This window comes from Salvia miltiorrhiza, chromosome 3 (assembly GCF_028751815.1).
Source record: "Salvia miltiorrhiza cultivar Shanhuang (shh) chromosome 3, IMPLAD_Smil_shh, whole genome shotgun sequence".
NCBI lineage: Eukaryota > Viridiplantae > Streptophyta > Magnoliopsida > Lamiales > Lamiaceae > Salvia > Salvia miltiorrhiza.
The window spans coordinates 40,066,621-40,135,321 of NC_080389.1; the positions used below are offsets into that span (position 1 = coordinate 40,066,621).

The following is a 68,701-nucleotide window of genomic DNA, read 5'->3' on the forward strand; positions in this document are numbered from 1 at the left end:
TAATTATAATTTGTGAAGTATTAGAATAAAAATAGGTGTTTAAAATAAAAAAAGATAATACTAATGAATGTTAAACGTGAGCGGTGCTCACATAAAGAACTCATATAAGCTATAAAGAACTCATATATATATATATATATATATATATATATATATATATATATATATATATATATACCCCCATATATAGGGGAAGACTAAAATAAAAATGCTTCTTAAAATATAAATTAGAAACCATTTTCAGCCCTTAGATCATCAAGATCTACGGTTGATTCATCACCTTGTTGGATAAATTCATGGTCCTGAGTTCGAATCCCAAAGGTAGCAAAAAATTATTTTTCGCAATTCATGCCTTTATACAGTTTATTCATGCGTGTTATACATAAAATTCATGCATTTTTGCTGGTTCGTAATTCTTAAAATAAGGGTGGTTTATTGAATAACCGCCCCCTATATATATATATATATATATATAAGGTGTGCTAGAGAGAACTACATTATTTGTGAGAACCATCAAATCTAATGCATTCACTGTAAAAATTAATGCATTCGCTATTAAAATTAATGCACTCAAAAAAATAAAAAAATTGCTCCCTTCAGGATTCGAACACAGGATCTGCATTCATCTAACAAGATGATGCATCCACCGTAGATCTTGATGATCGAATGATTGAAAATGGTTCCCCATTCTTCTTTTATTTAGTGGTTCTTTTTTGAACTTCTCCCTATATAAATAAGATTTTAGTAAATAAAATCGAAAGTGTGTTGCGGTGAATTGGTTATACGCTTCCTTCTCTTATCCTTAAATATGTGGGTGGGTTCGAAACCCATTAGAAGTACTTTTAAGTTGTTTTCGTTTTTTTTTTTTTTTTTGTCTAGGTTTTGCTGTTTTGTTTTTTAAAATTTTTCCTTTTTGTTTTTTTTTCTTTTCTGTTTTCATTTTTTGTTGTTTCTTTTTCATTTTTTTTCTATTTCATTTTTTTTTCTATTCTCTTTTTTTTACAATAATTATTTTATTTTATTTATTTCAAAATAATTATTATTATGATAAAAAATAACTATCAATATGAAAAAATGTAGTAATATTTTTTATAGATTACCTTTCATTATATTAATAGTTAAATTTTTTATAATAATAATTACTTTAGTAAAAGATTTTCTTTATTTTCTTTTATTTTTTCGTTAATTTTTTTATTTTCACATTTTTTATATTTTTTTCTTTTTTTTCCAATTATTTCATCTTTTCTAAAAATATTACCTTTATTCATATCAATTGTTATTTTTTTCTTACGACAATAATTATTTGACCAAATAACTAAAATTACAAGTTTTCATGAGTAAACATAACAATTATCGTGAAAAAAATACTAATAATTTTGAAATATTACATTTCTTCATATGAATAATTAATTTTTATTAAGTCAATAATTATTCTTTTTCTATTTTTTTCATTTTTAAAAAATATTACCTTTATTCATGTCAATGATTATTTTTTCTTACGACTATAATTACTTGACCAAATCATTAAAATTACAAGTTTTCGTGACTAAAAATAACAATTTTCGTGAAAAAAGAAATAATTTTGAAATATTACATTTCTTCATGTGAATAATTACTTATTATTAAGACAATAATTACTTTTAGTAAGCATAAACATATACATTTGTTAGCACAAATTTATACACTTAAGTTAATATAAGTATTTACCTTTATTCAATATAAAGTATTATATTTTCTAAACCCTAAACCCTGAAACCTAAACCCTAAACTCTGAACACTAAACCCTAAAGTTTGAAACGTAATATGAATATTTACTTTTAATAAGTACTATAAGATATGCATTTGTTTGCACAAATGTATACTTATGTTAATATAATTAGTATTTAACTTCATTCGATATAAAGTATTATACATATCAATAATTACTTTTTCTTACTATGATAATTATTTGCTCAAATAACTAAAAGTACAAATTCTCATGAATAAAAGTAATAATTATCGTGAACAAATGTAATAATTTAGAAACATTACATTTCACTGTAAAAATAATTACTTTTGAGTACGACAATGATTACTTGACCAAATAGTTAATGTTGGGTCCCGGAGGGTCACTGAATTGGTGTATTGGAGGGGGGGGGGGGGATATACCGGTAGGCTATTTTTTGAAAAAATTTATATGACTGAAGAAGTATCAACTGATACTGAAATGTTTAGACTGAAGGACAACAGTCTAAGATAGTTTCAGTTAAAATGGGGGTGTAGACTGATACTGAAATGACTTCAATATTTTGATTTCAGTTAGGCACAAAGCTTTAATTGATAATCCACGAAAGGCTTCAGTCTAGTATTTTTGAAATCAGATAAGTGTTATGAATTTTATTGACTATCCAAGGATTTGTCAGTTAGACTAGTAACACCAGCAACGGAAAATAAACTTAAGAAAAAGCCTTTGTGATAAGCACTTTGTCAGATTTTAGGTTTCTCTTTTTAGTTTATCAATTTTAGTGAGATAAAGAGTTTGTGCACAAGTAAGAAAGGTAAATACTGAAAGCGATAAACAACACGAGATTTTTACGTGGTTCGGAACAAGTTCCTATGCCCACGGTCAGTTGATCACACTGACAATCACTCCGGGCTTATGCTTACGGGTGCAAACCTTCAACTGAAACAAGGTTTCACTGCCAATACTCTGGATTGGACTTCTCGTCTCCTTCTGAGCTCGCAGTTGCAAAGACTACACTTGTCTTGCTTGCAGGGGCTAAGAACTCTTGAGTTCAGACCACTCTCTCTCTCTCTCTCTCTCTCAAACTCTTTTTTCGCTCGATTGAAAAGTGTTCTAAATACCAACAAGATTACAGAGAACAAGCTCTCTGTAATCAAAGACTTAGGCTAGGGATTTTACAAGTGATTTGCCTAAGGGTGTAAGAGAATTTGGGTAATCAGTAAACTGATTTGGACTTCGAATATTCTCTTCTTCGATTCAAACTTTGGATAGCAGTGAAATAGGCTGAGTTGCAATTTTGGCAGAGGTTCAGCTTCAGTGTTTGAATCGGTGAAGATTGAAGATGATCCTCGAGCTCTATTTATATGCAAAGTCTTGAATAGATCTGTTGGCAAGATGGTCTTCAGGAATTCAGCCGTTGTGAGATAGATTTGAATTTTGGCCGAGGCTTCAATCTTCGAGGTTCCTGATTTGGTGAGGAATGGCGTCTCTAGGCATAGGAGCATGATGCTTTAAAAAAAATCATTGGAAAAGAAAATTATATAAGTAACTTCCTAATATGCACATATTTATTATTTGACGATACATTAATTTTAGAGTTAACCAAAAAACTAAATAGAGATATATTCGTAAATGATATAAAAATGCATTACCTTTTATGAAAATCGACCTATACTTTGGGACATTGGAAAATCGTAAATGAATAACTACTTTGATTTCATATCATATTGATATTATGAGTTATTTTGTTTAAACAATTATAATTAGATTATTTGGATGTTTTTGCCCACTTTATATTATTATTATATAGATATATATTAGATTAATTTAATGAACATTCACCGACTATAATATCTTATCTTCGACATGATATATATATATATATATATATATATATACATACACATTAATTGCATGGAATAAATCATTTATCTAACATAATTTATTATTAATTGTATTAAATCATCTTAAGTTATTACATGTCACTATAGAAGTTATAACATTCAATTTAACTATTAAAATTAATTTGTAGTACGTCATGAGTTATGTCATTGTAACATTCATTATTAATTGTTGATTCCAAAAAATCAATATATAAGTATGATATGTCATTTATACGTATCATTAATTATTAATTACTTTTTTTTTTTGAGGAAGTATCATTACTAATTACGAAAATATGTAGTTGTTATTATATACTATTATATAGATATTGGAGTACATATGCCCTTCTCTCCCTTCGTCCCTGTATATATATAGATTATTCGTTCTATCTGAACATCGCTAATTATGGCTTCATATAATTGGGACAACGATGTTATTATTTGAGGATTATTGGTTGTTTATTACTTCAAATTATTCACGTACTAATAAAAGATCCTTGATTGTTGTGTACACATGGGTAACGTATTAATTAGATACAATAGACCTAATTAGTATAGTTTGTGAGAAGACATAGGATTCTTCAAACTTGTCTTTCAACAAAGTGTGGATACCTTTTGGCTTCTGGTATGGATATTGAAAAGATTAAAGAACATCCAAAAAATTACAAGAACAACAAGGATAAGTATAACGTAGTAAATCAACATGTATAGTAGCCGGGCCCATCTGCTCCTATCCTCTGCAAAAGTCGATCTCTTCATTTTTATTCACTTTGCATGCAATTTCTCCAAATAATGGAAAATATGTTTTATAAACAAAGATTAGTTGGACAATTCTTTAATTGGTCCCGTGGGTGTATAAATTAATTAATACTATACTCAGTGCTTGTTGGAAAATATTAATTATTCTCAAATGGAATTTTAGGAATATAGTACATCATGTACATAATTGATAGGGTTATCGTGTTTAGATGAACTTTTGGAATAAGCAATTTCTCCAAGAGTCCGTTTCTTTACGGCGAATGGGTTAATTATCGAATAAATCATCGCTTTTTTTAATTTTGACTCATTTTGCAATTTAGGTAACCACCTTTACAACATATTAATAATCAGTTTGTAGCACTTTCAGTAGCCCGAATTTTTCATATCAGGGACAGTTTTCACTGAAGAAATTGGTATCGAAATTGCTACGGATCAAAAGGTGGAAATTACTATTGCAATATTTTCAAAATAGTGTACAAAAGGATTAATCATGTTACATGTCCCTAACTTTCAGTGTTTTTCTGGAAAAAAAAAACATATTTTCATTTTCTATTTAAAAATCCATAATTTTTTAGCGTTTTTCAAAAAATATTCTCAACTTTTATTATCTATTCAAGACCCATAACTTTTAACGTTTTTAAAGCAATGCTCTGTTATACAAAATTCGGAGACGGCATGATGAGTCATTTTGCCAGATTCTTAGGTGAAACAAAGCTGTGAAATTTTCACTCAATTTTCTATTGGGTGAAGTGAAAATTTTCACTCAAGAATTCAACGAGGTGATCATTGCTCCGTTGTCAAATTTTATATAATAGGATATATATTTTTAAAAAATGCAAAAAAAATTGGAGTTTTGAATAGAAATTGAAAATTGGAGATATTTTTTAAAACACACTGAAAATTAAGGATATTTGAATAAAAAGTTATTTAAAGATATTTTTTGAAAAAACTCTAAAAATTAAAGACACAAAACATGATTACCCCTGATCAAAATTGAGTATAAATTAACAACACCATAGTGAATACCGGATGTAGCCTTTTTTGGGTTACGTCTTGTTTGGTTTGTTTTCTATTTCTCCTTGTTATTTCTGTGGGGCGCTGTCACTTTTGGGCAACGTCTTGTTTGTGATACTGATTGATAATTTATCTATAAGTTGGAGGTCTGCCTAATTAATCCCTCACCCTTGTGGGTGTTGTATTTATTTATTTTTTATGAAAAAATGGCATTTTACAAAATGCCTCAAGGAAATATTTATATGCATTTTTTATTATTATTTAAAGAAATCCCATGCATATATGTCTAATCCAGTAACTCTACGTGAGTCCCAATTACACACTATCTCTAAATATATTTTGAAACCAATCCTGACTTCCTCTAATTAAAATTATTATTACTCCATGGAGCAAACTATGACATAAAATATTAGTTGATAGGGAACTATATATTATACTTCCTATATTCACAAAACATCTTCTTAAAAAAATAGATATGAGTTTTAACAAACGCAAGTTGTGTATTTGATGAATGAAGAATAAATTTAAAAAATGATATATAGTAACTGTTAATAGAGTTATTTATAATATAATGGTGGATCCATAAATGATAATGTGTATAAATATGTGGGAATTGTGTATGTAATAGTTAGTTTCCAAAAACACGAAAATAAATTATGAAGATACTTTGTGGACGCACGAAAATAAAATATAAGAACATGTTTCGTGGACGGAGGGAGTAAAATATATGAACATTACAAAAAAAATACTTTATTAATGGCGGATTTGGATGATGAGAGTAAATTCGCCGACAAACTTACAGGCTTAAAGATGAGAAATAAAATATATTTTGATTTTTTTTTTCTTGTTGTTGACCTGGACCCATCGTAAATAATAAATATAATAAAAAAATTGTCGTTAATTCATAATTAAAATAAAAATTCATAATTTAAATAAAATATATTTTTTCCCCACTCGTAAATTCGTCGGGAAAGTTTGTTTTTTTCTTAAGTTTTTAATTCCCGTTAGGAACCCGTCGGGATCAGTCATTAAAACTCGATAAATTGCATCTCCAACTTCCCAAACAATTAGATCACGCTAAAACACCCAAACTTTAAACCTACTGAACTTTGCGGCCGCAATTGACTACATCGAGACATCTATCGCCGACGTCGTCCCCACCGTGCCCCCAGCCTTGACAGAAGTTCCCAACCCTTGCCACTGCCGCCCGCAGCCACCGTGGGTATAGCGATTATCTTCCCAAATCCGTGTGCTGCCCTGCCGCACGCTTGTTGCACCGCCGCGTGCCACCAATTCCCTTGCCCGCCTCCCGCCGCCGTCGTTCGTCTCCGGTCATTTTTTATTATTATTTTTATTTAAAAATTGTTAGTATTGCAATTCTTATTTTAATTTTGTTTGTGTTGTCGTCAACCATTAGTCCCACCGGGTCCGCCCTGTGTTGTCGTCACTACTGCCATCGGCGCCAACCTTTTGCCGCCACACTTACTGAATTTTGCTACGATTCTCGTGGCACATTCAAGCTACAATTTAACGATGATAATAGGCCTTTAAGAATTCGTTGCTAATATTAACGACAACATTTACCTTCGTCGTTAATAAGATTTGTCATGATTAGTTTAACAATGCCTTTTTTCTGTCGTGAGTCTGTTGTTAAAAATTTTAATGATGATTTTTTATGTTTTAACATTGTTAATACCATTTTTTTGGGGTAATTGCTTGTAAATCCATAACGTTTATACGGAATTGATTTTTGCTCATATTTTAAAAAATCTGCCTCTAAATACATAACCTTTCATTTTTGTCTCGTTTTTGTCCGATGATCGATCTTTTCTTACGCGGGCGCCGAAAATGACACCTAGGCATATTATTGACATGTGAAAAAAAAATTCACATCATCATCTTCCTCAATCTCCCCCACTCCCAAACCCTAATCTCCCCTCACCCCACCCGCCGTCGCCGGCCGCCCCCCTCCCCCTCCCCCTTCATCTGCTCCGCTGTCAGCCACCGCTTGTCCCACATGCTACAAGTCACCGCCTTTCGCTTCTCCACCTCCTTCCCCAACACAACCCTCACCAATCCCTTCAGACCCTCTTCCCGCAGATGTGGCCCATAGATCTCCACCGCCTTCCTCTTCAGATCCACGTAGCGAGCAGCCCGCCAATCTCGTAATCGATCTGCAGATTCTCCAGATCTATTTTTATGCCGACACCGACAAAGGTGACGTCCCCGAACTGGCACGAATTCGAGAGGAAACTTGCGAGGGATGCGAGGATCCTGTCGGAGTGGATGATTTGGTAGATGAGGCAACAGTTGCCGATGCAGAGCTGCAGCGTCGCGACGGAGTTGTACTATTAAGAGCTGAAGCTGGGGCGCCACTCCACGTCGAGGCCGACGATGAGGACTCGGCGAGGCTGGATGCCGTTGATCCAGTCGGTGACGACGGCGGCATTGGTGGTGACGGTGGTGTGGATGTCCTCCACGAAGAACTGGACGTTGTAGGCCTGATGTGAGTATGCACATATTTTGTTCTCCGTGATGGAGGGGGGGGTGCCGAGGTGGAGGGGGGCGGCGGGCGCCGTCGCCGGCGACAGAGTGGCGACGGCGGGTGGGGGAAGGAGAGATTAGGGTTTGGGAGTGGGGGAGATTGGGGAAGATGATGATGTGGGTTTTTTTTGTTTTTTGTTTTTCGTTTTTTTTGTTTTTATTTTTTTTCACATGTCAATAATATGCCTAGGTGTCAATTTCCGACTGCCATCACATCAATTCCGGCTGCCACCGTGTCATTTTCGGCGCTGGCGTAAGAAAAAACCGATCACCAGACAAAAATAAAAGGTTATGTATTTAGAGACAGATTTTTTAAAATAGGAGCAAAAATTAATTCAATGTAAACATTATGAATTTACAGACAATTACCCCTACTTCTTCTTTTTTATAGTGGAAAAATACACAAGAAGAGATCATTCATCCCATGTCAAAAAGTGTACCCCATCCCTTAATTTACTTTCTCCATGTATGTTAAAGAACAATTTCTTGCAAATATATAAGATTGTAACAAAGTTTTTTTAACTTAATTTCGCAATCTCTCTTTCCAATATATATGTGACAGTGTGAGTTAGAGTCTATATATAGGTGCATGTATTATGAGAAAATAATTAGTGATAGTGAGGCAGGTGGGGTAGCTAGGGAAAATTAAAAACCTGAAAAATGAATAGGGGAATCAGATTCCTGGCGGGGACGCATGTTATATGATTGAGGAGAGAATGGGGCAACGTGATGACAATGACCTACTTGGAATCTCAACCCTTGCACTTTACTCTACATATATATATGTATATATAATCCCATTTTTATCTTCTATTTATTTCTTATTTCTTCACTACAAACTATATATATGAGAGGTATAATATCTGTGTGTGTATATATATAGGTATGAGTTTAATTAAGTAGTACCGTTTTAATTCTAGGAACTGGAATTAAAATCGTTGTTAATTTGCATAAGATTCTCTATTCTATTTATCGATGGATCGTTGCTTGTTTACTAATTACGTTTTGAGGTGGTCTACGGTGCAACCGGTTGCACCGTGCAATTGGGTTGCCCGCGGCCCTAACTCGAAATCCGCACTTTGACTCGAAACCCGCACCCTTTTCGCACCGTGTAAATGATACTATTCGATTATACAAATGATACTGTGTATAATTGACACTAGTTAGAAATATAAATGACACTTCCTATAATTGACACTATAAGATTATAATTTACAATGCTATAGTGTCAATTATACGCAGCGTCATTTGTATGACTGAGTAGTGTCAATTATATGCAGTGTCATTTAATAGATAAATAGTGTCATTTACACAGTGTGAAAAAAGGTGCGGGGTTTCGGGTCAGGATTGCGAACAATCCAATTGCACAGTGCAACCGATTGCACCCAAATTTTTGTGTTATGTTTTAGCTTTTGTTCATTTTTCAGTTGTTTCGGTTTTTTGTGTTTTAGTTGCTATGATTGATTGTAGGGGCTATACTTAATTATATTTTAGCTTTTATTTTATAAATTTTTATTTAATAAGCGATGATTATTTCAATTCGTATAATTATGATTTATTTGTTTTTCAAAAAATATTCTTAGTTATAAATTCTATAATTATAATTAAAATAATGAATTTGATAATAGTAGAGATGTGGCTGCGACATACAAATGTTAATTTGGACCCAGTTTTTTACCGGGTTAATTAGCCTAATCCATGTGGCGTCCAATCATTTGTGTACGCATCAACGCACAATTACGAATATACTTTTTATGTATAGTCAATTTGCAATAATCGAAAAAGTTTGTGTTGTTCTGTGTAATTAATCAACCCAAAATAAAAGCTATATGTGGTCCATATCGAGATATTTATATTGCATATAACAGCAATTGGGGGAGACACATACATCGTCTACTCACTTCTTACCAAATCAAATGTCATATTCATATATGATCTATAGTGCTACAGAAAATAAAATTGGAATGAGTTAGATATACAGAATAGAAATCCATGTTTCTTTAAAAACTACTGTTGCAATAAAAGTTCGGACGTTTGTGTGTACGTGTGACATTCGGAGCAGAAGTAAGGAGTGATCGTCGGTGCACAAAGCATGGACAAAGAGCAGCTCCGATAAGTGATTTGAAACGAAGGGATACATGAACGAATCGAAACACAATAGAAATAGAGGGATTTCGAGAATATGTAGGTATCAGACTGTATATTCGAGAAGAGCTTAAAATGATTTGATTGTTGATATTCATACTAACAAGATGCATTTAATTGCTTTTATGGTGACCAATTTGAAAAAAAACTTCAAAATTAAACGTTCTCGGCTTGGAACATTAGAGAGGATGGGTGACCCGCTCAAAAATTTCTTAAAGAGCGTACGAGTGAAGACAAAACACGTTAGAAAAAACTCGTGTTAGTTCGTGGAGACAGCTGTCAAATCTGGAACCGAACTATTTCAGTATAATCAATATCCCACCGAAACCAATATATATACCCAAAAGAGGAGCCTTTTAATTGGCAGTGGAAAAAAAGACATTGTAATTTCAATGCTCTTCACTCGACTACTTAAAGTACCAAGGTCTCTCCTCATGATCAAGAATATAGAATATATATATAAAATTATGTACTATTCAAGCTTTAGGTAATATGTAGTATATTAATTAAATCTAGATCATGTATTTTATTAATGTGGCGTACTAAGAATTTGACACGTGGTAGAGACATTTTAAGTCAAAATACATGGAGGGATAAAATAAGAATAGAAATTTCAAATATTAAAAAAAAATAAAAAAAATTGCACCACTCACCACCTTAATTATACATATAATTGAATACAAATATGCATAACGTTACAAACAAAAATATGCATATTGTTTTCACATGGATAATTCTTAATCTATTATCCGACGGATCGCTTAGTGCTATGCATATTTGTGTTAACTATATTCATATTTATGCGCAACGTTATGCTTATTTGCGTTTATATATATGCATATTTATATTCAATTATATGCATAATTAAGGCGGCGAGCGGTGAGTAACACCTAAAGATACTTGACGGGTCGCCTAATGCAATGCATATTTGTGTTTAATTATATGCATATTTGTATTCAATTACATGCATAATTCAGACGGCCACCAGAGTGGAAAAAAAATAATGTAAAAAAATAATGTTTTTTATTTTTATATCTGAAATTTATAGTCCTATTTTATCCATCCATGTATTTTGATTTGGAAGACCTTTGTCGTTCTTAGTGCGCCATGTATACACAATGTATGGTTCAAATTCGGTACTACATAGTACCTAAGGATTGCTGATTCATCTTACCGAAAAATGTGTTAAACATCTTCCTCACCGATCGATCATATTTAATACCCCATTCGTCCCAGAAAAATATGAATAGTTTTCATTTTTCGTCCGTCCCATAAAAATATGCATAGTCTATTTATGGTACGTTCTCTTTGGTTGTAAAATTATCATGGAAAATGAGAGATAACCAAAATTTCACCCTTTAAATCCTTCCTTTCTTTTTCCTCATTTCCTACTTGATCCTTACTTATTCCTCATTTGTAATGAAAATGAGAAATGAGTAAGGATCAAGTAGGAAATGAGGAAAAAGAAATGATTTAAAGGGTGAAATTTTGGTTATCCTTCATTTTTTCATGGTAATTTTACAACCTAAGAGAACGCACCCTTATAGTAATAATGCTTTCACTAAACACAATCAATGTAGGACTATTTTTCCACTCACGCTATATTTTACAGGATTTCTTATAACCCGTGTCGTTTCATATTATACATATTTTTATGGGACGGTGAGAGTATATAAACATACGCGTTGTAATAAGACAGTGAAAGAGATAAAATTCCAGACCACTTTACTAGTACTATCTCAATTTTTATTTTTGCAGACACACTATGACTATGTGACTATGTAAATGAAGTTACTATAGATACATTATTTAGAAGAACGTTTGTAAAAGCTAAAGCTGCATGCACACAATACCCACAGCACAGTGTGTGTGTGGGGGGGGGGGGGGGGGGGGGGGGGATTTATGTTAGTGTTATGTATGTTATGGGGTAATTCCCTAGTTAGCAAGATCTGTCTTGGATTTCCGAGCCCAATAAATATCAAATCTCTTGGAGTATACAATTAACTACTACATCTATCTTTATCATAATTAAATACTTGTTTTACGTAAATTAATGTGCGTAACCCAATCTTGGGATCACGACAGCATACTATATTAATTCCCGCAGATTACTCAATATCATAGTCACCCAAGAATGAAGACAACTACCCGACAAATAATCAAATCTGCATGATTATATCTGAATATATGCATGTGTGTCTCTATGCGTATGCTTTAGAGAGAGAGAGAGAGCTTTATTTTGAGAATAGTGACTTTATTCGTTGTTGGTAGGCAGCCTTGATTCTTACAAAAGTGAAATTCCAAAGATTCCTTGTCTGCAAGGGTAATGAAATTTTATCTTCATGGTAAGATTGATGATTTCGGAGAGGTCGTCATGAGTTTGATTTAAGATTATCATTTTATCATTATCATACTCGCTCCAATTATTCAAATCTTTTGATATTTAATTATTTTCTTTTTTTATACGTCACCATATCCCAATTAATCATTTTAATTAATTTCTCTCTTTTTTCACATCACCAATATACCAATCAATCAGACTCAATTTGAGAAATTTATCTATCATGATCATTCCAATCACTCAACCACAATATTTTATACTCTCTCCGTCTATAATTTAATGTCCTACTTGCTTTTAAAAATTTGTCCACAATTTAATGCCCTATTCTGCTTTTTATACTATTTTACTCTTATTCTTTTCATATATTTACTAATCTTTGCCACTAATGGACCCATCTTAAAACACCTTTATCATTTTTATATTCTATATTTACTACACTTTATCACTAGTGGACCCACTCACAATACCTTTATCACGTTAGTCAACTATCTTTATCACTTTAGTCAACTACCCTTATATTTCATTCACATCACCTTTTTCAGCTTTATTAGTCTTTGTGCCCACACCAAAGTGGAGCATTAAATCGTGGACGGAGGGAGTATAATTATTTATTTATTTATTATTATTATTTTTAATCATAACACTATTAATGTATTAAGATACTAATTAAAATAATATCAATAAATTAGAGAAAATAATAAAAATATTTAATTTAAGAAATGATGTTAAATATAGAAAAAATAATAAAATTAACAATATACGTGTCTATTTGTAGAGAATAAAAAAATAAAAATAAAAATAAAAATTGGTGTTTTTTTATATTTTATTTTGATATGATATGTAATATGTATTCAATATTTAGCTTAAAACCAAACTAAAATTCAATAAGCTAATAATATGTTATGAAAAGAGTGGAGAGACCTTGTGGTCTCTTGGAAGTAGCTGAGCGCCCACAGTTGATTGAGGCAAATGATTTGTAAACAAGGAACTCAAGATTCGAAACCAAAAACAAACACGAGAAAAACAAGACAATCGGATTTACGTGGTTTGGCTATAAAGCCTACGTCCACGGAGGGTCAGAAATCTCGTATTGAGTTTGCCGAAAAACTCACCGGAATTTGAAGTGTACAATGCTAACTCGCAATCTCAAGAATCTCGACTCAAGATTACAACAATCAACACTCACGCACACACTCTCTCCCTGTTTTATCTTTTCTGAAGAAAGGGGAAAAATCGCACTCACAATCTTGGCTTCATGCATTCAAAATTTTCTGATGACAACTTTCTTAACATAGCTATGTTGTATCAGCCGAAGTTTCCCATTCTTCATGTCTCTGTGTATGTCCATGCCCAAGATTCTCCTTGCATTTCCAAGATATTACATCTCAAAAATTGATTCAAGATCCATTTTCAACAGTTGTATCTCCTTTTTACTCTTACTAGCCACCAACATGTCATCCACATATAAGAGTAGAAAGTAGACTATAGCCTTCCCTGCATTCTTAACATATACACAACTATCATGCTTTGACCTTGAATATCCAATCCTTTACATATGTTTGTCAAACTTTAAGTACCATTGCCTGCTAAACTGTTTCAAACCATATAGACTCTTCTTTAAAAGGCAAACCTTATTCTTATTTTCTGGAAGAATAAAGCCCTCAGGCTGCTCCATATAAATTATTTTAATTAATAAGATCCCTATGTAGAAAAGCAGTCTTCACATCCAATTGTTCCAATTCTAAATCAAACTGAGCTACCAAAGCAAGTAAGATTCTGATAGAACTATGTTTAACTACATGAGAGAATACCTCATTGTAGTCAATGCCCTCATTTTGTGTATATCCTTTGGCTACTAATGTGGCTTTGTACCTCAGTATTTCAGTGATCAACACCTCAATTTTTCTTTTGAAGATCCACTTACACCCAATAGTTTCCTAAGTCAGAGGTCTATCCACCAGAATCCAAGTAGCATTCTTAATGAGAGACTGTATTTCTTCAGTCATAGCTTGTAGCCAATTTTCTTTCTCTGAGCTGTTGATGGCTTCCTTATGGGAGCTAGAGCCAGAGTCATAGCTTGTAGCCAATCTAATCAAACTCCACTTCAACTTGGGCTTTAGGATTAGTATTTGAGCTGACTGGCTCATTTCATTTGTCTGGAACTGACTTAAGATAAGGCATACAAGTCTCATTGAACTCAACGTCCCTGCTTATGATAATTCTCTTATCACCAGGCTCTATGCACCATAGTCTATACCATTTTGTTCCTTCGAGATATCCTAGAAGTACACATTTCTTGGCCATTGCTTCCAGTTTGTCTTTTTTGACATGTGCATAAGACAAACACCCAAAAGTCCTGAGGTACTTGTAGCTGACACTCATTCCTGTCCATCTTTTCTCTGGAATTTCAAAATCAACAGCAGCTGAAGGGCATCTGTTTATTAGATAAGCTGTTGTTACAACTGCTTCTCCCCAGAAAACCTTTGGCATTCCAGATAACAGTAGCATGCATCTTACTCTTTCAAGGATAGTTATATTCATCCTTTCAAGTTTCAATAACACCATTTTGTTGGGGGTTAGCTGGTACTATGGTGTGTCTCTTTAGGCCTTTCTCTGCACAATAAATCTTGAATTCATTTTAGAGAAATTCAAGTCCATTGTCTGTTCTAAGGCATTTGACCTTATAACCTTTTTCAACTTCAACACGTTGGCACACCATTATTTGAACCTTACAAATGTTTCATCATTTGATTTCAAAACATAAATCTATAGTTTTCTTGTGAAATCATCAATTAGTGACAGAAAATAGCTGCCCCCTCCCATGGTAGAGGTTCTGCTAGGTCCCCACAAATCAGCATGGATGTAGTCAAGAGGCTGTTCAGATAAGTGTTTGCCCACTGGGAATGATTGCTTCTTTCCCTTTCCCAAAATGAAGTATTCACACTTGTCCAGTTTGAGGGATCCACCTTCATTGATAACTCCATTTCTGGCTAAATAATTCAGCCCACTTTCACTGAGATGTCCTAGCCTGCCATGCCATGTCATGTTGTCAACTCCAGATGCTACAACTGATTCACCCACTAAAGTTTCTCCATCAAGATGATATAGACCAATATTTCTTCTGGTGCCATTTAATAGCACAATGTTTCCTTTCATTACAAACACTGCTCCATTTCTTGAGTTGACCCCTCTTTTCAAGAATTCCCAATGATATAAGATTTCTCCTAATATCTGGAATATATCTAATATCTGTTAGAGTCCTTGTTCCTCCATCATCCAGCTTCAGTTTTATGTCTCCTATACCCTTCACATTGCAGGAGTGGTCATTTCCAAGAACCACAGTTCCCATATTTGATTCTCTCAGATTTATGAACCAATCTTTATGTGGTGACATATGATATAAGCACATAGAGCCTAGAATTCATGAGTCTCCTGTTGATGGTCTCATCATATTGAGTACTTCATGATTTTCAATTTCTTCAGCTACATGCACAAAATCTGGATTTTTATCTTCTTGTTGTTGCTGCTTTCTTTTCCGGGAATAGCAATTCTTTTTTATGTGGCCTGGTTTCTTACAGTAGAAACATTTCTTTTCATCAGCTCATTCCCTTTTGGTTAGGCACTTTTCTCGGCTTGTGCACCATTCTTCTTGAACTTCCTAGATTTTCCCTTCTTTATGTTCAAGCTTTCAGGTTGGGCAGATGATTTTGGATTCCCAGACTTGTACATTTTGTTTGCCTTCAGAGCTCCTACCACATCATCAAGTGTAACCTTGTTCTCACGACCAAACAAAATTGCATCCTTCAAATGCTCATAGGATTTAGGTAAAGCATTTAATACGAGTATGGCTTTATCTTCATCCTCCATATTTCCATCTACACTTTCCAGTTCATCCAATGACTTTTGAAAATCATCTAACTACTCATTCAAATCATTTTCCTCAAGGATCTTGAATTGGTAAAGATGTTGTTTGACATAGAGTCTATTCGCCATATATTTAGCCATGTAAAGCGAATTCAACTTGTTCCATTACTTGAGTGCAGTTAGGGATGGTGAAATGGGTTTGATTTTCGGTTATAACTGTAATTGAACTGAAAAACTGGTTAATCGGTTAACCGATAATCGATTTTCACCAGTTCGATTCGGTTTTTGGTTATTAATTTTCCTACAACTCGGTTAATAGGTTTAACCGGTAACCGATCGGTCAAACCAGATTAACCGAATTAGACATAAATTAATTAATATTATTATATTTAAGTCTTTGATTTCAAAACTCAAACTAAGTAACTAACCGATTCAGATTTCAATTTTTAGACTCAGCCCTAATTCTGAAAAAATTCAAGAGCGCGGCGCGCCTCTCCCAAGTCCGTCTGTAATCCCCACCAGCGACCCACCCACGAGCCACGATGATAGCGCCTCTCCCTACCGACGACCCACCCACGGCCACAACGCCTCTCCCAACGTTTTTTGTCATCTCTCAGAACCCGGACAATGGAACCACAAGGGTTAAGCTCCCGTCAGGTGCAAAGAAGATTGTGCAGAGTGGTTGTCGTACCATGGTTGGGCAGGTTGCTGGAGGTGGTAGAATTGGAAAACCAATATTGAAGGCTGGAAATGCATATCATAAGTTCAGAGTGAAGAGGAACTCATGGCCCAAGGTTTGTGGTGTTGCTATGAACCTTGTGGAGCATCCTCATGGTGGTGGTAACCATCAACACTTTGGTCATGTTAGCACTGTTCGAATCTCTCTACTAACAATTAAAGTGTAATTATTTTTAAATTAAAAAAATCGGCTATTTACGATTAATCGATCCGGTTAATTGGTTAACCGAACAGAAAACCGATTCAGTTATCGGTTAGGAAAAATTCCATAATTCGATTCCAGTTAACTAGTTTTTCGGTTCGGTTATAATCGAACCGGACCGAATATCACCCTAAGTGCAGTATCTTCCTTTGACACCTCGCGTAGCACCCGATCACTCAAGCACAAAATGATTGCGCTATGAGCTCTTTGGTCGATATCTTCACGATTCATCTTCGTGCTTTTATCACCTTCATCCTTTGCCTTTGGATCATCTGCTTTCTCCTTCAACTAATCGCCAAGATTTTGCTGAATTAACAGAGCTCTCATCTTGATTTTCCAAATGGAGAAGTCATTCTTCCCGTTGAACTTCTCGGCTTCAAATCGAGTCGAAGACATTGTCGTGGATCTGATTCCCACATACGGCGCCAGATTGTAAACAAAGAACTCAAGATTTGAAACAAAAAACAAACGCAAGAAAATGAGACAATCGAATTTACGTACGTCCACGAAGGGTCAAAAATCTCTTATTGAATTCGCGGGAATACTCACCGAAATTTGAAGTGTACAATACTAACTCTCAATCTCAAGAATCTCGACTCAAGATTACAACAATCAACACTCACACACATTTGTTGAAATTCATTGAAGATTGTACTTCAAATCTCCTTCAACATACATTTGTTGCATTTAATTTCATTTTCCAACTCAAAATTCAATTAACATTCACAAAAAAATGGCATCAAGTTCTAATTTTGATGCATGAGAAAAACGTGTTGCTGATCCATATCACAAACTTGATCACATAATCGAGGATGTAGCCATTGAAATTGAAAAAATATTGTTACAACCGACAAATCACACAAGGCGGTTCATTGAACGAAAACGTAAGAAGGGGCACGAAAGTTTGTTTGAGCAATACTTCTCAAACGATCCAATCTATCCTCCAGAAGTTTTTCGAGTAAGGTTTCGCATGCACAAGCCATTGTTCGGACGTATAATGAACAAAATTATTTCCAGTGATGAATTTTTTCAACAAAAGCGTATGTCATCGATCGTCTAGGTATGACTTTAATATTGAAATGTATTGTAGCTATGAGGTTGTTGGCGTATGAAACAGCAGCATATTTGCATGGTGATTACTTTCGAATGAGTACACAAATCATACGAATTTCAGTAACAAAATTCGTTGAAGGTGTAATTTCCAACTTTGGTGATGAGTACCTAAGAAAGCTCACCGAAGAAGACATGGCGTATGAGTATCTTCTACAAGTTGGTGAATCAAGAGGTTTTCCAGGTATGTTGGATAGTATTGATTGTATACATTGGGAATGGAAAAATTGTCCTACTGCTTGGGCAGGCAATATGCAGGAAGAAGCGATATGAATCTGGCATGTTCAATGATTACAATGTACTTGAACAATTTACTATTTTTAATGATATCGTGGAAGGTTGAGCACCAAAGGTTAGTTATTTCGTGAATGGTCATGAGTATAATACTATGTGATATTATCTTACTGATGACATATATCCTCCATGGGCAGCATTTTTGAAATCTATTAATTGTCTATGAATTTTGAAGCACCAATTGTTTGTTGCCCAAAATGATGTTGAACGAGCATTAGGTGATCTCTAAGCTCGTTTCACTTTTATTAAGCGATCGTGTCTTATTTGGGATCGTGATATGATGGGAAAAATAATGATTGCTTGTATAATTATGCACAATATGATAGTGGAATATAAACGGTACACTTACCTAAATTATCACGATCCCACATAATTTATGGAAGCTCGACCTACACCCAATAGTAGAGAAAGTGGAGATGAAGAAGAATGTCGATCGAAATTTTAAATTCTCTACTGAATGGATTGAGTTGCAAGTCTATCCAGCTACATGACAAATAGAGCACAACTTCGCAATAGAGAAGCTGACGCCACTCTTAAAAATGACCTGATCGAGCATATCTGGCAAAAATTCGGCAATGATAACTAAATATGTAGTTTTTCATTTGTTTGAAGTATGGGTTGTGTGAGTTTGTATTTCGTATTCCGATTGTTGTAATTTTTGTAATGTTTGAATTTGTATTATTTTGCCCTTTTTTGAATTTTATATTTTTCTTTATAATTTTAATTTATATTTAACATAATTAAAAATATTTTTTGAGGCAACATATAATTAAAATATTATTATTAAAAGTAATAAGAAAATAATTGTATCAAATATTTTGGTTGAGTGGTTGGAATGATCACTGATAAATCATAAAATATAAGTGTGTTTAATTAAATTAGAGAAAAGTAGCAAATAGCCCCTTATCATACAATCCCCTAACACGTTTACCTCCATATCTTTTGATTTTGGGTTGTTAGCCCCCCAACATCTCATAAAGAGTGCAAAATGCCTATGCTCTTAACGGATACTTAACACCGTTAAGTATTTTTCATTTTTTTATTTTTTAAATGGGTCCCACTAATATATTTCTTAAGAAAAATACACTCCTACAAATAATTCTACGCAAACCTCAATCTTAATTAATAACTAACAACTACCATTAAATATAAATTCACATATTTGGATAATAATCGACGAGTACACAAAGATTAAAATATGCATAAAATTGCTGAGAATAATAAACCTGATACACTAGCCACAAATTCATGTGATCTCATATCCAAAAAAAAAAATACATATGACAAAACCTATTGAATTCTCACTTTTTCTAATCAAGGGTTTGTTGATAAAAACCAAGGTACAAAAACTTGTCTGCTTTTACAAAGCTTGAGATATCATTTTCAGGATTATATCAAACATTGAAGCACACAAAAAAAGGAAGTTCTTTCTTCCTAAAATACAGATAAATGATCAAGTATTGAGCCCCCCAAAAAACAAAGAAGTTCAATATCTTCCTATTACATAAGCACAATATGAAATTTACACACACACACACACACAGATATATATATATATATATATATATATATAAATATATATATATATATATATATATGGCAAATTATCCCATGCGACGGTCGCATGCCATGCGACGGGTCGGGTCTGTCTTTGACCCGGCCCGGATAGAAAACTATATATTAAACACTTGACAATTGAAGACTAATAGAAAGTTGTGGTGCAGCGGTAGTTCTTGCGTGCTAAAGCATTGTGTCCCTCCGAGGTTGCGGGTTCGAATCCGTATATGGCTGAATTTTATGTAATTTTTTTTTGTTCCTTTTTCTTTGCGTTTTTTGATGGTTTTTTTTTCATTTTTTTTATTTCTGTTTTTTCTTTTCTTTTTTCTTTCTTTGCGTTTCTACTGTTTATTAAAAAAATAAAAATTTGGGTTTTTTTATATTTGTTTTTCATTTTTTTGTTCTTTTTTCTTTGCATTTTTTGATGTATTTTTTTTTTATTTTTTTTTATCTTACTTTGCGTTTTTACTGTTTTTCTTAAAAAAAAATTGGGTTTTTTTATGTTTGTTTTTCAGTTTTTTTTCAGTTTTTTTTTTCTTTTCATTTTTTACTGTTTCTTTTTACAATAGTTTTTATTTTATTGATTATTGTTCGACTTATTTGATAAAGTAATCATTGATACGAACAAATTTAATATTTCTGAATTATTACATTTATTTAGTATAATGTTTATTTGTATTTATAAGAACATTTATTTTTAGTTATTTTCTCAAGTAATTATTTTTGTAAACAAAAGTAATTATTGATACGAAGAAAAGTAAATATTTTTGTTAACAAAAGTAATTATTATTACAATGAAATGTAATATTTCTAAATTATTACATTTGTTCACGATAATTGTTACTTTTATTTTTGAGAATTTATTCTTTTAGTTATTTAACCAAATAATAATTATTGTAATAAAAAGTAATTGTTGATATGTATAAAAAAGTAATGTTATTTTTACTCGTTAGTACTTGTAATTTTGTATATTTGGTCAAGTAATCATTGTCGTAATAAAAAGTAATTATTGATGTACGGGATGAAAAGTAAAGTTTTATAAACGTTAAATTTCTTCATGTCAATAATTAATTTTATTATAATAATAACTATTTTGAATAACCTAGAAATAAATGCTAGAATAAAATTAAAAATAATCAAATAATTATTCAAGTAATCATTGTCGTAAGGAAAAGTAATTATTAATATGATGAAAAATAATGTTTCTAAATTATTACATTTGTTCGCGATAATTGTTATTTTTATTCATAAAAGCAAATGTATATCTTATGTTTATTAAAAGTAAATACTCTAATAAGGATTCAAGATTTAGTGTTTAGGGTTTAGTTTTCAAGGCTTGGGGTTGAGAACAAATGTATATCTTATGCTTATTAAAAGTAAATATTCCTACTAGAGTTCAAGATTAAGTGTTTAGGTTTTAGGGTTTAGTTTTCACGGTTTAGGGCTTAGAAAATATAATACTTTGTATTGACTGAAGGTAAATACTTGTATTAACATAAGTATATATTTTTGTTAACAAATGAATATATTATGCTTATTAAAAGTAAATATTCCTATCAGGGTTAAGATTTAGTGTTCAGGATTTAATGTTTAATGTCATGGTTTAAGAGTTAAAAAATTTGCTACTTTATATCGAATGAATGTAAATACTTATATTAACATAAGCATACATTTGTGCTAACAAATGTATATATTATACTTATTAAAAGTAACTATTATATTAATAAAAAATAATTATACATATGAAGAAATGTAACACTTTAAAATTATTACTTTTTTCACGAAAAATTGTTATTTTTACTCACGAAAATCTATAATTTTAATTATTTTGTTAAGTCTTTATAGTCGTAAGAAAAAAAAAACAAAAAAAAACCTAAAATAAGAAACTGAAGAAAAAAAAAACGAAACATGCAAACAGCTGAAAAAAAAAGCAAAAGAATTAACAAACAAAAAACCAAAAAAAAAAAAAAACGAAAAAGGAAGAAAAAAGAACCGAAAGAGAATAAACCCGAACATTGGGGCAAGGGGGATTCGAACACCTGCCCTTTAGGAGAAGGAGGCGCAGCAATACCATTGCACCACAAGAAATTTATAATTTGTGTTCACTGAAAGTTTTAATATAAACGTTGATGTGGGTCGGGTTGGATAAAACCCGTCGCATCCCATGCGACCGCCGCACAGGAGACCAGCTATATATATATATATATATATATATATATATATATATATAAATTCTTAATTAATACATAATATATATATATATATATATTAATTCTTAATTAATAAATTTGTTTTTAATTAATCTTTGTTATGTTTTATTTTTATATACTATATATTAATTGATACGATTTATTTTTTTGTTTATAATATATATGCATATTAAATCTAATCTAACTTTAATTGATAAAAGAACGCAGTGAAAGTGTGTGTATTAAAAAATGATTTTATTTAAAAAATATTACAAACATTTAAATTTAAATTCAAAAAATATTTATATGCTTATAGTAAGAAATATTAGTAAGAAAAAAAAAATAAAAAATACTTAACGGTGTTAAGTGTCCGTTAAGAGCAGGGGGCACTTTGCACTTTTTATGATATGTTGAGTGGCTAACAGCCTATAATCAAAAGATATGGAGGTAAACGTGTTAGGGGATTGTATGATAGGGGGTTATTTGTCACTTTTCCCATTAAATTAAATAGAATGTTGATGATACGAAATTTTTTTTATTAAAAAAGTTAGATGATTGAGCGGTTGATCACCATTAGAGATGGTGTAAGTTTGTTACTTATCATTTTGAAAGGCCGTCTCAAACAAAAATTTCCAAGTCGTATAAGTCAACCGTCAATATGTGCCTATCATAATTAACTATATTTTCCGATCTAACAGAATATACATTGGATCAATAACGTAATTCTCCAAGAATAAAAGACTTTTCAGAAGAGGCTTCTAAATAATAATAGGAGGACCAAATGCTTTGTCGTATGTTCATATAACTTTTATTGTTGGTATACTATATATATATATAGGGTGCGGTTATAGTGAGAACCACAATTATCGTGAGAACATAAGAATCAATAAAATTACTGCATCTGCTATACAAATTAATGCATCCGCTATTAAATTTAATGCATCCAAAAAAAATAATTTTTTTGCTCCCTTCAGGATTCGAACCCAGCATCTGCATATATCCACCAAGATGATGCATCCACCGTAGATCTTGATGATCGAATGGCTTAAAATGGTTCTCCGTTCTAATTTTATTTAGTGGTTCTTATTTGAACCTCTCCCTATATATACGGAGAACCATTTTAAGCCATTCGATCATCAAGATCTACGGTGGATGCATCATCTTGGTGGATGAATGCAGATCCTGGGTTCGAATCCTGAAGGGAGCAAAATTTTTATTATTTTCGGATGCATTAAATTTAATAGCGAATGCATTAATTTATATAGCAGATGCATTGATTTTAATGGTTCTTATGTTCTCACGATAAGTGTGGTTCTCATTATAACCACACCCTATATATATATATATATATATAGATATATATATATATATATATATATATATATATATATATAGGGTGTGGTTCTAGAGAGAACTACATTATTTGTGAGAACGGGAGAACCATCAAATCTAATGCATCCACTGTAAAAATTAATGCATTCGCTGTTAAAATTAATGCACTAAAAAAATTAAAAAAAAATGCTCCCTTCAGGATTCGAACCCAGGATCTGCATTCATCCAACAAGATGATGCATCCACCGTAGATCTTGATGATCGAATGGCTGAAAATGGTTCTCCGGTCTTCTTTTATTTATGGTTCTTTCTTGAACCTCTCCCTATATATATATATATATATATATATATATATTCCAATTAACTATACTCTTGAATCTTCAAGACTTCAACAATATAAAGAAAACACAAAAGTTGTCATGTGCTTGGACCTACTATGCGCACGGGTCGGGTAGACATAAACCCGGCCCAGACCCTAATCAAAATTTGACCCATAAGTCTGACATATGACTAGCTATATAAAACACAGCTAAAAAACGCTTTTTACGATCAAGATAAACGATAAAAAAATTCGGTCGTTAAATTAGTGGTCTTCGACTGTTTTTTTCTTTTTAACTATAATTTGTTTTTTCTAGAGTTAAGTATCAAATCCACCTCTAACATATATATATATATATATATATATATATATATATATATATATAGAGACCCCTAACACGTATAGATCCAATGATCCATATACTCGACTTTGGTTCAACTAAACGCCTGAATTCATTAATTTGGTGCAATTACCCCCTCCGCCCTAACGGTTGTTTAACACCATTAACTATTTTAATTTTTTTTTCGTTGGTGGTGGAACCTACACCTTCTTCTTCGCCAAGCTCGTCGGAAACACGCCGGAAATACGCCTCTCATTTTCTCTTCCCCTTTTATGAGAGACACAGCCCTCCACCTCAAGGGGAAAGGGCGGTGTTTTCTTCCATTTGGTAATTCTAATCAAATGGATAAAAATATGAAAATAATAACATTTTTGATCAAAATACTTTTATGAGAGACACAAAGGCACCACCTCTAGGGGAAAGGGCAGTTGTTAGGGAAATTTTGTACGGGTAGGGGGAGGGGTTGCGACGGCGGAGTACAGACGGGAAGGAAAATGAGGTAAGTGGTTGGGGAATTTTATTTTGGAGGAGTGAGGGGGGTTGCGGCGGACAGGTCGAAGGAGAAGGCAAGAGTCGGCAATTCTTAATTATTTTTCTTAAAAAAATCAGCAAGGGCAAATCAATAAATTTACGATATAAAATATTATTATTTTTAACTTTTTTTTTTTTATCTTTATGGGTAAATTTTTCTTTTGCTATATGAAATAGGCTAGAGTAGTACTCCCTCCGTCCCATTTCAGATTACCTAATTTCTATTTTAGGTTGTTTCACTTCAAATGACTCAACCCAAATTTAGAAATAAAATTAGGCATTTAACACTACGTTTTGGGTTGTCCCATCACCACTTTACATCTTTATCACACATTTCTTAGTTTTCGTGTCCAATTTTTTTGGGTCATTTGAAACAGGAAGAAGGGAGTACATTAATTCATATCTATAGTGATATTAAATATAATATTAAAATCAAAAGGACCGTTATAGATTTATTACACTTAGTTAATACAATTCTTAGGTACACATTTGTGAAGTGATATGATACCTTACTTATGTTTTATAACACACACATATATACAGGGGCGCGCTCCAGTGAGACCCCCTATTTTTCGTGTAACATGAGGACAATGAATAAGACATATAATACTAATGAATAAGACGTATATCTAACGAACAAAATGTATATACTGATAAAAAATAAAATTTAAAAAATTGGTAATGAATAAGACATATATACTGATGAACAATGCAATATATACTGATGAATAACAAAATTTAAAATATTCTGCTCCCTCCAAGATTCGAACCCTGCGAAAAAAATTCTCCCTCCAGATACAATATCGGCAATATGATTGATAAAATAAACGCACCAAATCATGCCCTAGATCTCACTAAAATTAGGGGGTCTCATTGGAGCAGCCGCATATATATATATATATATATATATATATATATATATATATATATATATATATATATATATGGGCGCGCTCCAGTGAGACCCTCTATTTTTCGCTAGACACTGAGTACAATGAATAAGACGTATATACTGATGAACAAGGGCCACAAGGCAATATATGCTGATGAATAACGAAATTTAAAATATTTCGCTCCCTCCAGAATTCGAAACCTGAGGAAAAAAATTCTCTCTCTAGATACAATATCAGCCATAGGATTGATGAAATAAATGCACGAGATCGTGCCTCAGGTCTCACTAAAAATAGGGTCTCATTGGAGCGCTCTCCTATATATATATAATAGCTCTTAAAATAAAAACTACAAACCAGCAAAACTGTATGAATTTTATGTAGAACACATATGAATTCACTGTATAAAGGTATGAATTGCGAAAAATAATTTTTTTGCTACCTATAGGTTTTCGAACTCAGGACTATGAATTCATCCAACAAGGTGATGAATCAACCGTAGATTTTGATGATCTAAGGGCTGAAAATGGTTTCTATTTTATATAATAAAATGTGTTTTTATTATAGCCCTCCCCTATATATGTATATATTTCACCAAATATACTGAGGAATGAGAATAAAAACCCTATTTAGGTTCTCACATATATAATTCCAGCCTAAATTAAACTTGATGCTAGCACGTGATACTAATTAGTAAAGTGTAATTAATGATGTTTAAACCGCATCAAATGGTGTCTCTTCTCCTATATTCTGTCATTGCATTATTATGCAACACACACCTAAAGCAGAAAGTGTCTACAAATTCATCATATGATTTAGTATACGTTACATCATGTATACTATTACTTGGCGCATATTTATGTGACTTTTGATATAGAAAAGATAAAATAGATTAGGTAATAGAAAGGAATTAACATATTTATATAGTCAGAAGCATGAGCAAATTATTTACAAAGGAAACTGACAATGGCATCGCATTTTCAGTATCTAAGACCAAAACACACACATGATAGATACAGAGAGTGTTTCACGCGTACCAAAAAGTTGTCTAAATGAAAAATAAAAAAGAATTCAACAAAATATATAACCTTCCTTGGACTTGTTGTCTTCACCTCTCACTCTTTACAAATCTCTCTCTCTCTCTCAACTTTACAAACTTTTTTGGGTTTCTGGGACATTGAATACTTTTTTGGGTTTTTGGAAATGGAAGGAGAGAATGATTTGTGTGTGGAATTGAGTGCGCATGGAATAGGGTGTCTTTTAAGAATCTTGTCCAATTTTGTAGAAAAATACAAAACATCACCACATATTCTTGGCAAACTATTATTGAGAAATCATTGTACAAAAAATTGATCATATTATAAATGTATATATGTATGTATGTAGTGATGGTTAAAGCCAAACGGTAATAATGATTTATCAAAACATTTCGACATGATCTGAGTGAGAAGTTTCCTAGGGGGAGTGAACACAACTAAATTCTAGGTAGATTTTCTGAGAAGAAATTTCAGAAATTTGGTCAAAAGTGAATAGTTTGGATTTTTCTAGGTTTTAAGGGTACGATGTAATCTGTGCGTAATTATTGGGATCAAGCATTGAAGTTTGAGCTTTTTTTTTTTCTTTTCATAAAATATTCTTAGATGTATTATGCTCACTTGCTCAAATAGTAAATTTTTAAATGTGTTAAGTAAGAATAAAGTGTTATACTGCCTCTCTGTTGTATTATAAATGTCTCAATATTTTTGGGCTCGAAAATTAAGAAATATGTAATTCGTAGATAAAGTAAGTTGATGGAAAGAGATAAATAAATTGAGATTTGTAAAAATAGGGTATAAAGAGAGAGTAAGTGGTGAGCCCATCAATTAATTAGTCTTTTAATTAAGTATTTGTCAAAAAAGGAATGAGACATCCCATTATGAAAACTGAGAGATTTGTAATGAGACGGATGAAGTACTCATTAACTTCCTTTATAGCAAATATTATACGCTCAATTTATATTAATTCGAAATTTATAAAACTTATAAAGTAGGAAGAAAATGTACTTCCTATACTAATCATATACATTCAAACAAAATCATTAGTTTACATATATTATGCAAAAAATTAAATTGATGCATCAAAATATCGATTGCGGGTTCTAGTTGTACGATATAAAAGAATATAGTAATAGAGGACCTATATATATTCATCCTATTACTATATGTTTGTTTCTCAAACACAATGCCTGTTTAATATTGTGACTTTTGATGATTTTCAAACAATCGTATTCCAATGCGAAATCTTAATTAGATTAATTTACTGCGATAGAACAATAAATATTGCCACTTATAAACATATAGATTTAAGAGTAAAATTTTGAAGTAGCCAAAATGAAGCATAAAACACAATTTATGGCCACACATTGAAAAAACGCAAAATTTGGCCATTTTTGTTGATTTGGACGTTTTTACCCTTAATGAGGCGTACCGGGTAGGATCAGACACGTGGGTCGCGTGCCGGGTCGGGTTAGGCACTTATGGCACTATTAGTGCCATAAGTGCCAAGATTTTACTTAGTTTTATTTTGGATTTCCGTTGGCACTTATGGCACTAATAGTGCCAAAAGTGCCAACGGAAATTCAAAATAAAACTAAGTAAACTGGCCATTTGGGCACTTATGGCACTAATAGTGCCATAAGTGTCATACGTGCAACACAAATACAGAAACAACAACATCATTTAAACTCTAAATGGAACATCTAAACCCTAAATTGAATATCTAAACCCTATGGGGAAGTGTGCACTTATGGCACTAATAGTGCCATAAGTGTCATACGTGCAGCACAGATCAGATCAGATCAGATCTGTCAACGGCTGAAATCGAAGGAGGCGGAAATCAGATCTGCCGATGGAGGAGGCGGCGCAACGATCAGATCAGATCCACCGCCGCCGCCTCATCAGATCAAATCCAAAAAATCATCCCAGACACGCCCAATAAAATTAGAAAAAAATCAGAAACTCGAAATTCCCCCAATCGAAACGATGTCGTCGAACAACGACAGCCCATCGTCGCCCACGGCGGCAGCCACCGTCGACACTACGCCTTTGCTTGGCAACCAAAGCCCCAGCAATCGCTCCCGCTTCCTCGGCCTCCGCAGCGCAGCTCGCTTTCTCCACCGCGCTAGCAGCCACGGCCGCTCTATGTGAGAGCCCTTCGTCTGCGTCTGCGAAACTACGCCGGAACATATCGAGGAGCGCCAGAGCGATTGGGCCAAATCGAAAAGCTACAGTGCGATGGGTAGAAAGGGCAAATTAGGCATCCCACCTAATTAATGGCTAAATTTTGATGTTTTTAGATTTAGGGCTAAATTTTGATTTTGTATGCTCAATAGGGCCATTCGGCCATATTGTTTCTAGATTTAATCAATGCGAACTCTAGTATATACATATATATATGCTCACTGGTGTAGCTAATAATTAATTAAGTAATTAAACATTTATCTAAATTTGAGGAATATATATGCAAACGAAATGGTAATATTATTAATTGAATTTGTTAATTATTAACTGGCCACTGTTAAGAATGCATAAAATTAATTAAGATATGAATAGAGGTGTCTTAACTCGAACAAGCACATACTCCCTCCGTCCCACGAATCTTGACACGTTTTCCTTTTTGGGCCGTCCCACGAATCTTGACACGTTTCCATTTTGGGTAATAATTATTACTCCCTCCGTCCCACTCCAAATGTCCCACTTTCCATAATGGGGTGTCCCACTCCAAATGTCCCGTACCTTTTTTGACAATACACTCTCTCTCTATACTTAATATTTAAACAATTTCCACCATCCACTTTATTTACTTTATACTCACTTTATCTACTTTATACCCATTTCTTAATCTTCGTGCCCAAAAGTAAGGGGATATTTGGAGTGGGACGGAGGGAGTACATTCTCTCTCCTACTTTATCACTTTTATTACCTTCTCTCTCATACTTTATCACTTTTATATTTTATTAACTACACACTTAAAACACTAATCTACAACTCCTTAATTCCCGTGCCGAATCCAAACGTGTCAAGATTCGTGGGACGGAGGGAGTAGTTTCATGAACTTTATTTTAGAAAAAGTAGCTACATTATGAAGTAACGCAAATAATCCATCAAATAATTAATATTTTAAAATTTTTATACACATTTGTACGTGTGTGCCTATCTGAAAAGTGTGTGCTCTCCATAGAAAAATTAATATATCCTATATCTGAAAATACCGCCTAAATTGTATCGGTAAATTAATTTGAAATGATCAAGCTAATACATACATCGTCATTCATCAGGCTAATTAACTACTACAGCAAAGATATCCAAAAAAATACGTATTTGATGTGCTAAAGGAATTAATGGGAGATTAGAATTTTGACAAACCAAAACCTAGTTAACCAACTTTGATACGTTCCCAGAAAGCATAGGTGCAATCTAGTACCCTAAAAAATTAAAAATAATTAAATGTAGCTATGTAATAAACTAATCCAAGATTTTTCTATTTGGTGATTATTCTTGAAACTAAATTGCAAGTTATCACATCAACGAAATGCATCTGCCATCATACATTCACATAATTAAGTAATCAATCGAGTGTTTGTGTGTGTGTGTTTCTTCAATCACGCATTCAAAGGAAAACGATATATATATCTCCATTTCTAAGAAAGAAAAAATTACGAGAAATCACACATTCATCTAAACATTAATCTCAGGCAGTACAGAGCTAGTAGGCATATTAAACTAGAAAATAAAATTTTCATCCCAAAAAAAAACCCCAAAAAAAAAATTTGAAACCTACCAATTTCTAGGGCAGCGTTCATCACTCTTGAATTACAATGGAGTGGTGGTGGAAGAAGAACTAAAACTGGAGAGATCTGTCCAATTGGTGTTGGAATTCCATTGTTCATTTCCTGCAATTCCATTTCCTCCCATCAATTGCCTCGACAGATTAGGGTTTTCCTCCATTTTCACCGACGCCAGCTGAGTCAAGAGCGAGCTCGAAAACTTGGGCCGACTCGCTTCGTGGTTCAGAAACCCCGACTCGCCGCCGTGGAATTGGTAATTCCCCGGCGCCGACGCCTCCAAGCCGCCGAAGAAGGGGAACTGCTGCACCTGCTGCAGCCGCCACGGCTCAATGCCGCCGACACTCGACAGAAGCGAAGCCATCCCCCCGGCGCCGTGGAACCCCATCTCGCTGGTCCCCACCGGCGGTGCGCTGTAGTTCAAGCCCATGTCGCCGGCGAAGTTATCGGTGAGTTGACTCAGCGGCGACATGAAGCGAAGCGGCGGGAACTGGCCGAGCATGCCGGCGCTGGTGGAGATGGTGCTGGTGGAGGTGGAGGTGGTCTGGCGGTCGCCGCTGGCCGGGGAGGACTTGGAGCTGGTGGACTTGCTGCGCTTGTTTCGGCGGCAGCCGCCGCCGACGGGCACGTTGCGCAGGGCGCCGCCGCGGGTCCAGTAGCGGCGGCAGGTCTTGCAGAAGTGGCGAGGCTGGGAGAGGCTGTAGTTGTTGAAGTAGCAGAATTTGGTGTTGGTGGATTCGCAGCGAGGGCATTTTAGGGATGAATCCGGCATCGGCACGTTCGCCATGCGGGCCCGCTCCGACATCGTGCCCGGCCGGATCGATGATCCGCCGCCATGGGGCTGCGGAGGAGGCGGGGGCGTCGCCGCCGGCTGCTGTGGTGGGAGTAGATGGTGGTTTGTGCCGCTGCTGCCAATTATATGATGATTTTGTGGCTGCAAAAAACCGGAAAAAGGGAAAAGAAAATGAAAAAAATTAAAACTGTGTATATTCAAAGAAAAATTAAAGATGTAACTAAGACGTTATGAAAAATTAAATAAAAAACCCGAGAAGATCTGGAAAAAAAAAAAAAAAGGAGATGGGAATATTTATCTTTTGAAATTCTTGCTTTATTGGCAAAGAAGCTAACATATGATCACAAAAATGAAATAAAAAATATAACAAAAAAAAAAACCCTAACCTGATGCCAATTGGATGGATCAAGATAAGCTGGAACTGAAGAAAAAACCATGGCTCCTTCTCTTTTGTAAAGGGTATGGGGTTTTTGGAGCTCTAGTGGAGAATCACATCAACTGGAAGCTTGAGAGAGAGAGAGAGAGAGGAGAGAGAGATAAAGGAAGAATGGGAATATAGGAGCTAAAATAAAGCAGGGAGCTTTATGCTTGTATATATATAGATAGAGAGAGAGATAGATATAGTATAGATACAGTGATTTCATAGAAACAAAGCACGTACTAATTTGTTTTCACTCTGTCTAGTTTTGTTTGTTCGTTGCTTTTTAGGGTTTCGAGAGCTTGGCGTTTAATTTATTACTTAGTCTTTAAGCTTCTTTTTGTGGTTTGGTTGCTGCATGGAAAAATCTGGTTTTATTTGCCACGTCATAACATATAGTATCAAAATTCAAGCCTATGTAATCTTCCATTAGTATATCTCAATGTGATTTCAATTTGGGAAACTTTTACAATAGTGACTATACACTTTTAATATGAGAATTGTTTTTCTACAACTCTTAAAGTTTTGCAATACGAAATGGGGGGACACTGGCCATGGTTGAGATTAGTCCCCAATTAAATACCTCCAGCAGTCAAAACTCTTATATCAAATCTCACTTGCATGAAAAAAAATCAATAAAGGACAAGGATAAAACGAGAATTTTGACATTATTTTATCATAAAATTATGAAATTGGACACTTATAATTCAAAGACAATACTCACTCCGTCTCCCATATTATGCGTACATTTTCTTTTTGGTACGTCCTTCAAATTTATGCATACTCTGTTTTTGGACATCATCTCACATAATTTTTATCATGTTATCCTTTTAACTTACACTATTTACCCACAATTTACTTAATAATGTGAGACCCTTACTCCGCTATTAATACTTCAAACAATTTTTCATTAAAATTTGTATCGAAAATATCTATGTGTATTTAGGGGAGATGGAGGTAGTACTATCTCCACGGATCACTTATTTTGAAATGGAGGGAATGTGGATTATATGGAACAGATGATCTTGATTTCACTTTGTGTCTCTAAATCTATTTGAATGTCAATACATACTCTTTAATTTATTACTCTCTCCGTCCACGAAATATTGCCCTACTTACCCATTTTTCCTTGTCCACAAAGTAATGCCCTACTATGCTTTTTGTACCACTACACCCTTTTTTCTTTTATTTATTTACCATCAATTGTCACTAATGGACCCACCATACAACAACTTATTTCATTTTTATATTCTACTTTATTACACTTTATTACTAGTGGACCCACCACACAACATCTTTAACACTTTAGTCAACTACCTTTATCACTTTAGTCAACTACCCTTATATTTCACTCACAACCACTTTATCAGCTTTCTTAAAACCTGTGCCGAACAATAAATGAGGCAATACTTTGTGAACGGAGGGAGTACTTATTAATATTGGCAAGTCCATTTCATGTAGCTTACAGAAAAAGACATGCATTTACGTTTTATTTCTTCCCTAATATTATATGCTTAAATGTTTTTTTTTAATTAGCTAGAAATATGGTTCTGCCGTTTTTCAACACAAAGGAACAAACATGGCATAATATTGGTGCTGCTTTTTTCATACGATCAATGAATATAAATATATATATTAAACAAGGAGTAATTGTCTGTATAGAAATTTGAAATAGCGCATAAAAAGGAAGAATTTTTTTTAAAAAAAGGACAATCCTGAGGAGAGTTGCTTTGGTGGAAATAAACAGTGTGTCCCAACCTTATGAAACTTTTCTTCCCTCTACGTTTTTATTGGTTCCCCAACCCCCACCCCCTAGCTACGTACCCCCACCTCCACATTCATATATATCGCCATTTAAATTTTTATTTATATATTATTTTATAATTATATATTACATCAACATTTTACAAATAAAAGTATGAGAAAAATTTTAATTAATTTACTAATTCTGATTAATTAAAAGGGAAAAGGTGCAGATCCACCCCTATAGTAGAGCCCCCTATAGCGTATTGCTCTCCATAATCGACATTGGATCAAATAGGCCCCCCAAGTCCGAAAAATCGATTAACTAAGCCCGTTTGACTAACCGGTGTTAGTCAAACGTTAGTCAATTTTTTTTACCCCCAATTTCTTTCTTATTCTAATTTCTACCCTCAATTCCAATTCAACCATCGCCGACATCTCACTACAAAAAAGCGCCGATTTACCGGCGGCAGCTCCGCCGCCGGCGATTACCGGCGGCTTTCCGATGGCGGAGCTGCCGACCCGTAGCTTTTGAATATATGGCGTTAATATCGGTGGCAAAATCGCCGCCGGTAAAAATTAAGGCCACCGGTAAATGTCAATCAATTTTTTTTAAAAAAAATTAGCAATAGCAGCGGCAATTTACCACCGGTGATTAGCGGCGGCAAGATTGCCGCCGGTAAAAGGAGATGCGGGTCGGGCTTTAGCGGCGGCAATGGGCCGCCGCTAATTTTTAAGCCCAAATTCGGGCTTCAAGCCCTAACTGGAACCAGAACAGGTCCCCCCCCTCCAGCCCCCCTGCCCTGCTGCTGCCGCTGCTGCCTGCTCCCTGCCGCCTGCCGCTAGCTGCTGTCGCCGTCGCCTCCGTCAAGGTAAGCCCCTCCTTTCCTTCTCTCTCTCTCTCTCTCTCTCTCTCTCTCTCTCTCACCCTCTCTTCATCTTTCTCCTCCTAATTTCAGGCCAATCCTGCCGCCTCACCTCTCCTGCCACCGCACGGTTCCGCCGTCGACTCCCACGGTACACTCTCGTTTTTAATAGACTTTTATTTATTTGTTTGATTAAAATTAACTTAACTCTAATTAATTTATAGGATGTTTAAAGTATGATTAATTGAAATTAATTTATTAATTAGATTAATTTTAAATTGATTTAACTATAATTACTTTATAGGATGTTTAAAGTATGATTAATTGAAATTAATTTGTTAATTAGATTAATTTTAAATTGATTTACTATTATTTTGTTAAATTAAGTATGCTAATATAAATTGATTTACTATTTCGGATTAAATGATAAGTTAATTATATTAATTTTAAATTGATTTATTGTTTCAGATGAAATTTGTTAATTAGATTAATTTTAAATTGATTTACTGTTTCGGATGAAATGATATGTTATTATATATTGTGGGATAGATTTAATCAATTTCTTAAGGATCTTCTTCCTTTGGGATATGAATTGATTATTTCTTAAGGATCTTCTCCCAACAAATGATTGTGTTTGATTTTATTACCTTATTTTTTTTTATTGTTTTATATGTTATTTTATTATTGCTTCGACATTGGGGGCCGGGTAGACCTAGTATAGGTTTAGTAAATTAGGACCACTATGGTCATTATAGTTGCTGGTAGAGTCGAGCACTTGGTAGTTAGGATAGTGGGGTTATGCTGTCGAAATTTTCTTAGATTCAAGTAATTTATTGTATTTGATTTATTTTTATTTTCAATTAGAATTTGCAAGAATGAGTGATAATCGTACGTGGATGTACGCGAGATACAATGATCGTGCTGCATTTGAAACGGGACTTGAGAGTTTCCTCGAGTTTGCGATAAATCAAACAGCGTATACAGATGGAATTGGTAACATTAGGTGCCCGTGTAGGAAGTGTAAGAATAAAGTCTTTGCATCTGTACCTACAGTCAGAGAACATGTTACTAGGCGTGGATTTGTCCACAATTACACAAACCGGTGTTATCAAGGGAAAGCACCAGTGTATATGCCGGCAGAACATACTATAATGGATGAGGATGATGGGTCATACAGTAATTACCAAAGGATGGTGCATGATCATGCTGGACCTAGTAATTATCAAGATCCTCCAAATCTCGAGGAGCCGCCTAATCTTGACGCTCAACAAATTTATGACATGTTGAACGCAGCCAATAGTCCTCTATACCCTTCCTGTGACACTTACTCACAGTTATCCTGAATGACACAATTCATGAGCATAAAGGTTGAAAATCACATGTCAGAGAGATGTTTTAATCAAATATCTGAGATGGTTCAAAAGGCTTTACCGAAGGATAACAACTGCCCTGATAGCTTTTACAGTACGAAGAGAAATCTGCGCGGGTTGGGTTTGCCAGTAGAGAAGATTGATTGTTGCGTTAATAATTGCATGTTGTATTGGGGGACGACAGTGAACTAGAGAGTTGTAATTTTTGTGGTGCATCACGATATAAGGATAACTTGCGTGCATCTGGAAGCCGCCGAAAGAAACGTGTGGCCGCCAAAGAGATGCACTACTTTCCTTTGACGCCCCGACTGCAAAGGTTGTTTGCATCTGCGGCAACAGTCGAAAATATGCGATGGCATGCGACTTCAATAGAAGATGGGATCATGCGCCACCCAGCAGACTCTCCGGCATGGAAACACTTGAATTCAGTATATCGAAATATGAGATTAGGCCTCTCTACAGATGGTTTTGCCCCATTTGCACAATCAGGGCGTCAATATTCTTCTTGGCCGGTTATTGTCACACCGTATAACTTGCCTCTGTGGTTGTGCATGAAAGAACAATTCATGTTCCTCACAGTCCTCGTGCCTGGGCCATCTAACCCAAAGATGAAGTTGGACGTTTTCTTACAGCCACTGATACAAGAGTTGAAATATTTGTGGGAGGTTGGTGTGAACACTTATGACATATCGTTGCAGCAAAATTTTCAGATGCGGACAGCTCTGATACGGACTATTAGTGATTTTCCAGCGTACGCTATGTTGTCTGGGTGGGGTACAGCTGGGAAATTAGCATGTCCACACTGTATGGAGAATACATAAGCATTTACACTAACGAAGAGTGGTAAACAATCGTGGTTTGACAATCATCGGAAGTTCTTACCTCGTAACCATGTGTTTAGGATAAATAAGACTTCATTCTTGAATAATAAGACATGCAATGTGGGTCCACCAGAACAAAGATCCGGAATAAAAATCTTGAATCAAATTGAGGGGTTGGGCTTCGTGAAGGTTACCGAAGACTTCGATAACAGGAACGCTCAACTCGCAAAATATGAACATGTTGGGTGGAAGAAGAAAAGCATATTTTGGGATCTTCCCTATTGGAAGGACCTTTTGATTTGACATAATCTGGATGTCATGCACATTGAAAAAAATGTGTTTGATAATGTGTTTAATACCGTCCTCAATGTGAAGGGGAAGACAAAAGATACCGAAAAGTCGAGAGAAGAATTGAACATCTTTTATCGACGGTCTGAATTGAAGAAAGTGGATGGATCCCGACTGTATCCAAAAGCATGTTACACGCTTGAAAGGGATGAGAAGAAGATCTTACTTCAATGGATCAAGAGTCTTAAGTTTCCCGATGGGTACATGTCAAATATTAGCAGATGCGTTGATTTGAACGCCCTGAAGATGCACAACATGAAAAGCCACGACTGTCACGTGTTCATGCAAATACTGCTACCTGTAGCCTTTAAAGAACTTCTTCCTAAGAATGTTTGGGAGGCAATTACAGAGTTAAGTTTTTTATTTAGAGAATTAACATCCCACAATGTCTCAATACATGATATGGGAATACTCAGTGAGAAGATATCAGTTACTCTATGCAAACTTGAGCGTATCTTCCCCCCGAGTTTCTATGATTCACTGGAGCACCTACCAGTTCATTTGACAGATGAAGCACGATTGGCTGGTCCAGTGCAGTATCAGTGGATGTATCCTTTTGAATGATATTTGAGGACATTGAAAAATCATATCAGAAATAAAGCCAAGGTTGAAGGATCCATCAACAATGCATATATACTAGAGAAAATGTCCACCTTCTCTTCATATTACTTTGAGGATCATGTGACTACAAAGTGGAGAAATTTGCCTCGCAATATTGAAGAGTCTGTTGAAGAAAATGATGATCCTAATCAACTCTTAATCTTCAAACCAGTTGGACGTCCGATTGGGCGAATGACAAAGAGATACATGGATCCTCAAGAATACATTGTTGCGCATATGTATATTTTGAGCAATTGTGCGGAGGTTGCAAACACATATATCAAGTGAGTATTCTTGACTCAATTTATGTATATAAATTCTCGACGTACATAAGTGGTAACTTATAACTTTTTTCGTTATATCTAAGGATCTTCTGTAACGACCCGACTTTTTATTAAGGATTATATACTTTTAATTACTGATTTAAGGATTGATTATGGTAATTAGAGTTCAGCATCCATTAATAAAATACGAACTTATATGAATTTGATAATTTATATATGTGATGATTTATTTTTTTTTTATTTTCAATAGATGATGCACTCAAAATATATTTTGAGTCCATTAATTTATTGTGGAGAATTTAACACTGAAGTGTTAAATGTGAATCTTTTATCGATTGTTTACTTAAGCCCATGAGTAATTTAATTTATGTTAGAAGCAAGCTCAAATGGATTTTATGCTTCAATAAGAATTAGGCTTATATGTCTTAATGTATTTAAATGAGTTTGGAACCATATAATTAATATATATTAATCTCTTAGATTTTTTTTTTTTTATGATTAAAAGTTGAATAATCCTAAGCATGCTGAATCCTAAGCATGCTGAAGAAATTCTTACTACGCATGCTGAAGGAAATTCTTCAGTCTTACATGCCAGCTGTAGAGTTCATACCTGTAAGTTGAAAAAAATTCCACAATCCTCATCCATCCAAACCACCCCATTTTTCTTTAAAACCACAGCCATTTTCACCATTCTCACACCACCATTATCAACTACTGCAGCCCAATTTCACAGCCAATTTTAAGGTAATGCAACAAAGAAATTTCTGCATCTTTCCATTCTCTTCCCAAATTGATTTCTAATTTTTGTGATATACAATATCTGCAGAGACTATTATCCACCTACTCAAGGTATCATCACCCTCAGGGAACCACCAATTCATACCAATTCATACGGCTGTTCAGATATTTCACAACATGTTTACATATGCACATATGAACTGAAATTTATAGACTAGTTCAATTTCAAGAAAAGAATTTCAGATTTCAATAAGCATTTACAGTATTTGATTTTTGCTCAAAATCCTATGCTATTTTGTGAACTAAATTGTGGCTTGAACCTACTGTGTGTGTGAGTCGAAATCAGAGGGGACGGCAGCCGCGGTGGCTGCCGGCGGTCGACGGTCGGCGACGGAGCCGAGGTGGTCTCCGATCTGCCAAAGAGAAAAAAAAGAGATGAGTATTTCAGATTTTTAATTTAGAAAATGAAAAAAAAGGGGGAAAATAGAAAAGGAAGAAATTAGGGCTTACCTTAGGCTACCCGTCGATCCAGAGAGAAAGGCGAGAGAGCCGAGGGTGGCGCGGCCTATCGCCGCTGCTCCTCCGGCGAATTCCGTGGCGGCGACGGCTGGATCGAGCAAGAGAGAGAGATGATGAACAGTGTTCCGATCTAGAGATCTAGAAACCGAGAGAGAGAATCAGGGCGGCAGGCGGCGGCCGTGCTCTTCCACGGCCAGGCGATGGCCGTGAACATCCGTGGCGTTGAACGGCGGTGGCGGATCTGCCATGGAGGAGGAGCGGAGGCGACGGAGCGGCGGCGTGGCTGCGCTTGCTGCGCCTTTCCAGCGGCCGAGATTGAGCGAGAGAGATAGAGGAGAAGGCGACGGCGAAGGCGAGGCGGCGCGCCGGAGGCGGCGCCGCCCTCAGCCGAGCAGAGAGAGGGTCGGGAGAGAGAGAGGTCCGAGAGATAGAGAGAGAGAGAAACTTGTGTGTGTGTTGGGAGGTGTTTGTGTGTGTATATTTAGGTTAGAAAAGGGAGCCGGGTTTGGGCCGGGTTTCAGCCGGGTTTGGGCCGAAAATATTGGGCTCCCTCTTGGGCCGATTTTATTAATTGTTTGGGCCGAGACTTGGGTCGATTTTAATTAAATTGTTTGGGCCCTTATTTAATTAACAGATGGGCTTCGATTTAAATGTTTGGGCTCGGCCCTTTACAAATAAAATCTGATGGGCTTCTTTTAATTAAAGGATTTGGACCTATTTTAATTAAATTGTTTGGGCCTTATTCAAAGAAAAACATGATAGACTTAATTTATCTAATTAATTTGAGCTTGATTAATTTAATTATATATTGACCTTTAAATTAATTATTTAAATGGAGTTCTTTATTTCAAGTATTTATAAATGGATTATAAAATAAAATATTTTGAGTTAAACTCTCATTTTAATTGATTCTTTTCAAATGACTTATTAATATGGATTATTTGAAAATGATTAAATGTTTTTAAAAATAAGAAAGCATGATCTATGATGATATAATTTATCTATGTAATATTATAGGATTTGTTTTTAAATGACGGAATATTTGACTTGATGGCATAAATAGAACGAGTTATGATTAATGCGCATGTTGATATTAGAATAAATAGTTTCGAACCTAAATGATAGTTATGTGATAATGTTTTGAGTTTAAGGTTTTGACGAGATAAGATTAATTCTTTCCAGTCCACATTAATTATTACTTGGACTCCTATTATTTATTAATAATGGGTCTCGAATTTATATTACTTGGGCTCCTACGATTTAATTGATTAAGTCCAATGAAATTTATTTATTTAACCCAATAAGAATTATTATTTTAGGCTTCTTTATTAATCCTAATTATTTTAATTAGTGATTAATATTAAAATTTACTAATTTTTTTTAGGGTGATGATGGGCTCACTTATTGGGCTTCATGATTTTTATTATCTTGGGCCTCATTTGTTGGGCTCTAGAAATTAATTGATGTTGGGCCTAATATTATTAATGCACTGGGCTTCGAATTTATTCTTTTGGGCTCGAATTAAATTCCTTTTGAGCCTTGATTATTTTATTTTAATTGGGTCGTCATAATTATTCTATTAATTTTAATTAGAGAAGATTTTAAGACTTACTAATTATTAATTAGTAAGTGAATTAGATTATTTAAGATGAGTAGATTATTAAAGATTAATAATCCGACCTCATAAGACGAGCTTTAATTCCTTAAATAGGATTAACACCTCATAATTTAATTAAAGGAATATGAGTCATGCATAATCATTTCACGCATCCTCATTTATTGAGATTTTTTCGAGAATTAGAATCTTATTTTATTTTCTCGGATTAAAGGTCAAACACCAGAGTTAGAGCTAAACCGTGAGTCGGCTATTCAGGTAGGCTTTCTACGTATAAACTAAAATTATATATTAGAATTGTTAAGACTTTATGCTTATGAATTTAAATGATATTGTCAATGCCTAAATGCTTTATGTTTTATTATTAATTGCCTATCTGATGTTAATCGAATTCGGATTCTGGATGGGACCACAAATCCCTTCGGAATTAGTGTACACCTTGTGATCGTGAGTCATCTAGCGGGTTGGCCGATCATAGTGTCCGTAGAGGGAGGCCTCCCTCTCGGCACGAGTTACTGATATGGTGATTAATGATATAAAATACCTGCGCGGGTTATTGATGAAAGAAATGATATTATGTTTGGTAAATACGAGTCTTTAAAGGAAAACCCTCGTATTTTACTACTGTTGAAAGGCTTGACAATAAAATATTATGCATGTATGTAAATTTCGGCAAGTGTCCACTAAGTACTTTTGTACTTAGCCCTGCATGTATTTTTAAATGTGCAGGTTGAGCGGTGATCGAGGATGTAGTGTGCAAGCGGAGCTTCTGTCAATCTAGGACGAGTACCTCAGAGTAGAGTATATGTCTTCATACATATACTCAAATTGTTATTCCGCTGCGAACACTGATTATGTTAAGATATTATGTCAAACAATATGTATTATTTAATAATGTACTAAAACTATTGAGTACCCCGTTTTGGGATAATATTATGTACGGTCCCCTTGTGGCCTTCATTGATATCTAGATATTTCGATTGATTTCCTTATACAAGTCGAGTCATCAAGAAACCGAATATGCCCCTTTCTTACTCCCGCTCCTAAATTCCCTCCCTTAGTCGCGGTTTCCCCGAATTTGCTATCCTTAGCAAGTGCGGTCGTGACAGAATGGTATCAGAGCATTTCTTTTGCTCTGAGTACTACTCATTCCTTCTAAGTTGAGTCTAGATTAAGTAAGTTAATACACTTTTGAACTAGTTGACAAAAGCTTGGCACTACATCTCGTCACGCTCAACGGAGGTTATGGTAAGTGCTTTCAAGTTTTAATTAAGTTAATTTCTTGAAATGTATGAAGCATGAATAAGTATGACTATTGTATGAATCACAAGCACTTAGAACTGTTAAGTTATATATGCTCACTCTCGCGACGGAACATAGAAGAGAACTTAGGGAGATGCCTTAACTTTTTCTTCATGTTACGATGACATCGACAATGACGGTCGAAATAGAGAAAGAAGAATCACACGAAGGGTCGCATGATGAAACCACGAGCATGAAGATTGAGCAGCGTAACGAACGCCAATAGTACGTTGATGGCATGGGCATAGCTTAAATATTCGAGTGTTTTTCTACGATGAGATCTCGAATTAGCTTGGCCTTTTGAACTTATTTTGTTGAAACTTTTAGTGCTCGTTGCTAGATTTAAGAAAATATCATCATCACATAACAAGCCCTAAGTTCGGTAAACAACGACACTAGAACTATATGATAGTCGAATTAGGTAATCTGTGATTAAGTATTAAGAACCTGTATGACTTGTGTAGATGCTAGATTTAGATGATGAGGTATTTTTGCACGTTATGGTTATTGAACCGAACTTATTTTCCGATTTTAGATATTTAGAACCTTATCGCCTTAAGTTACTTGTCGTATGCTACTTTTGACGATAGAACTTCCTTTGTTAGATGGCGAGGACTGTTTTCACCCGACGACGACCACTGCCCCCATGGGCTAGTCCAGAGGAGGTCGAGCGGTCCTACCGCACCTATGCTCCATGTCACGGGGATAACCTCGGACAGTTCCTCGCAGGTTTTCACAGACACTGGGTCGAGGCGAGTGCACATGGAGTATCAGGGTATGACGGTATCCAGAGGTTGATCTTACTGTTACCTTCCGAGTGGCAGGGATGGGCTAGGCAGATCTCTGCCCACTACATCTTTCGCCGAGAAGATTACCACGACCTCATGGGAGACTTCCCTAGCTTTATTGCGGAGCTTCAGATCTGTTTCACTTTGTGGGGCCGCGCTCCTCTAGGGCCCTACATCCTTCCGGGACACTACGTACAGGTGGGGACGCCTTTGCCAGCGGAGACACCCGCTACTGCCCCTGAGTCTCCGATGGCCATGCCACGAGATTCTCCACCACGAGCCTCAGTTCTAGGGCGCCGTGGTAGGCACGATGACGAGGCAGGCCCTTCTCGTCCACGGGCTCGCAGGGATTTCCCATCGCCCCCTGACTCATCAGCCCGGGCTGCTACTCCTCCACCACCAATGATACCTACGGCAGAAGCAAGGCTTTCGACTGCCATGGCCAACGCTGACAGGGTCATGTCCAACCTGAGGGAGTTCATAGATAGGGGCAAAGCCCCTATGCAGGAGGATGATGGTACAGTACCGTATGGTACGATGAGGAGTACTCATCCCGAGCCCGTGCCAACTCCAGCTCCGATCAAGCCTCGTGCCACGGCCAGGATCAGCACCAGAGACGATCCGATCCGTGAGTTGGTGAACGACATCTTCCGCTCAGCCCAGATCATGCAGGAGACAGGCGAGGGCCAGGGAGAGACTCCGTTGCCCAGCTGGGAGCCGGGCGAGGATGAGGAAGAGGACCCCGAGGACGATGAGGAGGAGGACCCCGAGGAGGATCCAGAAGAGGACCCCCTGGCGTCACCGAGGAACAGTCGTACCGCGACTCAGAGTTCACAAATTTGATAGTTTTAGTTTGTGGATGTACTCCGGAAACGATAATTCGTTCCAATGACTATGTTTTTATCTATGTTGTTTCTAGCTAGCATTAATACGGAAATGTTGGTCTCTAGGACGTTCCGTGAATAAAAACCCTTTTGTGATTGCTTAACTAGTAAGCCGATACATCATAGGGAGTACTAGATAAACTTTACTTACATTTTGGGTTGACGATGTAAAAGCCCTCGATGAGACAATTTTCCATGAAATATAAATGACCCTAACATGGGTTTTCTACGACGATCTCGTGTATGTTTTATGTTTCTCTACGGGTTTTATTCTTCACGAGTCAGTTAAGAATGTAGTAACTTTGAATAATGTGACTTGTGTATGCAACGGTTCCTGTTAATATCTTAGTTTTGGAGTTATGATAAGTTAAAATTGACAAACAGTTCTTTATAAATTGCCTTAGAGATTCTTGTATAGAATGTATTAAAAAGGGTGTTCGTAATTTGCAGAATGCCGCCTAAACGAGGTCGCCCCCCTAGGAGAAACGTTAACAATGATGGAAATCGCGATGAAATACCTGAAGGGCGGCGAAACGACAGGGAACCTACCCCACCCCCTCCACCCCCTGCTAGAAGGACTGAAGAACTGTTTCTTCGACAGAATCCGCCCACATTCACTGGGACAGGCGACCCAGCCGAGGCCGAAGCTTGGATACGCGCCTTGGAGCGTATCTTCACCTTCCTACACTGCACAGAAGAAGAGCGACTCTCGTGTATGTCTTTCCAACTAGCCGGATCGGCTGACTTTTGGTGGGAAGCCCGCCGAAAGACTCTGACTCCCGAACAATGGGCAACATACACTTGGGAAGACTTTAAGACGGGATTATATGATAAGTATATTCCCAAAAGCTACAGAAAGAAGAAGGAGGTTGAGTTCTATAGCCTGAAACAAGGGAAGAAGACGGTGACAGAGTATGACAGAGAGTTCTGCGATTTATCGCGTTATGCTCCACAACAGGTGGATACTGATGAGAAAATGGCGGAGAAATTTTGTGCCGGTCTGAGGCACGAGATTCGGATGACTCTAGCTAGTCATGGTGGACTCTCATACACTGAGTCTTTGAACAGGGCACTGGACATCGAAGCTGCGATGCCAGTAGAAAGGTTGGCTCCGCCACAGACCTCAGCGCCAGCCAACCCACCTGCACGCCCTCAGAACTTTAAAGGGAAGCGCAACTGGAACGACCATAGAGGAAATGAAAACCAGACTAACAAGAGGCCATGGCAAGGAAATGCGCCGTTTGGACAATATCAGCAACAAGGACAAGGGAAGCAACAGGGTCCTGCCCCGGCTGGAGGCAGCCAAAGACAAAATGAAGTTCCCCTTTGTCCAAAATGCCACAAACCACATCGTGGTGTCTGTAAGGCTGGAACTGACAGTTGCTACACGTGTGGCCAGAAGGGCCACTACTCCTCACAATGCCCCAACAAACAGCAGGGCGCGGCAATCAGGGCCACTTATGCCCAGCCCCTGCAAGCAGTTCAAGGGCAACACCAACCCCGCCAACAACAGCCATACCAGCAGCAATACCAATACCAGCCCCGCCAACAACAGCCATACCAGCAGCAATACCAACACAAGCACCAACAGCGCCAACAGCAACAGAGGCGGCAGCAACCATTGCCGCAGCAGGCGAGAGCCTTTGCTCTCACCCAAAACCAGCCCGAGAAAAACCAGGGAAACCTGGCAGGTATGGGCAAGCTTAAAGGTTTTTCCATAATGATTCTGTTCGATACTGGTGCCTCGCATTCTTTTATATCTGCCCCTTGCGTAGATACCTTAGAAATCGAATCAGAACGAGCTAAGTGTGCCTTAAGAATCACTACACCCTCAGGAGAAAGATCTACCACCACACATGTTTGCTCGAACGTAGAATTTGAAATAGGAGAACTTAAGATGGTAGCGAACAATCTTAATATTCTGCTCATGTGGGACGTAGATATGATCTTAGGAATGGACTGGCTAGCTGAGAATCACGCCACCATCCTTTGTAATGAACGAAAAATTTCTCTTCGACCACCTGGAAAGGAACCGACGGAATTTCACGGCATACGTATGAAGAAAAGAGTACCAGTGATATCCGCATTACAAGCCAGAAAAGAGATGATGAAGGAAGGAAGCACAGCTTATCTCGTCTACCTAAACGGGGAAGCTAGTGAAGACAAGAAGGTGGAAGATGTGGCAATAGTACGAGACTTTCCAGAAGTTTTTCCTGAAATATTGCCAGGACTACCTCCAGACAGGCAACTAGATTTCACCATTGATCTAGAACCTGGATCTGCCCCAGTATCAAAGGCACCGTACAGGATGGCCCCAAAGGAACTACAAGAATTAAAGGTGCAACTACAGGAACTCTTGGACTTGGGTTTCATCAGACCCAGTGTCTCGCCTTGGGGAGCGCCTGTACTCTTTGTCAAGAAGAAAGATGGAACCATGAGAATGTGCATTGATTATCGAGAGTTGAACAAACTGACGCTTAAAAACAAATACCCTCTTCCAAGGATAGATGATTTGTTCGATCAACTTAAAGGAGCCAGTGTATTCTCAAAAATAGATTTAAGGTCTGGGTATCATCAACTGAAGATCAGACCAGAGGATATATCTAAGACCGCTTTCCGCACAAGATATGGTCACTATGAATTCGTTGTCATGCCATTTGGTCTAACCAATGCACCGGCAGTATTCATGGACCTCATGAATCGAGTTTTCCATCCATACTTAGACAAATTTGTCTTAGTGTTTATAGATGATATCCTCATCTATTCTAAGAATGACCAAGAGCATGAAAATCATTTAAGAATCATCCTGGAGACATTAAAGACGGAGAAGTTGTTCGCCAAATTCAGCAAGTGCGAATTTTGGTTGAAAGAAGTAATGTTTCTAGGGCACATCGTATCAGCAGATGGAATCAAGGTGGACCCCGCCAAGGTGCAAGCAGTGCGCGAGTGGAAATCACCAACTACACCTAATGAAATCCGAAGTTTCTTAGGTTTGGCAGGATACTACCGGAGATTCATCGAAGGATTCTCTAAAATAGCAAGACCAATGACGCAATTACTTTGCAAAGGAATCAAGTATAAGTGGAACGAAGAGTGTGAAGCCAGCTTCCAAGAGCTGAAGAAGAAATTGACAACTGCACCAGTGCTAGCGGTTCCAGCAGCCGATAAAGAATACGTGATCTTCACGGACGCGTCCAAAAATGGGCTAGGTTGTGTGTTGATGCAAGAAGGAAAGGTCATTGCCTACGCCTCGCGACAACTAAGGCCACATGAATTGAACTACCCCACTCATGATCTGGAACTAGCAGCAATTGTGCATGCTCTGAAAATTTGGAGACACCATCTATACGGAGTTAGATGTGAAATCTTCACTGATCACAAAAGCCTTAAGTACTTTTTCGAGCAGAAAGACTTGAATATGAGACAGAGGAGATGGCTCGAGCTCGTGAAGGATTACGACTGCGGTATCAACTACCACCCGGGAAAAGCTAATGTAGTAGCTGATGCTTTAAGTCGTAAAACTCAATCCGAGTTAGGACTTCTTCTCACTCAAGAGGACACGCTTGTAAGGGATTTTGACAAATTAAAGATAGAAGTGGTTCAGCCACCGGCAACGACAAGAGCAATTATTGCAACTCTAGTAGCCGTCCCAGACCTCAGAGAAAGGATCGTCAGTGCCCAGAGAGCGGATGAGAGCTTGGAAAAAGTTCGTCTCAAGATCCGAACAGGCACGCCAGGAGGCTACCAAGAGGCAACGGATAACGCAGTTCTTTTTGAAGGAAGATTGTGTGTTCCCCATAACGAGGAACTCAGAAACGAGATCATGAGTGAAGCTCATGACACGCCCTATACCGCTCATCCCGGAAGTACCAAAATGTACCAAGATCTAAAACAGAAGTTTTGGTGGGACGGGATGAAACGAGATATAGCCTCGTTTGTAGAGCGTTGCCTTGCATGCCAGCAAGTGAAAGCTTTACATCAACGACCATATGGGAAATTACAGCCATTGGAAATTCCAGAATGGAAGTGGGAGCACATAGCGATGGATTTCGTGACGGGTCTACCCAAGACAAATATGGGCAACACATCTATTTGGGTAATAGTAGACCGTCTCACAAAGAGCGCTCATTTTATACCGATTCCAATTACCCATGGATCGGAGAAACTAGCCCAACTGTACGTTCGTGAGATTGTACGGCTACATGGAATACCAATATCCATTACTTCAGATAGAGATTCAAAATTTACTTCTAGATTTTGGATCAGTTTACAGAAAGAGTTGGGAACGAGATTAAACTTTAGCACCGCCTTTCACCCTCAAACAGATGGACAATCAGAAAGGACAATTCAGACCCTTGAAGATATGTTGAGGACAGTGGTGCTAGACCGAGGAGGAAGTTGGGAATCAGTGCTGCCGTTAATCGAATTCGCCTACAACAATAGTTACCAGGCAACCATTGATATGGCACCTTATGAGGCGCTGTATGGAAGGAAGTGTAGATCACCACTTTACTGGGATGAGGTAGGTGAAAGAAAAATCCTTGGGCCAGATGCAGTAAGCGAGATGATTGAGACCATCCGCCAGATTAGAGCAAGAATTAAAGAGGCTCAGGACAGACAGAAGTCTTATGCTGATACCCGACGAACTGAACTACAATTTCAGATTGGAGACAAGGTTTTCCTTAAAATATCACCCTCGAAAGGGATCGTTAGATTCGGTGTTAAGGGTAAGTTGAGACCCCGTTTTGTAGGACCTTATGAGATCCTTGAAAGAATAGGTCCCGTAGCGTATAGGTTGGCACTGCCACCTAGCTTTGGAAACGTCCACAATGTGTTCCACGTGTCACAGCTGAGACGGTACGTGTTTGACCCCAAACACGTGGTTCACCAAGAGGAAATGATTCTTAACCCAGACTTGACGTACGAGGAAAAACCTGAAGCCATTTTGGACCGAAAGGTGCAAGAGTTAAGGAATAAATCGATCGCGTCAGTCAAAATACTGTGGAGACACCATGGACCGGAAGAAGCAACGTGGGAACTTGAGGACCAGATGAAAGAAAAATACCCAGAACTTTTCACATAGGTATGCAAATTTCGGGACGAAATTTCTTTTAAGGGGGATAGTATGTAACGACCCGACTTTTTATTAAGGATTATATACTTTTAATTACTGATTTAAGGATTGATTATGGTAATTAGAGTTCAGCATCCATTAATAAAATACGAACTTATATGAATTTGATAATTTATATATGTGATGATTTATTTTTTTTTTATTTTCAATAGATGATGCACTCAAAATATATTTTGAGTCCATTAATTTATTGTGGAGAATTTAACACTGAAGTGTTAAATGTGAATCTTTTATCGATTGTTTACTTAAGCCCATGAGTAATTTAATTTATGTTAGAAGCAAGCTCAAATGGATTTTATGCTTCAATAAGAATTAGGCTTATATGTCTTAATGTATTTAAATGAGTTTGGAACCATATAATTAATATATATTAATCTCTTAGATTTTTTTTTTTTATGATTAAAAGTTGAATAATCCTAAGCATGCTGAATCCTAAGCATGCTGAAGAAATTCTTACTACGCATGCTGAAGGAAATTCTTCAGTCTTACATGCCAGCTGTAGAGTTCATACCTGTAAGTTGAAAAAAATTCCACAATCCTCATCCATCCAAACCACCCCATTTTTCTTTAAAACCACAGCCATTTTCACCATTCTCACACCACCATTATCAACTACTGCAGCCCAATTTCACAGCCAATTTTAAGGTAATGCAACAAAGAAATTTCTGCATCTTTCCATTCTCTTCCCAAATTGATTTCTAATTTTTGTGATATACAATATCTGCAGAGACTATTATCCACCTACTCAAGGTATCATCACCCTCAGGGAACCACCAATTCATACCAATTCATACGGCTGTTCAGATATTTCACAACATGTTTACATATGCACATATGAACTGAAATTTATAGACTAGTTCAGTTTCAAGAAAAGAATTTCAGATTTCAATAAGCATTTACAGTATTTGATTTCTGCTCAAAATCCTATGCTATTTTGTGAACTAAATTGTGGCTTGAACCTACTGTGTGTGTGAGTCGAAATCAGAGGGGACGGCAGCCGCGGTGGCTGCCGGCGGTCGACGGTCGGCGACGGAGCCGAGGTGGTCTCCGATCTGCCAAAGAGAAAAAAAAGAGATGAGTATTTCAGATTTTTAATTTAGAAAATGAAAAAAAAGGGGGAAAATAGAAAAGGAAGAAATTAGGGCTTACCTTAGGCTACCCGTCGATCCAGAGAGAAAGGCGAGAGAGCCGAGGGTGGCGCGGCCTATCGCCGCTGCTCCTCCGGCGAATTCCGTGGCGGCGACGGCTGGATCGAGCAAGAGAGAGAGATGATGAACAGTGTTCCGATCTAGAGATCTAGAAACCGAGAGAGAGAATCAGGGCGGCAGGCGGCGGCCGTGCTCTTCCACGGCCAGGCGATGGCCGTGAACATCCGTGGCGTTGAACGGCGGTGGCGGATCTGCCATGGAGGAGGAGCGGAGGCGACGGAGCGGCGGCGTGGCTGCGCTTGCTGCGCCTTTCCAGCGGCCGAGATTGAGCGAGAGAGATAGAGGAGAAGGCGACGGCGAAGGCGAAGGCGACGGCGAGGCGGCGCGCCGGAGGCGGCGCCGCCCTCAGCCGAGCAGAGAGAGGGTCGGGAGAGAGAGAGGTCCGAGAGATAGAGAGAGAGAGAAACTTGTGTGTGTGTTGGGAGGTGTTTGTGTGTGTATATTTAGGTTAGAAAAGGGAGCCGGGTTTGGGCCGGGTTTCAGCCGGGTTTGGGCCGGGTTTGAGCCGGGTTTGGGCCGAAAATATTGGGCTCCCTCTTGGGCCGATTTTATTAATTGTTTGGGCCGAGACTTGGGTCGATTTTAATTAAATTGTTTGGGCCCTTATTTAATTAACAGATGGGCTTCGATTTAAATGTTTGGGCTCGGCCCTTTACAAATAAAATCTGATGGGCTTCTTTTAATTAAAGGATTTGGACCTATTTTAATTAAATTGTTTGGGCCTTATTCAAAGAAAAACATGATAGACTTAATTTATCTAATTAATTTGAGCTTGATTAATTTAATTATATATTGACCTTTAAATTAATTATTTAAATGGAGTTCTTTATTTCAAGTATTTATAAATGGATTATAAAATAAAATATTTTGAGTTAAACTCTCATTTTAATTGATTCTTTTCAAATGACTTATTAATATGGATTATTTGAAAATGATTAAATGTTTTTAAAAATAAGAAAGCATGATCTATGATGATATAATTTATCTATGTAATATTATAGGATTTGTTTTTAAATGACGGAATATTTGACTTGATGGCATAAATAGAACGAGTTATGATTAATGCGCATGTTGATATTAGAATAAATAGTTTCGAACCTAAATGATAGTTATGTGATAATGTTTTGAGTTTAAGGTTTTGACGAGATAAGATTAATTCTTTCCAGTCCACATTAATTATTACTTGGACTCCTATTATTTATTAATAATGGGTCTCGAATTTATATTACTTGGGCTCCTACGATTTAATTGATTAAGTCCAATGAAATTTATTTATTTAACCCAATAAGAATTATTATTTTAGGCTTCTTTATTAATCCTAATTATTTTAATTAGTGATTAATATTAAAATTTACTAATTTTTTTTAGGGTGATGATGGGCTCACTTATTGGGCTTCATGATTTTTATTATCTTGGGCCTCATTTGTTGGGCTCTAGAAATTAATTGATGTTGGGCCTAATATTATTAATGCACTGGGCTTCGAATTTATTCTTTTGGGCTCGAATTAAATTCCTTTTGAGCCTTGATTATTTTATTTTAATTGGGTCGTCATAATTATTCTATTAATTTTAATTAGAGAAGATTTTAAGACTTACTAATTATTAATTAGTAAGTGAATTAGATTATTTAAGATGAGTAGATTATTAAAGATTAATAATCCGACCTCATAAGACGAGCTTTAATTCCTTAAATAGGATTAACACCTCATAATTTAATTAAAGGAATATGAGTCATGCATAATCATTTCACGCATCCTCATTTATTGAGATTTTTTCGAGAATTAGAATCTTATTTTATTTTCTCGGATTAAAGGTCAAACACCAGAGTTAGAGCTAAACCGTGAGTCGGCTATTCAGGTAGGCTTTCTACGTATAAACTAAAATTATATATTAGAATTGTTAAGACTTTATGCTTATGAATTTAAATGATATTGTCAATGCCTAAATGCTTTATGTTTTATTATTAATTGCCTATCTGATGTTAATCGAATTCGGATTCTGGATGGGACCACAAATCCCTTCGGAATTAGTGTACACCTTGTGATCGTGAGTCATCTAGCGGGTTGGCCGATCATAGTGTCCGTAGAGGGAGGCCTCCCTCTCGGCACGAGTTACTGATATGGTGATTAATGATATAAAATACCTGCGCGGGTTATTGATGAAAGAAATGATATTATGTTTGGTAAATACGAGTCTTTAAAGGAAAACCCTCGTATTTTACTACTGTTGAAAGGCTTGACAATAAAATATTATGCATGTATGTAAATTTCGGCAAGTGTCCACTAAGTACTTTTGTACTTAGCCCTGCATGTATTTTTAAATGTGCAGGTTGAGCGGTGATCGAGGATGTAGTGTGCAAGCGGAGCTTCTGTCAATCTAGGACGAGTACCTCAGAGTAGAGTATATGTCTTCATACATATACTCAAATTGTTATTCCGCTGCGAACACTGATTATGTTAAGATATTATGTCAAACAATATGTATTATTTAATAATGTACTAAAACTATTGAGTACCCCGTTTTGGGATAATATTATGTACGGTCCCCTTGTGGCCTTCATTGATATCTAGATATTTCGATTGATTTCCTTATACAAGTCGAGTCATCAAGAAACCGAATATGCCCCTTTCTTACTCCCGCTCCTAAATTCCCTCCCTTAGTCGCGGTTTCCCCGAATTTGCTATCCTTAGCAAGTGCGGTCGTGACATCTTCGAGGATGAAATGCGATATGTAAATCCTTCACTAACCAAAGCGGAGTTAGAGGGTGCTTTCGACAACGATTTTATGGTGTGGTTTGGCCATTATGTAAGATGTGACAAATTTATATTCAATATACATTTACTTGACTAAAAATGGGCTTGCAAACCTAAATTATTGTGTGTAACAGGTGATTCGCCCTTCTAACAATGATTTGAACCCGTATATCAAGTCGCTTGCAGCCGGGCCTTTAACTGAGATTGAAACATACTCCAGGTATTTTGTGAATGACTATAGATTTCACACGACTGATCTTGATGGAGAGCGTGCAACTGTGAACAGTGGCGTTTGCATAAAAAGCTCGGTCTATAGTAGAGATGTGCAAGACTTTTATGAGCGTCTACAAGAGGTGTGTGTGCTGGAGTATGGGGGGTATCCAATTAAGAAGACAGTCTTGTTCAAATGTGAATGGTTTGACTTGTCTGCTCGGGGAACTTCTATTGATACAAACTTCAAGTTGGTATCAGTGAACCACACAAGAAAATATCAGAAGTATGATCCGTTTGTTTTAGCGAGTCAGGCAGTTTAAGTGTTTTACTGCCCCTATCCCAGTACGAACCAATCAAAGAAAAACTGGTTGTCAGCATGCAAAGTCAACGCAAGATCAAAGGTTGAAGTCTCCACTGCCGCATCTAACTCAACATTAGATCAACCGTTTCAAGAAGAGGTTGTTACTATTATGTCTACCCACACAACTGTGGACATTGACCCACCAATTCTTGTTCATCCCCTCGGTGGAATCGTTGACATTGAAAATGACGATGACCCAGAAGACGACGACGAACCGTTGACATCTGATGACGACGACAGTAATGATGATGACAGTAGTTATGATTAGAAATAATTGTAAATGTACAATTTGGAATATTTGGCAATGTATTTGTTTATGGTTATTATTCATGTGTGATCAGAAACTTCCTGCAATTCACATACTGTCTATACTTATCTGAATCAATTTCTGTGACAGTCTTGTTATTTTATTTGATAACTGTATACAGGTTGTGTCTATACTTATTTGAATCAATTTGAAATAGGTACCATGTCTCATCGTAGAGGATTGTTGGGGTTTGGTAGTCGGTCTTCTGGGCCTGAGCAGGAGCGACAGTCCTCCTCAGGCTCTGGGCCATACATTTCTGCGATTCCAGAGTCTGGTTCCACTCCACAGACCGCTGCTGCATCTGGGTCTAGAAGGCCCAAAGGCCGATCAGTGGCTTCGATTAGGGCCGATTGCGCTAGGCGCGATGGGAGGATCCTCTTTCAGAGGAATACTGATGGGTAAGTATTTTAATTTAAATTATTATTTGTATATACCAATTAATTCTTTAAATTATTTTGATATATTGGTACAGTCAGTTGATCGAGCCCCCGAGGATCTCCACCAATTGCACGAACTCGTTTAAGAGGATTCCGAACCCAGGCGGGTACACGTGGAAGTTAACTCCGCCAACAGTGCAGGACTTGTATTTTGAGGAATTCAAGGTAATTGAATTTCTACTATATATAAATTTATCATTATATATTGTTAAAATGTTATATTAATTTAACCAATATATTCAACAGAAAGAGTTTGCTTGGAACCCTGATGATGAGGCTGATGTGAAAAAAATGTGGTTAAAAAATGCCCGCAAAAGGTACAGTGACAACATGAGCGAGTATAAGAGACAGCTCAAGGAGAAGACCGAGGCAGGGGAGATGATGGAGACACCGCTGGGCATGTCCGACACCTTTTGGACGGGACTCAAGGCATACTGGGGTCTAGATGAGGTTAAGGCCGTTTCCAGGCGCACACGTGAGAACCGATACTCTGAGCCCGATGGAGTTGGTACAGGGATCAACCGGCACGTTGGAGGGTTTCAGTCGAGTCGTATTCTGCAGCAGAGTCTGGTTAGTAATTATCGATTAAGTATTTATCTAATAAATATAAATATTAATATATATATATACATATATATATATAGGGAGAGGTTCAAGAAAGAACCATAAATAAAAAAAGAACGGAGAATCATTTTCAGCCATTCGATCATCAAGATCTACGGTGGATGTATCATCTTGTTGGATGAATGCAGATCCTGGGTTCGAATCCTGAAGTGAGCAATTTTTTTTTTATTTTTTTGAGTGCATTAATTTCAACAGCGAATGCATTAATTTTTACAGTGAATGCATTAGATTTGATGGTTCTCACGTTCTCACATATAATGTAGTTCTCTCTAGAACCACACCCTATATATATATATTATATTACCTTATTTATCTAATAAATATAAATATATATATATATACATATATATATATATTATATTATAAATATATATATATATATATAAATATATATTAAGTATGTATCTAATAAATATAAATATATATATATATATATATATATATATTATATTACCTTATTTATCTTATATAAATGCATGAACAGCTCTTGGATGGTGAAGTCCCCCCAACTGCATCTAACTACAGCACTTTCCTCCGCCTACACATGCACACTGATGGAACTTTTGTGTCAGAAAATGATGCCAACCTTGATGTAAATGTTTAAGTTTGAACAAATATTAGTAATACATAGTAAAATGTATTTATTTTATAATAATTGTGCATTGTTATGTATGAATTAGGCGGAGATTCATCGCGTTGCTGCTGAGACAGGACGAGAGGACCGACTCGATGAGGTCTACTTGGAGCTCGTACGTCCCAGTAGGTCACGACTGTACGGCACTGGAAGTGCCGGTGTGAGCCAGTTTAGTAGGGGCTCTACTAGCAGTACAGGCTCTTCCGAGATGTCTCAGCGGATGTATGAGACTCGGATCTCCACACTGGAGGAGCGCCTCCAAAGGGCTGAGGAGGATAGGGCGGCCTAAGAAGCAGCACGTGAGGCCGAACGAGCAGCACGTGAGGCCCTTGAGCAGCGGATGAGTCAGTTCGAGGAGATACTGAGGCGGTCGGGTCAGCTACCTTGAGCATCACTTCTATGTATCTATATCATGTTGAACTATATATTTTATTTATGTTATGTTTCTGAATAAACACAATTACACTTGAACTTTGTTTAACATTTGTGTTTTGTTGAACAATTTAATTGTTTTATGTTTTCAAATCGTCCTATTTATTGTGAGTGAATTCAAGGTATGCAAATGAATTCAAAATACATTATAATTACAAAATGAAAATACTTATACTCTATAACGTAGATTGATAAAAGAAATTAATAACATATTAATTAATAAATAGATATATTGTTTCGAAATAAAAATAAGGACATATATGCAAATGAATTCAAAAATACATTAAAACTATCAAATTAAAATACTTATGATTAATAAACTATATTGATAATAAAAAAATAAATAAATAAATAAATAAATTAAAAATAAATATTTATTTGCCATAAAAATAAGGGCGGCACGAGACTGGTTCGTAATTAACAACATCACTTGGATATTATCTTGTCATATTCAAATGTTATGAATATATGATATATATTGTATATTGAAATAGCCTTTAAATGATTTAATAGGTAATAGATATATCAATTATACGAGTGTTCTCTACTGGGGACAATTCAAAAGAAACTTCAAGGTTAAGCGTGCTTGACTTAGAGTACAACTAAGATGGGTGACCCAATGGGAAGTTCACCTAAGGTTTGAAATATTGCATAAATACGAAAATATTAGTGGAGATAAATAAATAAATAAATAAGATAAATAAATAAAATAAATAATTTAAATAATTATATAATTAAAATAATTATTTAATTATCGGCGGCAATGTGTCGCAGCCCGCCGGTAATTAGAAGCGGCAAGGGCCCGCCGGTAATCTCCCAACATCGACGACCATCGGTGTGGTGGTGGTGATCACCAGCGGCATCTCTACCGCCGCTGATTACCGGCGGCACCTAACGTCGCCGGTAATCAGCGGCGGTGAGAACCGCCGGTAAATGTTCTGGGAACCACCTGAGTTTCCCAAAAAAATCTACCGGCGGCAGGGCCGCCGCCAATCTCCGGCAGCTGAGTTTCGCCGCCGGCAATCACATCTCCGACGAGATAATTGCCGGCGGCAGAGGGCCACCGGTAATGCCGCCGGTAATGGAATCGCCGGCGGCTGCCCCTTTTTTACCGGCGGGAATTGCCGCCGGTAGGGCTGGCAAATCGTGCGGGTCGGATCGCTATCGGGTCGACCTGATATCAACCCGACCTGATAAGGCCAAACCCGAACCCGACCTGATAAGGGAATGCTAGAATCCAACCCGAACCCAACCTGATACACCTAAACCCGAACCCAACCCGAACCCGACACGAACCCGATAACAACCCGATTTGAATCGGGTTGACACGACCCGATAGCGACACGATCTGATTACGACCTGATAACAACCCGATTTGAATTGGGTTGACACAACACGATAGCGACACGATCTAATTACGACCTGATGACAACACAAATTTGATTTGATTCATTCACATGAATAATAATATAAAAAAAATACAAAATTCATCACATATGCTCAACAATCAACATATCCAATAAATCAATAATTCAACATATGCCAAACTAAAAATTCAATCAATATAAAGCATTAAACCAATAAGCTTAACAAAATATAATAAGCTCAAATGAAAATAACAATGCATCAACCAAGAGTCGTCAATCCCTAACATAACTACAACATAATCCAAGTGAGCTTAACAAATCAAAACATAACTAGACTAAGTGACAGCCTTCATGCAACAGCAATAGTGGAGACCGAAGAAGATTCGGTTTGAGGTTCATCATCGCCATGTAGAAAGTCTTCGGCTAACTTAGATGCTGGTACTTCGCTTTTGAAGGCTTTGAACGAAAAAAAAACTATGAATTAATATTAAATATATATCAATAATATAAAATGTTAACATTAATAACACAAAAAACTCATACCTTTTTCTCCAAACAACCAATCTCTAGTGCAAATAATTGATTGAAATTTGAAATGAATGAAACCCTAAGGCCTAAACTAAGAAATCGAAAATTTAAAAATTAAAATAAATATTTAATAAAAATAATAATATCACTATCGGGTTACCTGAATCCGACCCGAACCCAGCCCAACCCGACCCGAAATTATCAGGTCCTTATCAGGTCGACCCGATAAGGACCCGAACCTTATCGTGCGTGTTACTAACCCATTAATTTCGTGCGGTTTCGTGTCGTGTTTTCGTGTCGTGTCGAAAATTGCCAGCCCTAGCCGCCGGTAATTCCTTTTTTGTTGTAGTGTCTCCATCGGCCTATCTTCTCATCCGGCGGCGACGAGGCCGCCGATCACCTTTCCCTCAATCCAACGCCGATATCTCCCTCGGCCTCTCTCTTCTCTTTCGGCGGCAACGAGACCGCCGGTCACATCTCTTTCTCGTTTCATTCTTTCTCGCTTATTTCTTTCTGTCGAGCAAAAGTAGTTCAGATTCCAGACGAATGGAGATCCAACAGCGATTGGTGTCTAGGGTTGTACAAGCCCGATTCTGGGGGTTGTTGGGCGACTAGTGGTCGGAGGCAGCGGCCCTTTCCAGATGATCAAAGGGGAAGAAGTTGGGTTGGATTTGTGTTTGTTCAAGAGAGATCTGAGCGAGGGAGAAGAGGAGAGCTTCGTGTCGGACTTGGGAAGGGAGAGAAAGACAGAGGGAGGTGGCGGTGCTGTTGTCGGTGAGGAAGGAAACATCGCCGCGTGGGGCGGCAACTGGCTGGGTGGACAAAGTGGGTAGAAATTTCAAAGTAAAAAAAAAAGGGTGCGTCTCCTTCCATCCTGGTTCAGAAAAAAAGAAGGGGATACATCCATTTCTCCCGTCTCCCTCTCTTCGTCAAATCAGAGAAGATGGTGTCGTTCAGTTCTTCGTCGGAAGAAGAGCCGTAGCAGTGGCGGACGTGGTCGTGGGGTCGAAGACGGAAGACCGGCAAGGCTTCGCCGGAGGAGGAGTCGCCGCGGTGGTCGCGCCGTCTCAATCTCTCTTTTTTTGCCGTTCGACAGTTTTGAAAAATTGGCTCACGAGATCTTAGACCAGAAAATCGAGCTTTAGAAATATGTCGGCGTTGGATTGAGAGAGAGGTGACCGGCGACCTCGTCGCCGTCGGAAGAGAAGAGAGGCCTAGGGAGATGTCGACGGTGGCTGAATTGGAATTGGGGGTAGAAATTGGAAGAAGAAAGAAATTGGGGGTAAAAAAGATTGACTAACAGTCGTTAGTCACACGAGCTTAATTGATCGATTTTTCGAACTTTGGGGGCCTATTTGATCCAATGTCGACTATGGGGAGCAATACGCTATAAGGGCCTCTACTATAGGGGTGGATCTGCACATTTTCCCTAATTAAAATTAATTTTTTATGTCATACGTCGAAATAACTCCAAGAACATATACACACAATCAAGAAATTCAATGACCTAACAATCATGAAGACAAAATATACGTGGTTTAGTTCAAATGAACCTACTCACTCAAGAAGATGAAAAAGAAGACTAATCTACCAAGATCTCTCAAGTTTCTCACTTCTTTTCAGAAACCAAATGAATCTCAAAAGCTCACTCTAAAACACTCAGGAATGGAAAAGCTTCAACAGCCAAAACTACATATTATAATCACATATATAAAAAAGTAATCGCACACAATCTGCGAAATGCTATGAATTAGTTGTAGCTAACTCTTTCATTTTGCAACCAAGTCCCTCAAAAATTAGATATTTAAACATGCACTCCTCATGCACACGTAGAATTTGTCATCACCTATCCAACAATCTCCACCTTGATGATGAAACTCCATAGAACTTAACCCAGAAAATTAGTTCCCTTACAAAACTGCCCCATCACAGGATACTATTCATTTATGCAAACGACATCACATTTTCCAACTTCAAGCAATACTTGAACTTGGTACCAAACAGTGCTTTTGTTAATACGCCAACAACATTTTCATCCTTGAAAACCTTCACTAACTTGACTTCACATTTGTTGACTATATCTCGACCAAAATGATGTCTAACATCTATATGTTTCCACCTCTCATGAAATACTTGATGTTTTACAAGATGTATGGCACTCTGGTTGTCACAAATTCACTTCTACCACACTTTGAATTACTCAGACAACATACCTCTCAACCAGGCTTCTTTGATAGCTTATGTTACAGCCATAAATTCGGCCTTGGTTGTTGATAAAGCTACCATACATAGATTGCAATAGTGATATCCAACTAATGACATAAGCGTACAGAGTAAATATGTAACCTATTTGTGACTTCCTTGTGTATAAATTTGCTACAAAGTCTGAATCAACATAGTCATTCAATGGATTTCCTTCAAATTTATCTACCTTTTTAAACAATATTATCCCATATTCTATTGCTACTTTTAGGTATATGAAAATCCACGTCAGAGCATCTCAATTGTATTTTCCTGGATCAGCCATGTACCTACTAAGACTCGTACCATGAGATAGATCAGGTCCAGTGCAAACCATAGTGTATATAATGCTTCCTACTGCATTTGCATATGGTATTCTGAGTATCTTCTTTATTTCTTTTTCACTCTGTGGTTTCTAACCTTCACTTAGCTTCAAGTGTTGTCCCAATGGAGTTGTGACAGCCTCAGACTCATGCATTCTAAACTTCTTTAATATCTTTATTATGCAAAGCTTTTGCAGTAACCACAATTCTCCTATCTCTCTATCTTTGAGTATATCCATGCCAAGTAGCCTTCTTGCATTGCTAAGTAATTTCATTTCAAACCTTAGTTGTAGTTCCTCATTGAGCGAATCTATCTCCCTTTGGCTGCTCATAAACATGCATTTTTACCTTTTGGTGTGTTATATTTGATGTTTAGTTGTGAGAATTTTGTGCGTTTGATGGTTTATTTGAGTGTATATTGATTTATTGTCGAAAACTTGTTACTTCCTTGCTGTTGCTGATGGCTGCACGCTTTGCCCTTGAACGTCCGTTTTTACTCAAAGTCAACGTCATGTCTCTGCTGAGTTTTTGCTCGAAGTCTAACTCGCCGCTTTGCCCTTAAACCCAGTTTTTGCTCAAAGTCTGCTGAGGTCTCTACTCAAATTTCGCTTGAAGTTTGGCTTGCAGCTTTACCGTTGAACACAATTGGATCCCGCACGGTACTTGGTTTGGGCAAAAGGTGCATGAGTGTTGTCCCCATGAATGAACTAAAGTCCTTGCCTCTTTTACGGAATGCAGCCTGTCTTGCCCAAGATCCGTCCAGATGTCCCGTTGCCCAAAATGTGTCCTTCCAAATACAAAAGACACGAATAAAACACACGAAAAACAAGACTCGATCTAGACCTAAACGACTCACACAAATAGAACGAAAAACGGGCTTGTCACTAACTGATCACTAACTTAGATAAGTTTTTTCCAGATTACCAGTCAACTTATCTTATGGTTAGCTGAGCCGAATCACCTTATCTGATTATTCTAGAAGCTGATCTTATCTTAGAACATATACATCAGTACGTGCTCGCTCAGGACCAACAATTGGTATCAGAGTGGGGGTTCTCTAAATATTTGCATCTGATCAATATCAGGCCTGACCCTAGTGATCTATTTGAAAATATTTTTCTAGCATTATGAAAATTATATTTATAAACATTGTAAAGTGGGCATATACCACCGATAGAATGCTTTTGATTAGTCTCACGCAAGTATTTGCGTAAAATATAGGGATTTGTGGATAGTGAGAATATTACTGAAATTTTAAAATGCTCATATCCACTAAGCCTACATGAAAAATGCCCACTTATAAACATATGCATCTGATGCTTAAATTGACTAAGCTACCCTTAATGTCTCAATCATTATTGTACTTTAGAGACAACGCCTTATACATTCATGAAACATTCTGAAAAAGATAACGATTTGACAACTATCACTCAAAAGCCCATCTAGCCACCCAGGCAATTGATCTGGCCACCCTGGTGGCTAGATGAACTTTTAATTGATAGTCATCAAATCGTTCACTTATTCATATTTTTCTTACACATATCTGACGTAATTGTACTTGTGCAAGAATAAGACTTTTAGCATAAAACCAAGTAAAGTCATCAACATCTAACGGTATTTAAACCCGCCTACTTAATTTGAGCATAGAATGCATGTGATTAAAAAAAAGGTATTTTTCATATACAACTTAAGGATTAGGATTTTTTTTATCTATTAACACATATAAATGGCAGAACACATTCCTAAATAATTATATTTTTAACTTTTATTTTGAGAAGTTCTTATACAACTTTTACTTTATTATAATAAGTCCTTATTTTTTTATACACCATCAGTTCACAAAAAAAAAAAAAAACCACATTGTGGATGACACGAGTGTTAATTAAATGTAAGAGAAATTGTTAGTGAAGTAAGGGTCTCACGTTAAATGTGAGTGGAGTCGTGTGAACCCTAGCTACTATGGACAAATCAAAAAGAAAATTATGGCAATTTTTTCATGGACGGAGCGAGTATTAATATCATAGCGAGTATTAGTATCATGCATCAAACCCTTATTTAACAAATCCTAATCAATCATTTCAATTATATCGTTAGATAAATTATATAGTGGTATTGGCCTGCAAATACTCCAACTTTGCTAAATTTTGATTTTGCATCCGAACATCAAAATCTGCCTCCGAATACTTAAACTTTGTATTCTTTTTTATTTTGCACATGATTTCAAAATTTTCCCAAATTATTGCACACATAGCAGCATGAATAATTGACATGGCATAATCGGCCGAATACAAAAATGACGTAGCTTCATACTTTCGAAAATGTTGCCGTTTTATTTTAAATTCTTAGAGTTTGGTATTTATATCATTTAAGATGTGATTTGTGGCATATTTTGCGGAACATAATTATGAAGAATTTAGGGAAGAACTTAAACAAATAATCGAGTAGAAACTGTATCATTAATTTCTTACTTATTCAAAATACTTCGTATCTGCCACATATGCTTAATAATAGACAAATCAAATTTGGACTCATCGAAAATATTCACCGTGAAAAAAACCAGAAAGAAATCATAATTGAAGTATTTTGAAACAGAATAAAAAAATCAGATGCAAAATCAAAATTTAAGCAAAGTTGATGTATTTACACGGCAATACCCAATTATATATAGGTGCCTTATTTTTAGTTAAATTCCATTTCGAAAACTTTAGTGAAAATTCACTTATGTTTGTTTAAATTTTAAATTTTGTAAATGCAATGCCAGCAAATTTTTCAGGTAATTAAAGTATATAATATTAAATTTAATTCAAAAAAAAGTAATTAAAAAAACCACAAAATCCTTTTTTTTTTCTATTCTTCATGTCACATCTTTTATGAAATATATGCATTTATTTTTATAAATTAACAGTTAACTTTAAAAGAGTAGTGCTAATTGGACAAAATTTATTCGGACAAAAAAGATTAAATATTTTCAAAAAATTGATTTATTTTAAAATTTTGGTTCAAGTTTAAGAAATATTTAGTTAATTTTATTGTTTTCTCCACTTTCTTTTTTTGTAATTTTTTAGCATTTTTTTAAATTTTTTTTTGTAGTTTTTGTACTTTAAAAATAGTAATAATTAAAAAGGTTATTAAAAAATTACAACAAAAAAAACTACAATGTGGAGAAAATAATAAAACTAAGGGGTAATGGCCGGTAAATTCTCAAACTTTATCCACTTTCTCATTTGCACCCATGCTTTGAATTTTGTCCATAAATACCTAAATTTTGTTAATTATCTGATTTTGCACCCGACGTCGAATTACCCCCAAATCACATTTGACGTGGCACTTACGTGTCTGAAATAGTTAAACAACATCTCTTTCAAATATCTCTCGACATGAAAATTATTTTTTCCTCTAGTTGTGCAAGCATGAAATCTCTGTAGATGTGAAAACGTCCCACACAGACACTACAAAAAAACCGCGAAATACCGGCGCAATTACCGGCGGCAAAATTACCGCAGGTAATTACTGGCGGGCCAACGACGCCGAAAGAAGGCGGGTCGGTTTCCTTGTTTAACGGCGTTATTACCGGCGGCGTTGTCGCCGTCGTTAATTACCATCGGCATTACCGGCGAGAACGATGCCGCCGGTAACTAGAGGCGGCTCACCGCCGGTATTTTAAAACTTATTTAATTTATAATTAATGCGTGAATTACCGGCGGCAAAATGCCGCCGTTAATTACCGGCGGCAAAATGCCGCCGCTAATGCTTTAATTAAAACCGCAGATCCTCTTCTTTCACAGAACTCCCGCAGACCCTCAAACCTCAAACCCTTTCCCTGCCCTGCCCTGCCGCGCCTCCTCGCCGACCGCCAGCCGCCAGCCACCGCCGCCGTCAGTCCACCGCCGCCGGCCAGCCACCCCTGCAGGTATTATTTCTCTCTCTTTCTCTTTCTCTCTCACTTTCACATTTAATTAATATATTTCTTTAAAATTTAATTAATTAGTTGAACGACGCCGCTGCCGACACCGCCATCGCTACCGCTCCGCCGCCGACCACTACCGTACGCTTTCGTTCTCGTTAATTATTTGATTTATTTATTAATTATTTTGTTAGATTAAAATTAATATTAATTAGATAATTTTAATTAATTTATAATATTTGAAAGTATGATTAATTAATTTAAACTTTGTTTTTTAATATTATTTTGTTAGAATCTAATTATTGTTAATTTGATTAATTTTAATTAATTTAGAATATGTGAAGTGTGATTAATTTTAATGAGTTAAATTATATTGAAATTTGTTTTTACAATCTAATTAATAATTAGTTGGAGTTTGATTAATTAAGGTTGTTTGATTAATTATAAAGCATGATTAATTTTAAGTATGAATTTGTTAGAGATTTATTAATTATGTTAAATAATTTTGTTAAATGAAGTATGATTAATTGAATTTTAAGTATGGTAGTATGTGTTTATCATGAAATGATATGATATTATATATTGTGGGATAGATTTAATCAATTTCTTAAGGATCTTCTCCCTTGGGGATAGAAATTGATTATTTCTTAAGGATCTTCTCCCAACAAATGATTGTTTTAAATTTCAAACTTTATTTTTTATTGCTTTATATGTATTGTATTATTGCTTCGACATTGGGGGGCCGGGTAGACCTAGTATAGGCTTAGTAAATTAGGACCACTATGGTCACTATAGCTGCTGGTAGAGTCGAGCACTTGGTAGTTAGGATAGTGGGGTTATGCTGTCGAAATTTCGTTTGATTCAAGTAATTTATGATATTTTATTTATTTTTCTCAATTAGAATTTGCAAGAATGAGTGATAATCGCATGTGGATGTATGCGAGATACAATGATCGTTCTGCATTTGAAACGGGACTGGAGAGTTTCCTTGATTATGCGATAAATCAAACGGCGTATACAGATGGAGTAGGTAACATTAGGTGCCCGTGTAACAATGAAGCCTTTTTATCTGTACCTACAGTCAGAAAACATGTTACTAGGCGTGGATTTGTCCACAATTACACAACTTGGGTTTATCACGGGGAAGCACCGATGTATATGGCGACAGAACATGCTGGACCTAGTAATTACCAAGTAATGGATGAGGATGATGGGTCATACAATAACTATGAAAGGATGGTGCATGATCATGCTGGACCAAGTAATTATCAAGATGTGTCAAATCTGGAGGAGCCGCCCAATCCTGATGCTCAACAGATTTACGACATGTTGAACGCGGCCGATAATCCATTGTACCCAGGCTGTGACACTTACTCACAGTTATCCTGGATGACTCAATTCATGAGCATAAAGACTGAAAGTCACATGTCAGAGAAATCTGCGCGGTTTGGGTTTGCCCGTGGAAAAGATCGATTGTTGCGTTAATAATTGTATGTTGTATTGGGGGGAAACTAGTGAGCTACATAGTTGTATGTTCTGTGACCAATCACGATATAAGGAGAATTTGCGTGCATCTGGAAGTCGTCGAAAGAAACAGGTGCCCGCCAAACAGATGTACTACTTTCCTTTGACGCCCCGACTGCAGAGGTTGTTTGCATCTGCAGCAACAGCCGAGAATATGCGTTGGCATGCGACTTCAACAGACGATGGGGTTATGCGCCACCCGGCAGACTCTCCGGCTTGGAAGCACTTGAATTCAGTTTATCCTGAATTTGCTCAAGAGACCAGAAATGTGAGATTAGGTCTATCTACAGATGGTTTTGCCCCATTTGCACAATCAGGACGTCAATATTCTTCTTGGCCGGTCATTGTCACACCATATAACTTGCCTCCATGGTTGTGCATGAAAGAACAATTCATGTTCCTCACAGTTCTCGTACATGGCCCATCCAATTCAAAGATGAAGTTGGATGTATTCTTGCAGCCACTGATACAAGAGTTGAAATATTTGTGGTCGTAGGTGCGAACACTTACGACGTATCGGTGAAGCAAAATTTTCACATGCGGGCAGCTCTTATTTGGACTATCAGTGATTTTCCAGCGTACGCTATGTTGTCTGGGTGGGGTACAGCTGGGAGATTGGCATGTCCACATTGTATGGAGAACACAGAAGCTTTCACTCTAACGAAGAGTGGAAAACAATCGTGGTTTGACTGTCATCGGAAGTTCTTACCTCGTAACCATGTTTTTAGAAGAAATAAAACATCATTCTTGAAGAATAAGACTTGCAATGTGTATGCACCAGAACAGAGATCGGGGACAGAAATCTTGAATCAAATAGATCAGTTGGGCTTCGTGAAGGTTACAGAAGACTTTGATGGGAGAAACGCTCAACTTGCGAAACATCAAAATATAGGACAGAGCTTGGACACTGGACTCCCCCTGACTGCACAGAACTATAGCACTTTCCTCCGCCACCACATGCGCGAGGATGGATCTTTTCTGTCACAGAGGGATGCGGACATTGATGTAAGCGGTTAATTAGTTTAATCAAATATTAGTTATTCATATAGTGAAATGTATTTATTTTAATACAATTTTCAATTGTTATGTCTGAATTAGGCGGATATTCGTCGCATTGCTGTTGAGACTGGGCGAGAGGATCGGCTGCCTGAGATCTACTTGGAGGTCGTACGGCCCGACAGGTCCCGGCTCTACGGCACTGGAAGTGCCGGTAGGAGCCAGGTTAGTAGGGGGTCTTCTCAAAGCACAGGCACTTCCATGATGTCTCAGCAGATGTATGAGACACGGATCTCCACGCTTGAAGAGCGCCTTCTGGCCGAACAAGCAGAACGTGAGGCCCTCCAGCAGCGTATGGCTGAAATCGAGGCGTTCATGAGGCGGTCGGGTCAGCTACCTTGAGCAGCACTTTATATTTTGGAACTATTAATTTAATGTTTTGGACTATGTAATTAATTCATGTTTTGGAACTATTTGTCTATGTTTAGGAACAAAATTACACTTGCACTTTCTTTTTACATTTATATATGTTATGTTGAGCAACTATTAATTTCATGTTTTCAAACAACATTACAATTAATTCGTAACAAAGTAATAAATTCAAAATAACGACGAATGGAAATAAATTCAAATTACTTATCTTATAACAAATTATCTCCTTGTTTTTTTATAAAAATAAGGACGTATGGAAATAAATTCAAAATACAATAATTATCATCATAAAATACTAATGGAGTATATAAACTATATTGATAAAACAAAATTAATTAATTAATTAATTAATTAATAATAATATTAAATTAATAAATAAATACTTTTGCGACATAAGAATAAAGACAAAAACGAGTTCGATCCGTAATTAACAGCATCTCATCGATATCATCTTGATATATTATAAGGTTATGAATATATATATGATTTTGTATATTGAATTAGACTTTAAATGAATTAATAGGTACTCTATATATCAATAATACGAGTGTTCTGTACTGGTGACCATTCGAAAGGAACTTCAAAGTTAAGCGTGCTTGACTTAGAGCACAACTAAGATGGGTGACCGACTGGGAAGTTCGTCTAAATAAATAATAAATAATAAATAATAAAAAAATTACCGGCGGGAAAATACCGCCGGTAATTAGCAGCGGCATTTTACCGCCGGTACGTGCAACAATTACCGGTGATATTCACCGCCGCCGTCCGGTGAATATCACCGGCGGCAAAACCCCGCCGGTAAGTACCGGCGGCATATGCCGCCGGTAATTTGCCGGCATTTCTCCGCCTTCCGCCGAGGACAAATAACGGCGGTACCTACCGCCGTTAATTACCGGCAGCGTGTTTTGCCGCCGGTAATAGTGTTAACGACGAGAAAATTACCGGCGGCGAGACGCCGCCGGTAATGCCCCCGGTAGACTAATTTCCGGCGGCCGTCCCCTCATTACCGACGGCAAAACGCCGCCGGTAATCCCCGGTTTTTTTGTAGTGAGAGAAGAACCCGGGGCGGCCATACAATTGTTGTCGTCGATGAACAGTAATTGTACGAATTGAGCATTTTTTAGATGATTTCCATGTCAAAGGAGATTTGAAAGCAACGTCATTGAACAATATCAAGACACACGTCAAAAATTATAACTTCACGTCTAATATAGTTTGGGGGTAATTCATCATTGGGTGCAAAATCAAATAATCAACAAAATTTAGGTATCTATACACAAAATTTAAAGTATGGGTGCAAAATGAGAAAATTAAAAGTTCGAAAATTTACAGTCCATTACCCCTAAAAATAACTAAATTATTTTCTATTTTGAACCAAATTATTATCTTCCTCCCCTTATCTTTTTACTGAAATTGAGGAGCGAGATACTTGCTCAAACTCAATTATTATCTTCCTTCCCTCATTTCTCATCAAGTGTGCGCGTATGCGAGACAGAGAGTCGTTACTAAGTTTTTCTTAGAAGAAGGAAAACGAGTGAAAATTTGTGATTTTTCATTAAATGAACATGTATATATATAGTTCAAATAGCGGTATATT

The 68,701-nt window shown here is 36.5% G+C and overlaps 2 protein-coding genes across 2 annotated transcripts; one reads left to right on the forward strand and one right to left on the reverse strand.

The window, feature by feature from the left end:
* Nucleotides 1-30,421: 30,421 nt before the first annotated feature.
* Nucleotides 30,422-32,094, reverse strand: LOC131016681 (dof zinc finger protein DOF2.4-like). The gene is made up of 2 exons (XM_057945388.1): nucleotides 31,777-32,094; nucleotides 30,422-31,531 (listed from the first exon to the last, which is right to left on the reverse strand). Exons 1-2 carry the CDS (start codon nucleotides 31,825-31,827, stop codon nucleotides 30,626-30,628), a joined length of 957 nt encoding a protein of 318 aa, XP_057801371.1. The 5' UTR covers nucleotides 31,828-32,094; the 3' UTR covers nucleotides 30,422-30,625.
* A 21,370-nt stretch (nucleotides 32,095-53,464) lies between these two features.
* Nucleotides 53,465-55,646, forward strand: LOC131018797 (uncharacterized). Its single transcript, XM_057947507.1, has 6 exons — nucleotides 53,465-53,609; nucleotides 53,784-54,060; nucleotides 54,135-54,264; nucleotides 54,346-54,669; nucleotides 55,208-55,315; nucleotides 55,404-55,646. The coding sequence occupies exons 1-6, from the start codon at nucleotides 53,465-53,467 to the stop codon at nucleotides 55,644-55,646; spliced, it is 1,227 nt and encodes a 408-aa protein (XP_057803490.1).
* The last annotated feature ends 13,055 nt before the right edge of the window (nucleotides 55,647-68,701 follow it).

What these genes read in the sequence shown, in the direction of transcription:
- LOC131016681 (XM_057945388.1), bottom strand. Translation starts at nt 31,827, where the DNA reads ATGGTTTTTTCTTCAGTTCCAGCTTATCTTGATCCATCCAATTGGCAT. An exon ending in ATCCATCCAATTGGCATCAG is followed by an intron (nt 31,532 to 31,776) that starts GTTAGGGTTTTT and finishes GGTTTTTTGCAG; the next exon opens with CCACAAAATCATCATATAAT.
- LOC131018797 (XM_057947507.1), top strand. Translation starts at nt 53,465, where the DNA reads ATGTCTACCCACACAACTGTGGACATTGACCCACCAATTCTTGTTCAT. An exon ending in CGACAGTAATGATGATGACA is followed by an intron (nt 53,610 to 53,783) that starts GTAGTTATGATT and finishes AACTGTATACAG; the next exon opens with GTTGTGTCTATACTTATTTG. An exon ending in TTTCAGAGGAATACTGATGG is followed by an intron (nt 54,061 to 54,134) that starts GTAAGTATTTTA and finishes ATATTGGTACAG; the next exon opens with TCAGTTGATCGAGCCCCCGA.